At 36.4% G+C, this 65,764-nt stretch overlaps 1 protein-coding gene across 3 annotated transcripts; it reads right to left on the reverse strand.

Moving 5' to 3' along the window:
• Nucleotides 1-13,806: 13,806 nt before the first annotated feature.
• ER-ANT1 (endoplasmic reticulum-adenine nucleotide transporter 1) lies at nucleotides 13,807-52,333 on the reverse strand. 3 transcript variants are annotated; one of them, XM_089997737.1, is made up of 3 exons: nucleotides 51,890-52,333; nucleotides 14,772-15,122; nucleotides 13,807-14,369 (listed from the first exon to the last, which is right to left on the reverse strand). In XM_089997737.1, exons 1-3 carry the CDS (start codon nucleotides 52,148-52,150, stop codon nucleotides 14,076-14,078), a joined length of 906 nt encoding a protein of 301 aa, XP_089853863.1. In that variant the 5' UTR covers nucleotides 52,151-52,333; the 3' UTR covers nucleotides 13,807-14,075. The 3 variants fall into 3 exon arrangements, with proteins under 3 accessions (XP_089853863.1, XP_089853862.1, XP_089853864.1); XM_089997736.1 differs by having other exon boundaries at nucleotides 14,772-15,143; XM_089997738.1 differs by lacking the exon at nucleotides 13,807-14,369 and adding an exon at nucleotides 14,466-14,560 and having other exon boundaries at nucleotides 14,772-15,143.
• Between the last annotated feature and the right edge of the window lie 13,431 nt (nucleotides 52,334-65,764).

The raw sequence follows: 65,764 nt of genomic DNA on the forward strand, positions 1-65,764 counted from the left end.
AAAAGAAAATCTGTACTTTCAAGATCATCATCATTAGTCTTATTATGAACAGATTGACCAATAGACTCATTAAAACTGACATGCATAGATTCTTCAATAGTATTAGTACTCTTATTGAAATATAGCATGCAGTATTAACAGCTTCAGCCCAAAAATATTTAGCAAGATTGTTATGTTGAAGCATAGTTCTGGCAGATTCTTGAGGGATTCTATTCTTTCTTTCTACTACACCATATTGAGGTGCAGCTCTAGGAAAGGCAAAGTTATGTGAAATACCATGCAAGTTACAAAAAAAAAAGGTCATTATCAAATTCTCCTCCATGGTCACTACGAATTTTAACAATTGAAGAGGATTTTTCATATTGTAATTTTTTCATAAAATTTCAATTTCACAAAACGTATTACTTTTGTTTTTCAAAAATATTACCCAAGTGAATCTTGAGTAATCATCAATAATGACAAAAGCATATTTATTATGATTAAGACAAGCATCACAAAAAAAATAGTCTCTTTTAAATGGTATTTTAGGTAACCCACGAACCAAGTTATTTTTAGCCATTTTAGAGATATATTTAAAGTTAACATGACTCATTCTCATATGCCATAAATTTTGAGAGTCATTATTTGCTTATGAGACAATGTTCAATAATATTATTCATATACATTATTTTTCTTTATACCTTTTAAAACAATATTTTCGTTTGTGTCCACTATGAGGCATGCATCATGTTTAAAACATACATTATATCCTATGTCACACATTTGACTGATGCTTAAGAGATTATGTTTTAAACCTTTAACAAGGAGAACGTCTTTGATAAGAGGTTTATCGATATTACCAATATTGTCAGTACCAATTATCAAACCTTTGTTGTTATCTCCAAAGGTGACGGTTCCTCCTTCTTTTTGATGAAGAACAGCAAAAAGATCTGGATGTCCTATCATATGTTTTGAACATCCACTATCTAATATCCATCTGTTCTTCTTTTTCAATCCCTGCAATAGATCAAGTATAAACTCTTTTTGGTACCCGATCGGGTCCCTTTTTGTTAGATTTTGGAACCCATATCCATTTTGATTTGGGTTTATCAATAATCTTAGAGGAGTAAAAGGAATTAAAATTAAGATTATAATACTCCTTTTTAGGTTCAAAAGAACATTTGACAAAAGTGGTCTTTTGATTCATACAAGAAGGTTTGCTGAAATGAGAGTAACCAATATCATTCTTGTAAAAAGAGAATTTTTGAGAGGATAGGAGTTTATCCAAGTTCTCTTTTCCCTTGGTAAATTTGAAAACCGTTTTCATAAGGTTTCCAGTTTTACTTTTTAATTCTGAAATTTCTACTTGAAGATTTTTAGTCATGGAACTAGTAGAAGAGATTTCAGAAGTAAGCATAAAATTTTTCTTTTTCAACTCAGAATTTTCAATACTGAGTTTTTCATTTTTCTGAGAAAGCTCTAAATTTTCAGATTTTAAAACTTTATTTTTTAGACTCATTTTTCTAGATTCTTCAAATAGTTCTTGAAAAGCATCTAGAAGTTCTTCAAAGGAAAAGTTAGAAATTTCACTTACAGAGCTTTCATTTACCATGAAGCACATGTTTGCAGTTTCGGCTTCATCATCACTTGACTCTTCACTGGTGGATGGTTCTGAATCATCCCATTGAGCATGGAGAGTCTTCTTCTTGAAGAACCTTTTCTTTGGTTCCTCGACTTTAGATCTTCTCATTAGTAGAGGACAGTCACGTTTTACGTGACCTGACTTATTGCATTGATAGCACATGGTGTCTTCTTTAGAATCCTGCTTTTCTTTGAGTATTTTGGAAAACCTGTCCTTTCTCATGAAGCGTTGGAAACTTCGGGTAAGAAGAGCAATTTCAGAATCTTTTTCTGAATCATCATCCTCTGAGAGAGTTGGGAAGGCAAGATTTTTCTCTGTAGGTTGTTCTTCTTCCCTTCTTTCCTTCATATGAACTTCATAGGCCATAAGATTGCCTATTAAGTCATCCAGAGTAAGCTTGGAAAGATCTTGGGCTTCTTCTATAGCTGTAGTCTTTTTATCCCAATCAGTTGTGAGAGATCTCAAGATCTTTTTTACTTTATCAGTCTGGGAATGAGTTTCTCCCAGAGATTTAAGATCATTGGTGATATTGGTGAATCTAGTGAACATTTCAGTAATGGTTTCATCTTTGATCATCTTGAAAAGTTCGTATTTTCGAACCAATGATGAGATCTTAGCTTCTTTTACTCTGTTTGTTCCCTCATGAATAACTTCCAGAGAATGCCAAATATCATGAGCAGAATCACAAATGGATATTCTGTTAAATTCATTTTGGTCTATGGCACAATATAGAGCATTCATGGCTTTTGCATTTAAGTTTGCCATTTTTCTTTCTTCATCAGTCCATGAAGAGTAGTCTGATGTAGGAGAAGAATATGGACATTCTACAATTTTCCATACAGCAAAATCTACAGACTTAAGAAATATGGTCATTCTACATTTCCAGTAGCCATAGTTAGTGCCATTAAAAAAAGGAGGGCGAGATGAGCGTTGACCTTCAATATCACGAGCATAAGAAGTTGATGTCATTTTTGTGCCGGAAGACTTGTTATGTCGAAACCAGCAGAACCTGCTCTGATACCAAATGAAATTCCACTAGAGGAGGGGTGAATAGTGAAATACGATGCAGATCGATAAAATAAAATATAAGGCAATAAGGCACAACACAATAAACACAGGATTTATACTGGTTCAGCCGAGTTACTGACCTACATCCAGTCCCCAAGTAAAACACTTGAGCCTTCCACTATAACATCCGAGTCACCGGATAAATAGTACAACACCCTCTTCCTCAGAGGTCTACTTCTCTCAACAGAGAAGGGAAACACCCTCTTCCCAAGAGGTCTACTTCTCTCAACAGAGAAGGGAAACACCCTCTTTCACAGAGGTCTACTTCTCTCAACAGAGAAGGGATACAACAGAGATCAGAAAGTTACAACACTTTCCTATAGAACCTTCAGAATGATATGCAGAGTATGAATGCACGTATGAAGATTCTCAGAATGATCTTTTTCTTTTCTTACACACTCTTGTATTTTTCTGAGAGCTTTTCTTGACTTTTTCTCTTTCTTTTTCTCTTTCTTTTTCTAAGCTCTTTTCTCAGAGTGTCAAGCAGGAATTTTTCTCGTTAAAAGCTTGCTTGTATTTTCGCACTGTTCTGTTTGTATATATAGTCTTTAGAAAACTAGTCGTTGTCTTTTTGAAATGATTGTCCTTTTGGGATATGAGAAGTCAGGTCATTTCAAAAACAACTTAGTGTGAAAAGATAAGTGTACTATATTGCTTTTTCAAAAAGTCTTCTTTCCATACGAAGCATTTTTGGAGTACACTATTCGTTGGTGTATTTAGAATGAGTTATTCTTTGTATTAAGTCTTTTCTCATAATAAATGTTCTGTAGTATTTTTGAACGTTGAAGTGTAGTTTTGTCTTTATTCCAATTAATGATTTGAGGTACATAAGTACTTCTTTACTTTAAATGAGTGTAAGTACAATGAGTGCTTTGAGATATTTATTTGTACATAGTCATGTTAAGTGTTTTCTTTATGTTGTGGTTTTCAAAGTCTTCAGAGAGAATGAGAACTACAAGAAAGTCGACATTCTTTGACAAGGATATTAACAAGGATTTCTTACAGGAGGTATTTAATGCTTGTACAAGGAGAATGATGACTTCAAGTAAGTCGACATTCTATGGTTTTGTAAAAAGGTAACTAGAGTCTTTTCAAAACATATTATATTTATATTTTATGTTTATGAGTAAGTCGACATTCTATGGGTTTGTAAAAAAGTAACTAAAGTCTTTTCAACATATATTATATTTGTATTTAATGTTTATGAGTAAGTCGACATTCTATGGGTTTGTAAAAAAGTAACTAAAGTCTTTTCAACATATATTATATTTGTATTTAATGTTTATGAGTAAGTCGACATTCTATGAGTGTGGGTTTTATTTATAAATAAATAGACATTTCTCAAATGCTTTTGAGGTGGCATTTAATGCTTAAAGAAATAAATGGTTATTTCTTATTTTAATAAAATAATATTTATTTTCTCAAATCGTCAATTCTAAAATGAATGGTTGTGAAGTACACTAAATGCTTGAGTAATACTTATATTACAAATAGTCATTTCTCAAATAAATGCTTGTGTATTATCTTTTCATAATTTGTCTTTTCTTACATAAATGTTTATGTATTATGAACCAAAATTTCTTACGTAAATGTTTGTGTATTATGAACTAATGCATTTTGTCTTTTTTTACATAAATGCTTATGTATTATGAACCAATACATCTTTTCACATTTTGTCTTTTCTTCATAAATGCATGTTAGAAGGTACAATTAATGCTTTTGAAATCATGAGCTATTATATCATGTCAAAATGTCTTTTTCATAAATGCTTGTAAGAAAGTACAATTAATGCTTTTTAAATCATGAGTTATTATATCTTGTCAAAATGTCTTTTTCATAAATGCTTGTAGGAAGTACAATGATTTGTTTTAAAAAGGTGATTTTGAAATGCTACAATATACATAACGTATCCTTTTATGAAAGCTTAACTTTTTGTAAATAAATGGCTTGTATGATTTCAAAGCATATAGTCTAATATGAAATATGCATGCTTCTGAAGGTTCTGTTACATATGACTCTAAAGAAGAAAAAAGTCTTCATCTTGAGGAAGCCGATCTTCTTGGATAATCTTTATGAATGTATGGCCCATCAAGCTTTTTCTTCAAAGTAGTATGATTGCATCAAATAGTTGCACTTGATCAAGTTGTCTTCACTCTTCTTAAGTGAAATAACCTTGCATCAAATACTCGTTAAATACATAGCACATCATATCCAGTCATAATATAACATATTCAGTTTCACATATGAAAGCATATCATATTTATCATATCTCATGAAAGCATATCATGTATTTATCATGTATCATATATATGCATCATGAAAGCATATCATATTTATCATGTATCATCAAAACATAGTTTCTCAACAGCAGCTACAGCACCTTTCCAGAGTAATCAGGGGAACAGACACAGATACATAGTATCTCATAAATAAGGTGTTATTCAGTTCACCCTACAGCTTGTTATTACCACATTGAACCTACTTTGTGGGATCTCCACTCAGATAGGTTGGGTTGCTACTGTAGATGAACTACTGATGGGTTTCAGTCTCATCCCCTCTCTAGATTTCAGGACTAATGACTTATCTAGTCCTTTCGTTAATGGATCAGTTGTGTTCTCTTTGGATCTAATATAGTCCACAGCAACCACTAACTGAGACACCAGTTCCTTTATAGATTTTATTTTGACTTGGATGTGTCTCCTCTGCTTTCGGTTATATTTTGTTCTTTTAATCTTTGCAATTGTGGTCATATTATCACAATGCACAGATATCGCAGGAATTGGTTTGCACATTAAAGGAAGTTCCTCAAGAAGTCCCTTTAACCATTCAGCTTCCAATCCTATTACATCTAAAGCACAGAGTTCAGCCTCAAAAGTAGACCAAGACAAGATGGTCTACTTTACTGATCTCCAGGTGACCGCGCCGCCACCCAAGGTAAATACATACCCTGTCACACCATAACTACCAGAGTTCATGGCTATCCAGCTCGCATCACTATATCCCTTAAAAACTGCAGGGAATCTCTTGTAATGCAAACTCAAGGAAATAGTTCCTTTCAAGTATCTAAGTATCATGTCCAATGCCTTCCAATGAGTGTGATTTGGACAACTTGTGTATCTACTTAATTTTGTCACGGAGAACGAAATATCTGGTCTCGTGCAATTTGCAAGATACATCAAACTTTCAATAATCTGGGAATACCTTAATTGAGACACAGGAACACCAGTCGTATTTTTATAAAGAGAAATAGAAGGGTCATATAGAGTTGCTACAGATCTCCCTTGGTTATAGCCAAATTTCTCAAGTACTTTCTCAACAAAGTGAGATTGAGAAATGACTACTCTCTCAGCTGAACGAGTCAGCTTTAAGTCTAAGATCACATTTGTAACACCCATATCCTTCATATCAAACTTACTACTAAGAAATGACTTTGTCTCATTCACAATTCCCATATTGGAACCAAACAATAGAATATCATCTACATACATGCATAAAATAATACAACCATTTTTTTTAACTTTGCAATAAACACACTTATCAGATTCATTGACAACAAAACCAAATGATAAAATAATATTATCAAACTTCTCATGCCATTGTTTAGGGGCTTATTTTAGTCCATATAATGACTTGACAAGTCTACAAACTTTGTTTTCATTACCAGGAGCCACATAACCCTCAGGTTGATCCATATAGATCTCTTCTTCAAGATTGCCATGCAAGAAAGCGATCTTCATGTCCATTTGATGGACCAAGAGATCATAAATGGAAGCCAGTGCAATAAGCACTGTAATTGTAGTCATCCGGGTAACCAGAGAATAGGTATCAAAATAGTCTATTCCCTCCTTTTGTTTGAACCCCTTGGCAACCAGTCTCGCCTTGTACTTGTCAATGGATCCATCTGGTTTCAACTTCTTCTTAAAGATCCATTTGCACCCAATAGTAGAACTACCACGAGGGAGGTCAACCAATTCCTAAGTGCCATTAGAGACAATGGAGTCCATTTCACTCTTTATGGCTTCTTTTCAATGCCTTACTTCAGGTGAAGCCATCGCATCTCAGAAAGTGGGAGGATCATCCTCGATAAGGTAAGTAATAAAATCACTTCCCAAATCCTTGGTAATCTGTGGTCTCTTGCTCCTTCTAGGTTCAGTCACTTCCTCATACTCAATGAGTCTAGGATGGGAACAAGATGGTTCTACCCCCACATCTGTCACCCTTTTCACATGTTCGAGAATGGAACCAGAAGTTGAAGGTATATCTAAAGAAGGAAGATTCTGAGGTACACCAACTTTCATGGGAAATACATCCTCAAAGAATATAACTTCTCGAAGCTCAACAATAGAGTTTACATCTATGCCAGATATCTCAGACTTAATTACTAAGAACTTGTAGGCATAGTTGTTCTCTATATAACACAAAAAGACAGCATCTACTATTTTAGGACCTAGCTTCTTCCTATTGTGATCTGGGACAAGTACCTTTGCAAGGCACCCCCACACTTAAAGGTATTTCAAGCTAGATTTCTTATTTCTCCAGAGTTCAAAAGGGCTACTATCATTATGCTTCTGAGGAACTCTATTTAGAATTTGGCAAGTTGTATTCAGAGCATCCCCCCACATATAGGTAGGTAATCCAGAACTCACAAGTAAAGTATTTATCATGTCAGTTAGGGTTCTATTCTTCCTTTCTGCAATCCCATTAGATTGAGGAGAATATGGAGCAGTAAACTCATGAACTATGCCAACAGACTTGCAATATTCATCGAGTTTATTAGAGGTATATTATCTCCCTCTGTCAGACCTCAATCTTTTAAGTTTTCTACCAGTTTGTGTTTTTGCTTCATTCTTAAAAATAAGAAACTTATCAAAAGCTTCATCTTCTGATTTTAGCAGATACACAACAGTATTTAGTGCCATCATCTATAAAAGTGATAAAATACTTTTTATGATTTCTGGTTAACACTTCATTAAACTCACAGATATCTGTGTGCACCAGATTCAATATTTCAAGATCTCTAACAATCATATGGAATGGTTTCCTATATTGTTTTGCTTGCACACAAATTTCACATTTTTTAGTTTTATCAATGGAATGCTCAGGAATCATTTTCAAGTTCATCATGCGTTTCACAGAATTAAAATTCACATGACCTAATCTATTATGCCATAAATCAGATGATTTTATGTTATATGCAACATTAGACAATGAATCAAAAGAAACATCATTTTCTAATTTATCACTGCAAACATGTTCAACACGAAGTTTAAACAAACCATCATCTAAATACCCCTTGCCAATAAATGTTCCAGAATGTAAAATAACAACTTTATTACATTTAAAGTTAAATTCATAACCCTCTCTAATAAGACATGAACCACTTAGAATGTTTCTTCTAACTACAGGCACATGGTGCACTCTGTGTAAAGATAGAACTCGTTCTGAAGGAAACTTCAGATCCACTCATCCAATCCCTAACACCTTTGCAGCTGTTGAATTGCCCATAGTCACGGATCTGCCTGCAGCAGCCTGGTATGAGACAAAGACAGACTTATCAGCACAAACATGCACATTATCCCCAGTGTCAACCAACCACTTTGTTGGCTCATAAACGTGATAGATTTGTGGGTTAACAGAGACATACCCAGTACTGGTCCCAACAACCTCAGTCACCATATTGACTTGAGGCGTTACATTTGCGGACCCATGAGCTTTGGCCTTCTTGGAAGGACATTCCTTAGCTCAGTGCCCAACCTGCCCACAGTTCCAATAAGGTTTGTTCTTTGCCTTTTTTTGGATTTTGGCCTTAAGTTTAAACTGGTTTTTCATTGCAGATTTCAGTTTTTGTCCCTTGCCCTTAAAAGATCCGATTATCATGTTCACTTTAGGTTGTTCAGTTGGCATCACGACCTGTTTTTGGCTCCTATGCTCTTCTTCATTGGCGATGGCTACCATAAGATCATCCAGGGAAATCTTCTCTCTACGGTGCTTGAGAGACATACCAAAGTCTACCCAAGACTTAGGAAATTTCTCCACGATGGTCATAACTTGAAACTTCTCAGGAAGTTTCATCTCAGCCCTAGCCAAACTATGGAGCAATAGTAGAAACTTGTGTGCCTGCTCAGTGACCGACTTGACCTCAACCATCTGATATTTCAGGAACTTGGCAACCGAGTATTTTTCAAGACCTTGGTCTTCGGTATTATACTTTTTGTCAAGTTAATCCCATAGGCCCTTAGCAGTGGCAGACGAGGAACAGTACACATCGAATAACGTGTTGGACAGAGCCAACAGTATGCAACCACGGCATATACTGTCCTTTTCTTTCCACTCTACTACCACAGTGACCGCAGTAGGGTCAGGGTCAGTATCAGAAACTGAAGGGCAATCAAGTTCTAGAACAGACAACAGCTCTATCGTAGTGAACCAGATCTTTATGTGTTGCTACCAATGCTTGAAATTCTGATCGGCAAACTTTTCCGGCATACCGAACATGTCCACTTTTGGTACAAATGCAGAACAAGTCGACATGCTTAGAATCTTCTCTAAGACTGTTGGATCGGGTTTCGGATCACACAGTTTCACAATCATCATCATGATATAAATCAGGAAATATAACAGTATAAACATCATGTTCAACAGACGATCGAAACAATAACAGGGAGCAAACATGTCGAGTTCCACCATATACCAAAATCCAGACATATGCAAATGAACAAACATATGCATAGAGCATAATATAAACAACAGAAGCATGTTAATACTGTATAAACGGCTAAGGCGTACGAAAGTACTCCCCTTAGAGAAGATTTGCCCCCACATACAGTGCAAAACAGGGTCCGGCGTCCTTTCCTCAGGATACAATAGCCTCGACGATGAGACCGGTGCACTCCGACGGATCGTCCTTCGAAAACAACCTCCACGAACCGAAGTTGCAGAACACAGGAAAGAGAGAGAGAGCAACAGGGAAATGGAAAACCGCAGAGCTCTTCTTCAGATATCAGTCTATATTGAATCTGTGGTAACCCCAGGCCTAACCATGCTTTTATAACCCACGAACGGTTACAAAGCGTGGAAGGAACCCGTTACAAAATCCAAGGAGACGTGACCCGTTAACGAAAATCAAAGAGTCGAGATCCATTAAAGGAATCCAAAGAGCCATAACGGGCACGGACTACGAGGAGTCGTGACCCGTTATCATTTCTCATAACCCGTTAAATAATCCAAATATCCACAGAAACTTTGGGCAAAAAGTTACTTTGGTCTTGATTGGATATGGCCCTAAAGGGCCAATTACCCGAACCCGAACCCGAACCGGCTCGGCACGGCAGGCGGGCGCGCGCGCGCGTGTGTGTGGTAGTTATCCCAACCTCTTGTTCTCAAGAACAAATGTAAGAGTTTACATGTGGGTTATAAAGCCCACAACAAACTCAAACACAATCAATATGGGACTATTCCACGTCATCAAAACCACTTTTTCCAAAAAGAAGGAAAGCAGCCCACGTTTCATATTTGAATTCTCTCTTCCCTTCCTTCTTACACCTAACAAAAAACACATACCTTACTCTTTGGATTGCGAAAAATATAGAGGGAGGAGGAGATGTTGAAGATGCTCTTCTCTCTCTTCTCTCTCTTTCTAATTTTTCAGCTTGACGTTTTTTAGAGAGGTTTAACCTCTCTTTTTATAATCAGAGAGACTCCCTCGTTAGGGGGTGATGCCCCCATCTAGATGGATATGATTGAGGTTTGGTAGAACTCTACCCTATCGCAACCTCTTATATATATATATAATTTCATTTAACTCATGAATTTAACCTGATTTTAACTTGAATTTTGCTCAAATTTAAAACTTAAAAATGGATAAAATTCACAGGTGTTAAATATCATATATAGATATCTTCAATGGGCCTGAACTAAGTCCAAACCTACATTGACGTCAACCCATATTTATTATTTTCAATAATTTTGATATATTAAATATAATTATTTAATTAAATATTATATTTTTGAACTTGAAAAAATCTTGAAATTTTACAAGATATTACAATAGAAATCTTGTACCTCATTAGGACTATGAAGAATAAAATACCAAACACATGAATAGAGACAGAAACTCTATGAAGAACTTGAAAGAGATTCAAAATCTCCTCTCTAAAGCACGGTTGTTGTTCATGGTCAAGGTACAAACCTTATATCAGACCAAAACACACACACAAAAGGACAAATAGGTATGATCAGCTCCTATGGCTGGTCACCTAAAAAATAACAGAGAAACTTACCTCAGCTTGACTTGTTTTCTTCTCCTCTAAAAACTTGTAGGGGTTCTCCCTTTTTTCTTTCTTTCTGTTCTCTCTTTCCGCTCTTCTCTCTTTCTTCTCTCCCTCTCTCAACATTTTCTCCAAAAACATGAGCGGAGAGAAAGGAGGCTAACCCCTTTATTTATAGAGGGGTTGGGTTTCCTATTGGAACCCAACCACTCCCTTCTAAATTACTCCTCTAGGGATGTCCCACCCTTAGGGATTTCTTTTAATTTCCTACATGTACAAGGTTTCCTATGGAACCTAATTGCTTAACAATTTAATTTACCAAATCAACTAGGTCTCCTATAACCTTTCCTAATTGCATCTCAAACCAATTGCCTAATTGGTTTGGACTCGCTCACCTCAATCCCATGTGGCACCCCACTCCCTTCTAGAGAGATCCCTAGGGCCGCCCATCCCTCTATCTCTAGAAGACTCTACACAAAGGATAGCCATATTCATCGTAATCTTAATTAGTTACATTCTTAATTAGGTTTTTAATTTTCTAAAAAAATAAATCGTTAATTGTAATGGATAATAACATCCTACATGAACTATAGATCCTATCTGAAAGGGTCCATGATCCAACGTGATATACTAATTTATATTATTAAATAAATAAATACTCACAAATTCTTATTAAAATGACCATTAAATTAAATAAATTAATTTGTTCGACTTTCAAAAAATGTGAAGCATTACAAGATAGAGTGATGAAAACATGCTAAATGGCTTTTTTGAGGTTTTTGTATTTTATCTTTAAATTTTGACTATATATATGTGATCTACATGCTGATTTTATAGGTATCAGTTTTTGGAGCATTCAATTCGGATGAGGTTCAAGAAATCGACGGCCCAAAATCTTTCGAAATTTTTGAAGCTCCAAATGTTGTTTTTTCATCGAAAAAGCATTATCAAGGTATTGATTCCTGGTAAATCAACCATTCCAAATACATGAGTCAGAATTTAAAAAAAAAACTGGGAAACTCATTTAGCATCTAGTTAACATGCTTTATTATAATGTATATGCTCATGTTTTTATTTCGGTTGATTAACTTCTGATAAATCAGCCACTTCTTTTTATATAATTGCTTGTGTTACGACATTCTTTCGGATAATCAACCTTGGTTATAAAGTGTGCAGATATATATCTACTGCAAATGGATCCCAAATTTCTGACAGATGCAAATAATGATGCTGAAGATGCAAATGGGTAAAATACGGGTCAGATCATTCCATAACATATACAAATCCAAAATATAGACACTATATCTGAATCCGAGTCCAGATATGAATCATATCTGACAAGGTTGAATTTATATTTAAAATGTAAATAGGGTCGACTCTTAAATATCACTAAGCTGAAGGAACATCATGCATTTGACACCGATAGATGGGTATTCATTTCCACGAGGCCTAAACTGGGTGTGGGCGAGGAGGACCTGGGGTCTTTACACCAATGAGCTCGTGAGCCAGTGAGTGGCTGTCCTCAGTTATACAAAAGAAAAAAGACTAATAACAAGCTCTTTACATGTAAAAATTACTTTAAATATCAGATTTTGATCTGATTCCAAATTAAAATTGACCTGAAATACTATCCGAATTCGATCTAGATGACTCCCAAATCTTACTCTAAGGGGTCTCCATTTGAAAATAATGTGAGATTCGGATTGGATATCTAAGATATCTGATCAGGTTGAAGCTTCCTTAATAACTCCCGGAACTTCATTATTGTGGCTCCGTTCCATGCCTCATTCATAGAAAACCTCAAAGGAGATTATATTTCATCCATATCCCAATTTCATGCAGTTCTCATTCTTTGTTTTGAATGTCGTTCAATCAAAGAAGATGGTATCATTGGCATACGAAATGCCAATTATATGATAGGGGGTCATGAATGACACCAAGCTATAGGGACATCATGAGTTCGAAACCAATGGGTGGGCATTCATTGCTATGAGGAAGAAGTTAGGTGTAGTTTCTGGTGGACAAGAGTACCTTGGGGTTTTTATGCCAATGAGTAAGGTGGTTTTCTCAGTTATTCCCCCATGTTCTTTACATGTAAAAATTGCTTTCATATCAATGACTGGTACTTTAAGGGATCTGAATCTTGAAATAGCATGCCAAATTCAGATTGGTTATCCGACCATGTTCAGTCTATTTGCGCTCCTACTTGTCACCATGGCTGCAAGTGGTTACCATTTGACAAACTTGGGTCAGAAATTATAGGTTCTCATCGATTAGATACTTCTTAAGTTCAACATGATCATACATTTGTAATAGTTAAGATAAATTAGCTTTGTGCGCGCACATCTGGTAGGAGCAACTTGTTTATGTCACCAAGCTGAACGATGTCACAAGTTCAAAACCCGTGAGGGGCACCCCTGCTGCAAGGTCAAAGCTGGATGTACTCCCAATGGACAAGGGCAACCTCAAGGATTTTACCAACCGGAAGCCTGTCAATGTGCGCTGGTGAAGGGGGTTTTTCCATTGGCTTCACTAAAATGATAAACCAGCTTCAATAGGAATACAAGTTTTTCTAGGAAAACTTGAAACATCAGATTTTTTGACCTCCTTCTCAAGAACGGATCAGTTGTCTTGTTCTGGCATATAGTAGCTGCAATAGAAAATTGGCATCTTTAGTCGATGAAATTCGAGATGGGAGTGTGTAGGTTAAGTCAGTCAGTCGGCTCGAGATGAGATTTGTTGTCTTAAGGTGGCCGGTGGTTAGCCACAGATCTGGAAGAATATATTAATCACCTCGAATCGTGAGAAATTATCTAAAAGAAGTTTGCTCAGAGTAATTGGGCACTGTTGTTTTCTGCCACTCGCATCTTCACTTCATTCACAATCAATGATATTTGTACAAAGACAAATATACAATTGTTTGCGGTGGTGCGCCTCGAGCGGAGTTTATTTACATCAGTTATCATGATGCTTATTTTTCTGCCAAATGTACAAAGAGGCAAGCTTCTCTCTAAAATATTTCAAATTTTTACTCTCCTCTTTGTCAAAGAATGAAAAGTAATGCACGGCTTTTCACATCTGCTACCGACCTATAATGGTTGCATTATTCAGGCTTTCAGCTAATGATGAAATCCATAACCATATTTGTTAGAAAAACGATGAAGTTGATCATATCCTGCAAGAACTCCCGCCCCTGCGATCCCAACAAGCATATTGGCAGTTACTCCTTTGAAAAGTGCACCAACGCCCTCCTGACGAACAATCTGTTGGAAGGCATCCACTGTGCCCCTGTACTTGATTGTTTGGCCAGAAGTCAGCATCAATCGCCGGCGAAGAGTATCAAAAGGATATGCACAAACACCAGAAAAGGTGGTAACACTCCATCCAAGCAAAAAACTTGCAAAAAATTTTCCCTGAAAAGAATTAGATGTCAATTTCAGGCCATTGTTTCGCCTTCAGCAGAAGGAACCACAGAACCATTAAAGAAGATAATGGCACATGCATGTATATGCATATGCGAGAATGTGGAGAGTCTTCAATAACAAATATTACGACCCAACAAACATTAGGAAAATTGTACGAACTATTGATTGATGAAAAAATCCTGAAATGAAATTACATCCTTGTCACTGAACATGTAAATAAAACAAATGGTACCCATAAGATACCAGCCATCAGATAAAAAAAGATATCTATCAGAATTCAAAGAGTCACTATTAGCTCTGAACAACTTATCACAAAAAGAAAAAAGGTTATAAAAATCAAAATATAACACGTCTACATAATTCTGAAAAGAAAGGAAAAGAAATTAGTACCTCCAGTGGTCCAACAAGAACAATCGGCTTCATAGTATCATATATTCCAAAGTATAGCCCCCTGTAGAGTGTAATCCCAGTAATTGAAACACTAAAACCTCGATACAGACCCACAATACCATCAGTCAGAAGTGTTTTCCTGTAAACATCAAGTAATCCCATAAACTGGCGGTGATTGTTAGTTTGGTAGTTTTTTGTGTCTGTTGCAAGGCGGGTACGAGCATAGTCCAAATGGTAAAGGAATAAAGAAGTTGTTGCGCCAGCAGCACTACCAGATGCAACATTCCCTGCAAACCACTTCAGATAACCATCTTTCTCCTTTGAGCAACCAAATATGCTTTGAAAGTAACCCTTGAATGCAAAGTTAAATGCCTGTTAACAAATAAACCATACGAGTCCAATTACAAAAATCATGTCAAAGCAACCAAACTATATGTCAGTGAGAAAATGGCTGGAAAATGACATGTAACCACTGAAGAGAATAAACAAACAAACAAACATTAATACATCCACAAGAGTAAAAGCAGTGGCTGAAATTGATGTGTAATCCCATGTAGAAAATTATGATTAAAAAACCATATAGCTGTTGGAGCTGCCCCAACAGTTACAAATGTGACCGTTGGGTGCAGCTCCAACAGTCATATTGAGCTGCACTATTATTTTTTGTGAGTGCATATGCAATATTGTAAAGCCCCTCTTGGGAACTTATGAATTGAAGTTCATTTTGTTTCATGGTGCACTTGTGAGTGTTCTCCTTTGTGCCTTTGTGCACTCTTTGTATTTCTTGTATTGTGGTGTTACACACAATCTCTTTTTGTAGAGATTTTCACATGGTATCAGAGCAAGGTTGTTTGGAGAAAGAAATTGGTGTGATTCTTCTCAATATCAAGTGCCTCGAAAAACGTGCCTTCAACTTTTTGGTGATTGGAGTGGAGGCACTTCTTCATTCAATATTTTAGAAGATTACTACAACAAGAAAGATTTAAAATCTTATTGTGGTACGTATTCTTTTCTTTCTTCTTTCCTCTCTAATGGGTGAGAAAGACTCATTTTTCTCTTGGTTTCAAGCTAAATGGCTCAAATTATTATGTGTAGGCCGGAAATATGGAAGCTCACATCAAAGGGAAAGGGCTTTGGGGTTACATTCAAGGCTCGATTCTGGAACCCGAGCCTAAAATTACTTTGGTTAAAGAAGGGGAAATCAAAATCCTTGAGGGAAATGAAAGAACTAATGCTTTTGAGGAATATAGTAGGAAACATGAGCAATGGGAAATGAAGAATTTCAAGATCTTGTCTTGGATTTTCTCTTTCGTTGAGACAAGGATTAATGCCAACATTATAAAGTTTAAAAAGGCTTCTCAAGCGTGGGAGTATCTTGATAAGATGTATACTTCTAGGGACTTGTCCCATAAGTATTATCTTCAAAAGAGAGCGTTAACTCTTGTTCAAGGTGATATGTCTATAAGAGAGTATTTTGCAGAACTCTCTTCAATTTGGGATGAGCTTGCCATGCTTGAACCCAAGTGGAATGGAGAAGCCATACAGCTTCATTATAAGCAATTAGAAGAAGACCGATTCTTCAATTTTTTGAATGGGCTAAGGCCCGAGTTTGAGCAAATAAGATCTTCTCTCTTATCCTCTTTTACCTCTCCTTATCTTGAAGATGTCTTAACTAAATTAAGTGGAGAGGAAACCCGTATGGGCATTAGCAAGCAAAATCCTAGTGTGCTTGCAATGTCTACAAATCAAGAAGAATGTGATGGTGTTAATGTCGTTTCTAGACCCGGTAACAATTTAAGAACATATAGACCTCCTCATTTTAAGAATCAAAATCAAGGAGGAAGAAGAGATTATAGCAAAATCTCGTGTTACTTTTGCAAAGAACCGGGTCATATCAAACCGGTTTGCCCAAAATGGAAGAAACTTCTAGCAATGGCAACTACATCTCAACCATCCAAAGAGGAATCTTCAAAAGAAGCTCTATCTCTCAATCAAATTGTGGAGGCTCTTCAACCTCTTCTAAAGGGAGTTATTTCCGGTGCCGCCGTATCCACCTCTTCTCCTCCAGGTAAAACTTCTTGGCTCTTAGATTCGGGTTCATCCTTTCATATGACCCCAAACATTTCATCTCCTTCCGAGTATTCTAAAAATGTGTCACCTTCTTTTGTTTCGACCGCGGATGATACTTCTCTAGAAATTAAGAGAATTGAAAATTTTAAAACCCAAAACTTCTTTATTCCAAAAATTAGACTTATACCAAAATTAAATTTAAACTTGCTTTCTGTTTCTCAACTCACGGACCTTGGGTGTAACATTCAATTCTCATCTAATAAATGTTTAATACAGGATCACCGGTCCGAGAGATTGAGTGGGGAAGGCTCTAGGAAAGGAGACTTGTACTATGTGGACTTTCTTCAAATTCCTAAAAACACCTTTTGTAATGTGGCCCAACATAAAGATATAAATGTTTGGCACAAGAGACTTGGTCATCCCAACATTACCAAGTTATCCTATCTACATTTTGTTAAAGATCTTTGTAAAAATACTTTCTCTTGTAATGATTGTATTCTTGGAAAAATGAGAAGTATACCTTTTGAACCAAGAACTATGTTTAGTACTAAACCTTTTGAAATTATTCACTCGGATGTTTGGGGACCGACACCTGTCATATCCAAAGGTGGTTTTGCTTACTATGTGATTTTTGTAGATGATTTCTCACGATATTGTTTGATACATTTTCTCAAACATAAGTATGAAGTTTTTTCATGTTTTAAAACATATCATATGATGATTAAAAATCAATTTAATAGTAATTTAAAGATATTTATGACCGATTCCGGAGGTGAATATCTCTCTAATGAGTTTAAGAAATATCTTGAGGATTGTGGCATTGTCCATCAAAGATCATGTCCTAAGACCCCACAACAAAATGGTTTGGCCAAAAGAAAGCATAGGCATATCATTGAAACCACTAGAACCCTTCTCATTTCCCAAAATATTCCTAAAATTTTTTGGGCCGAAGCGGCTCTTGCTTCCGTCTATCTTATCAACCGACTTCCATCAAAAAATTTAGATAAAATTTCTCCCTTTGAGATTGTATATGAAAAAGAACCTGATTATAATAGGTTGAGAGTTTTTGGTTGTAAGTGCTTTGTTCTTACCGATAAAAATGATAAACTCTCACCAAAAGCCATTCCTTGTGCTTTCCTTGGCTATTCGGAAACTCAAAAAGGATTCGATGTTATGACTCTAAGAATGATAAATTATATGTTTCAAGGAATGTAACTTTTTTGGAAAATGATAGTGGTTTTGAAAAAAATGAATCTCATTTAGAAAATGCCGATTACTCCTTTCTTTTTGACCTTTTATCTAAGGATGATGATATCTCTAGTGATGATGAATCAACATATAATAGTGAAAATGAAATGGTTGTGATCAACAATAACTCTAACCCTTCTACCCCTCAAGAAGAAAATGTATCTAGAGAACCCATCACTTATTCGCATAGAGATAGAAGCACCTTTAGGAGTGCTATTGAACTATATAGTGAACCTAGTGAAACTATTTCCACTCATGATTCTCATCCTAGGAGAACTGAAAGAACTAGAAGGACTCCCTCTAGATTCGTATCTTTTGATTATTTCTCTCCTAAATATCGAGCTTGTTTGCGTGCCATTCACTCTTATTTTGAACCAAAAAATTTTGGAGAAGCCAAACAATGTACTGAATGGAGAGAAGGAGAGAAGCCATGGAGAGTGAACTCAAAGCTCTTAAGAAAGCTAACACTTGGGAATTTCAATCTCTTCCCAATGGCAAGAAAACTATAGGATGTCGATGGGTGTTCAAGGTCAAGACTAAGAGTGATGGTTCTCTTGAAAGGTATAAGGCTCGTCTTATAGCTAAAGGGTACAGTCAAGAATATGGGATTGACTATGAAGAGACATTTGCTCCAGTAGCTCGTATGGTTAATGTCAGATGTCTTATCACCATTGCTTCAATTTGAAAATGGAATATTTACCAAATGGATGTCAAAAATGCCTTTTTAAATGGAGATCTTAATGAAGAAGTTTACATGGATGCTCCACCTGGTATGGAAATCCCTAAAAATAAAGTTTTTCGTCTTCGTAAAGCTCTTTATGGACTGAAACAAGCACCCAAGGTTTGACACGATAGGTTTAACAATGTAAGAAATGGTTTCACTTCATGCTATACTGACACTGCATTGTTTGTTAAGAAATCTGATGCAGGGATTGTTATATTATTGTTATATGTTGATGATATGTTAATAACAGGTGATGATATCAAAGGAATCAAGAGCATTAAATCTATTTTGACTTCAAAATTTGAAATGTCAGACTTAGGAATTCTGACATATTTTTTGGGAATTGAGGTTGCCTATTCTCAGAGAGGCTATTTTTTGTCTCAAACTAAACTTGCTTGTGAGATTCTTGATAGATCAGGAATCACAGATGACAAGGTCTGCGAAACTCCTGAAATAGTAGGTTCGAAGATGAAGATTGATGATGGGATTTTCTTAAAAGATCTCACACCTTACCGGCAACTGGTTGGATCCCTAGCGTATCTCAGCATTACCAAGCCTGATATTTCTCATGCAGTACATGTTGCTAGTCAATTTCAACATGCACCTACTACAGTCCATATGAGCGTCATCCTTCGCATTACATAAAGGGTACAGTAAACAAGGGAATATTTCTATCTTCTATGTCCGAATTAAGTTTAATTGCATATACTGACTCTGATTGGGGAGGTGACACAAATAACCGTCACTCCACCACTGGTTTCTGTATTTTTTTAGGTAAATCATTAATCTCTTGGAGATGCAAGAAGCAGCAAAAAATATCACTTTCATCCACCGAAGTTGAGTATAGAGCCATGGCATCTACTACCATGGAGATTGTTTGGATTCGCAACTTGTTGGAAGATATGAATATTCAAGTTCAAGGGCCCACAAAATTATGTTGTGATAATAAAAGTGCAATCTACATTGTCAAAAATCACACATTTCATGAGATCACGAAGCATATCGAGATGGACTGCCACTATGTTCGTGAAGAATATTTAAGAAAAACCATTGACCTTCCTTATGTTACATCAGAATATCAACTGGCAGACTTCTTCACCAAGGCGTTGTGTTCTCCAAGATTTAACTTCCTTCTTGGCAAACTTTCGGTCGTGACACCCTAAGTTTGAGGGGGAGTGTTAAAATATTATGTCTCTTTTAACTGTAAACTGAAATACCCATCAGGGGTATTTCAGTCCTTTTACTCAATAGGTGTCAGCCACCCTAATGGGCTAACATTTTTACTTTTTTTTTTATTTACTTTTGCTTTTTACACTTTTTTTCTTTTTGACTGTTGTGAAAGGGACAGCTCCATATAGCTGTTGTAGCTGCCCCAACAGTCACAAATGTGACTGTTGGGTGCAGCTCCAACAGTCATATTGAGCTGCACCTGTGGCTTCTTTTTGCATTATAAATAGGCCTTAGTGGCCTTTGTAAACATATTCTTTTTTGTGAGTGCATATGCAATATTGTAAAGCCCCTCTTGGGAACTTATGAATTGAAGTTCATTTTGTTTCATGCTTTTGTGCATGTGTATCCGTGCGTTCGTGCACTTGTGAGTGTTCTCCTTTGTGCCTTTGTGCACTCTTTGTATTTCTTGTATTGTGGTGTTACACACAATCTCTTTTTGTAGAGATTTTCACAGTTGAGGCATAGAATCCTCTTTCTTGGTAGATATACCGAAATTTGCCTCAAATTCCAACAACATGGATTTAAGTTGATCGAAATTACCTCTCGATTCACACCCCATATACATGGCCTTGAACATGTACTCATCCCCTAGACCTCGAAGAGTTTGGCTACATACATCTTCATCTGCCATAGGGCTTTCAATGGTAGCCAATTGGTCAATGACATATTTTACTTTATCTAAAAAATCGACTACACTTCTGTTTCTCCATTTTAAGGACCCAATTTCATTTTTAGATTTCACTTTCTCTTAAGCAAACTTTTGGTCATGGTAAGTTTGAGAGGGAGTGTTAAATTGTATATATATATATATATATAATATATATGTGTGTGTATTTATATTATACATACCAATGTATATATATATGTGTGTGTATTATATATATATACATTCCTATTTATTGTTATAACTATTTTCTTTTAGTTTGGTTCTTTTTGAACTAGTCAACATAAAGCTGACTAGTCAATAGAGTTGTTGGAGTTGGTCCAACAACTCCAGAAGAGCATAAAAATAATAATATTTTATTATAGTGCATATGCAAGAAGCGTTATATATAGAGGGGGTTCACCCCTATTTATATACAACAAGGGAGCTCAATAGAGTTGTCGGAGCCCCTCTCTCTATGTAATGATTCAACTCTATTGAACTCCCCTGTTGTATATAAATAGGGGTGAACCCCCTCTCTATATGTAATGCTTCTTGCATATAAACCACAATAAAATATTATTATTTTTATGCTCTTGTGCACCCTTATATGGGTTTTGTGAATGTGCCCCTTTGTGGAGTTGTGAGTGAACTCAACTCCATAGTGGGTTCCTTTTTTGGTGATTGTCCACATTTGTATCAACTTGGTGGACTTTGTTGGTGATATTTGAAGACTTCTATAACTTAACAATTATGATGTAAAATTCCAGGTTAAATTAGCCATTATATGAAGTCTATTCAAAACAAAACAGAATACATGTAACGACCTCAAACTGACCCCTAAAAATTTTGCATTTTTTTTAAGCGAGTAAATTATTTTAACATTGTGGAAAGGTATCCCAGGGACTCAGTGCACATTACAAATTTAATATATACAACCCAACATACATTTTACACAGAATAAATCAAACCATGAATTTATATTGAATTGAATTTAATAAAATAATCTTCATTTAGGATTCAATAAATCCCTCCAAAACAATAAACTCTCAACTCTGTCAGAATCCGAGCCATCACATCATAACTCTCGCTCCCTCCAGCAAGTTGGTCCCTTCAGTACTGAGCCTCAACACCTGAAAAAGGTTTTTTAAAAATGAGATCATCGGTCTACTCCACCTCAATTCACCATTTCGAACCTTATACAGAAGGTTTCTCCGTACCAGCTTCTTCTACATATACCGCAGTTGAAGCACCTAAAGGAGAATTTGGTTTCTTTCTGGTCGTAAGAACTGAAGTTTTCGTACAAGGCTCACTCGAAGACCAACAATAAGGAAATTAGCATAACTCAAATCAAACATAAGTTTAAGAGAGCTCAACAAACATCACATATTCAGAACAGACAGATTTTAAATATAAGCAGTTTAATTCAAACAACCAAGAATCTCATACTAAATTAATCATTTAGGGATGCATGAATCAATGCAACATGCATGAATGACTTTTTAACTTTAATTATCAGTATTGTTTTTGCATGCATGTTCTTACTTAAATGCAACACATTTAAGTTCTCACTTGTCTAAAACCTACGGATACTCAAAACGGGTCAATTTTCTGATGTACAAGGCATTCTTAATGATATCTTAACACACAATTTGTATTTTATTTATTGGGTCATACACATGTTTTTCGACCAACGTCAAGAATCAACACCATCAATCGGAATATTAGGAATCAACACCATCAATCGGGACGATAAGGAAATCAACATCTATTGACGCCACTTTTTCGGTATAACAATAATTGTAACTAAGTCTAACAACAACACCCCCAGGCAAAGTGATGGGAGTTCCCTACAATCGTGGTTGGGAACACGAACCACTTGTAGAAGTTTAGATGAAATGCGCAGAAACCTAGGTAGAGAGAGAGAGAGGGCTGCAAAATAAGAGAACTCGTTAAAATTGATTAGGGCTAATCTCTATGTTAAATAGAGAGAGGCCAAAGAGAGAAATTACACATAAGTCCCTCATTAAACTAAAATATCAAATAACCTCTTAATCTCAACACTCCCCCTCAAGCTGGAGCATAGATATCAATCATGCTCAGCTTGTCACAACATTTTGAGAAATTTGATCTAGCAAGAGGCTTTGTAAACATATCTGCAACTTGGTCCTCCAACTTTAGATATTTGGTAGTGATATGACCAGCTTGAACCATATCTCTTACATAGTGGTAATCAACCTCAATGTGCTTTGTTCTCTCATGAAAGACAGGATTGTTCGCTATATATGTGGTAGCCTTGTTATCACACATCATGATCATAGGAGAGGAAACCTTCACCTGAAGATCATGAAGAACAGTACGAACCCACATCAATTCAGCAGATGTTTGGGCCATAGCCCTATATTCTGATTCTGCACTCGATCTAGAAACCACATTTTGCTTCTTACTTCTCCATGAAATCAGTTTGTCTCCCAGAAACACACAGAATCCTGTGGTAAATTTTCTATCTACAACAGATCATGCATAGTCAGCATCAGAATAGGCCACTATCTCTAGAGTTCCACCTTTCCTGAACAATAACCCTTTTCCAGGAGAAGATTTTAAATACCTGAGAATCATTATAGCTGCATTCCAATGTATCTCAGTTGGTTTGTCCATAAACTGGCTAACTTTGCTTACTGCTAAAGCAATATCCGACCTTGTCACAGTTACATACAGTAGCTTCTCTACTAGTGAGCGATAGCTTTTACTATCAACCGGTTTTGACCCTTCTTCAAACAACTGAACTTTATGGTCCATGGGAATTGTTGGTTTAGCTCCCAATATTCTTGTTTCCTTTAATAAGTCAAGAACATACTTCCGTTGAGACAAAATCATCCCTTCACGGCTCCTGGCAACTTCTATACCCAGAAAATATCTAAGTGAACCAAGGTCTTTTGTAACAAAGTGTTTTTGAAGATGAGCCTTTGTGGCTTCAATATCTTTCACATCGTCTCATGTAAGAATGATGTCATCCACATATACCACCATAACAACTATGCCTGAGTTAGTTTTCTTGATAAATAGTGTATGATCTGCCGCTGACCTGTTGAAGCTGAAATTCCACTAGAGGGGGGTGAATAGTGAAATATGATTTAGATCGATAAATTAAAAGATAAATGCAATAAGGCACAATACATAAAACACAGGATTTACACTGGTTCGGTCGAGTCACTGACCTACATCCAGTCCCCAAGCAAAACACTTAGCTTATCCACTATAACATCCGAGTTACCGGATAAATAGTACAACACCCTCTTCCTCAGAGGTCTTCTTCTCTCAACAGAGAAGGGGAACACCCTCTTCCACAGAGGTCTTCTTCTCTCAACAGAGAAGGGGAACACCCTCTTCCACAGAAGTCTACTTCTTTCAACAAAGAAGGAATACAGTGAATAACAGAAAGTTACAATACTTTCTATAGAACCTTCAGAATGATATGAATGCACGAATGAAGGATTCTCAGAATGTTCTGTTCTTTTCACTCAGATGATTCTCTTTGTCAAAGAGCTATTCTTGACTTTTTCTCTTTCTTTTCTCTTTCTTTTTCTAGGCTCTCTTTCAAATATCGAATAAGAATTTTTCTCGTTGTAAGCTCACATGTACTTGTCTTAAGAACTATTTTGTTTGTGTTTATATAGCCTTCAAAAAAATAGTCGTTGCCTTTTTGAAATGATAGTCTTTTTGGGATGTGAGATGTCAAGTCATTTCAAAAATCACTTTATGGATATTCGAAAAAGTCTTCTTTCTATAAAAGTAGTATTTTGGGTACACTAGTCGTTGTAGTATTTTAGGTGTAATATATTTTATGTAAAAAGTCTATTTCTCATAATAAATGACTTATAGTACATTGAACGTTGGATTATAAACCATCATGTAGTTTTGTCTTTATTCAAATTAATGATTTGTAGTACTTTAGTATTTTATTTAGAAATCGTCACTTCTTTACTTAAATGGGTGTAAGTACAATAAATGTTTTGAGTCCTTTATTTTGTAAATAGTCATATCAAAAAAGTACTTTATGATGTGCTACTTAATGTCTACAGAGAGAATGAAGACTTTAAGCAAGTCGACATTCTTGAGTGGGGTTAAGATAGTCATTTCTAAAAAAGTTTTTTGAGGTGGTAATTAATGTTTACAGAAAGAATGATTACTTTAAGTAAGTCGACATTCTTGAGTTGTATAAAGTAACTAAAGTCTTTTCTAAACATATTATATTATGAGTTTTCTTTGTTTAGTTCAACTAGCCGATTTTTATGTTTGTCTTTTTTCTTACATACTTGAAATCATTACTTTTTATTTCTTTTCAAGTTGTCTTATATATGATAGAAGGTACAATTAATGCTTTTGAAATTATGAGCTATTATATCTTGTCAAAATATCTTTTCTCATAAAAGTTTGTAAGAAGGTACAATGATTGGTTTTCAAAAAGGTGCTCTTTGAAAATATCGTATACTTTTATGAAACATAGCTTTTGTGAATAAGTGACTTGTATGATAAAGTATGTAATATGCAATATGCATGCTTCTAAAGGTCCTGTTACATATGACTCTAAAGAAGAAAAAAGTCTTCATTTTGAAGTAGCCGATTCCTTTAGATGATCTTTAAGAATGAATGGCCCATCAAGCTTTTTCTTCAAGAAGTATGATTACATCAAGGTTGTACTTGAGCAGGAGGTCTCCATCCTTTTGGGTGAGATATCCTTGCATCAAATACTCGTTAGATACATGACAAAGTATATCCAATCATAATATAACATTTTTCATGAAGACATATTATCATATCATATTAAATCAAATATGACAGTGTATCATATTGTGTGTCATCAAAATATAGTTTCTCAACAGAAGCCAAAGCGTGACATCACTTCAAACAGCTTTTGAAACCATGCACGCGGACTTTGTTTCAAGCCATAAATCGCCTTTCTCAATCTACACACCTTCTGACACTCCCCCTCAACCTCGAATCCTGGAGGTTGTTGCATGTAAATTGTCTCAGATAGATCCCCATATAGAAATGCATTTTTCACATCTAATTGACATAAGCTCCAACCATGATGAACAGCTACTGAGAGAACAAGACGAATGGTGCCCATCCGTGCAACAGGAGAAAAGGTTTCAAAGAAATCAATACCATATGTCTGAGTATATCCTTTTGCTACTAATCTGGCCTTGTACCTTTCAATAGAACCATCCGATTTGTACTTTATTGTATATACCCATTTGGGTCCAACAATGTCAGCATCTACTGGGAAATCAACTAGATCTCATGTATGCTGAGACACTAAAGCATCCATTTCTTCTTGCATAGCCAGCTTCTAGCGGTTATCTAGCTCTGCCTGTTGATAGTTCAGAGGAATCGTTTCAGCAGATAAGGCTGAAATAAAAGTTTTCATCTGATTTCCAATTCTGACATCGGAGACAAAATGAGATATGTGATATAAGGTACATTGTTGTGTCCCCTTGCGTAGAGCGATAGGCCTGTTATCATCATCATGAAGATCACTATTGTCAGTAGTACTTACCTCAGGAGAAGAAGATGATGGAGGCACTGGCGGAGGTGAAGCTCTACGCACATATACCAATGGAGGATCATTAAATCGTAAAGAGGATGAAGTTTGGTTCGGTAACGAGGGGACAGATTTCAAAGGAAAAGGAGGTATAGGTAATGGAAAAGAGTCAGCTGGATCAACCTGCAGCGGGGAACCGGTACTAAAGAAATATAGAGTGGATTCCAAGAAAGATACATCCGCACTGACATACTCTCGGTGAGAAATAGGATCATAACATCGATATCACTTTTGATTTTTGAGATAACCTATAAATATGCATTTTGTAGCTTAAGCAGATAATTTATCACGGTCAGGGCCAAGTTTGTGTACAAAACAAACACATCCAAATATTTTTGGTGAGAAAGAGAGGAGTGGGGCATTAGGTTTTAGGATATATAATGGAATTTGATCGCCCACAGAAGAAGAAGGCATGCGGTTGATCAGATAATAAGCAGTGGTAATCGCATCACCCCAATATAATGCAGGAACATTGGATTGAATCATAATGGTCCGGGCAACATCAAGCAGGTGCCGATGTTTTCGCTCAGCCACCCCCATTTTGTTGAGATGAATAGGCACAGAAAGTTTGGGGTTGAATGCCATGATCTTGGTAAAATTGTAAGAGAACTTTTGATTTAAACTCAAGAGCATTATCAGTGCGAACAATCTTGACAATGGATTCAAACTGAGTTTGTATTTCAAGAATTAAGGATTTGATAATACTTGGAACTTCAGATCGTTCTTTTATTAAAAACACCCATGACAACTTAGAGAAATCATCAACAATAACAAGATAATATCGACACCCCATGTAATGAAATATGCGGAAAAGAAATGTATGTCCTACAATGGACATTCACACATAGAAATCAAAGAACAAGTCCAAAAGAGGACATACACAAAAGCCAATAATGGCTAGAAAGCATAAAATCTTATAAATGCACTAAAGGGCTTGAAGAAGCCACACATTACAAAGGGGGAGACCCCACTTATTTATAGGCAAGAGAGGAGTGAGGGAGAGTTAGAGAAAAGCAAGAGAGAGGGACCATTGGGAGTCCCAACAAGGAGTCGTTGGGCTCCCAACGATCACAATTGTGACCGTTGGGGGCCCAACGACTCTTTGTTGGGCCCCCAATGGCTGTGCATTAAATGCACAAAAAGGAAAATAAAAAAAGACAAAAAGAAATGGAAAAAATAGAAAAAGGTAAAAGGAAAAAAATAGAAAAAGAAAAAAGACTAAAATGCCCCTATTGGGCGAGTTTACAGAACTACCCCTTATCGGGTAGTGAATGACAAATATTTATATATATATATATATATATATAGATATATATATATATATATAAATATATATTACATATATTTTAACACCCTCCCTCAAGCTTTACGGGGATACAACGAAAAGCTTGTTGAGAAGAAACATGAAGCGAGGAGCAGCAAGAGCTTTGGTGAAGAAGTCCGCCAACTGGTACTCGGATGTGACGTAGGGCAATGTAATGGTTCCTTTTAGGTATTCATCTCGAACATAATGGCAATCCATCTCAATATGTTTAGTACGCTCATGGAAGGTGTGGTTGCTTGCAATATAGATAGCACTCTTGTTATCGCAACACATCTTCGAAGGAGTTGAGATGACGATGCCCATATCACAGAGGAGACTCCTAAGCCACACAAGCTCCATGGTTGTAGTGGCCATTGCACGATATTCCGCTTCAGTTGAGGACAATGATACTTTATGCTGCTTCTTGCATCTCCAAGAAATCATAGAGTCACCTAAGAAAACACAAAAACCAGTGGTTGAGACTCTATCATTGGGATTTCCTCCCCAATCAGCATCTGTATAGGCAATTAAATCAAGTGATGATGAAGAGGAAAGAAAAACTCCCTTAGTTATGGTGTTCTTAATATATCTGACAATCCTTAAGACTGCACTCATGTGCACAGTTGTAGGTGCATGTTGAAATTGACTGGCGGAATGAACTGCATGAGCTATGTCCGGCCGAGTGATGGATAAGTATGTCAGAGACCCAATGAGTTGACGGTAGGGAGTAGGATTCTCAAGAAGTGTCCCATCTTCCAGCCTGAGCTTTGCATTGATAACCTCAGGGGTTTTTGTCTTTTTATCATCTGAAATTCCAGACTTTGCACAAATGTCAGAAACAAGTTTCATCTGAGAGAGAATATACCCTCGGGGTGAATATGCAACTTCAATACCTAGAAAATATCTTAAGAAACCAAGGTCAGACATGTCAAAATTTTCTTTTAAAAATTTCTTAATATCATGGATTTCTTGCTCATCACTTCCAGTGATGATCATATCATCAACATATAGTAGTAAAATAACTACAGAGGACCCTGCACTTTTCACAAATAACGCAGTGTCAGTATAACATGAACGAAAATTTAAGCTAGTCATCACATTGCTAAATCTATCATGCCAAGCTTTTGGAGCTTGTTTTAACCCATATAGTGCCTTTTTTAGTTTAAGAACTTTGTTTTCACCAATGGATACTCCTGGTGGAGGATCCATATAGACCTCTTCACTTAGTTCGCCATTAAGAAATGTGTTCTTAACATCCAATTGATAGATAGGCCATTTTTTAATGGATGCAACCGCAATAAGAGTCCTAACACTAGTCATTCTAGCTACGGGAGCAAAGGTTTCCTCATAGTCTATTCCGTACTCTTGAGCATATCCTTTGGCTACCAACCTAGCTTTATAACGTTCTAATGACCCATCACTTTTAGTTCTAATTTTGAAGACCCATCTACATCCAATAGACTTCTTTCCAGTGGGTAATGAAGTTATTTCCCAAGTTTTAGCTTTTTCAAGGGCACTAAATTCGAGTTTCATGGCTTCAACCCATTGAGGAATATTTTTGGCTTCATTATAGTGTGATGGTTCATGATAAGAGTGTAATGCGATTAGACATGCCCTATATTTAGGTGTTAGGGATTCATAAGAAACAAACCTATTAGGAGGGTTGGAGATTCGGCTAGATCTCCTTAAAGAGGTTTCTTCTATGTTGGAATTTTGAGAATATTTTTCTAAGGCACTTATGGGAATTTCTTGACCACGCCTAGCATAGGTTTGAATTGACCTATTTTCAACATCATTACTTTCAATTTCATCATTACTAAGAGGAGTATCCTCTAAATCATTGGGAACATCCTCTAGGTGAGGAGTCACATCTTCTTGAGAGAGAAGATCAAATAAGAAAGCATATTCGCTTTTATCAATATCTTTATTTTTCTCAAAGCCGTTTTCATTTTCCAAAAAGGTAACATCTTTGGATACATATAGTTTGTTGCTTTTGGGATCGAAGCACCTAAAACCTTTTTGATTTTCTCCGTATCCTAAGAATACACATTCGATAGCTTTAGGAGATAACTTATCTCTTTTATGTGTAAGGACAAAACACTTACACCCAAAAATTCTTAACCTATTAAAATCGGGTGTTCTTTCAAAAAGTTTTTCATATGGAGATATATTTTGAAGGGATGAGGATATCATTCTATTTATCAAATAAGTGGAGGTTAAGGCGGCTTTGGCCCAATAGCATTTAGGAATTTCTTTGGAAATGAGAAGAGTCCTAGTGGTTTCCAAAATGTGTCTATGCTTTCTTTCGGCTAGACCGTTTTGTTGGGGAGTCCTAGGACAAGACCTTTGATGACAAATTCCATTGATTTCCAAATATTCTTGAAATTCATTTGATAGATATTCTCCACCGGAATCGGATCGAAGAATGGAGATATTAGTTGAAAATTGATTTTTGACAATCATATGAAATTTTTTAAAAAAGTTAAAAACTTCGGATTTTAAGTTGAGAAAATAGATCCACACATATTGAGTGAAATCATCAATGAAAGTAACATAATATGAGTATCCTCCTTTTGATATGACCGGAGAAGGACCCCAAACATCCGAATGAATTAATTCAAAGGGTCTTTTTGACACAAATGTTCTCTTTGGAAAGGGGGTGGATTTCATTTTTCCAAAAATACAACTCTTGCAAATAAAATGTTTCTCATTACAAAATTTCTTTGCAAAGGGAAAGGAGTACATTTTTTAGAAGCTTGGATGTCCAAGTCTTTGATGCCAAGTTTCTATATTTTTATCTTGGACATGATTACAAAAAGAGTTAGTGGAAAGTTTCAAATTGGTCATGTAGTAGAGATCTCCCCTCCTATGGCCTTGCCCAATCCGCTTCCCGGACTGGAGATCCTGTATAAAGCAATCCTTGGTTGAGAAGAATATTTCACATCCATGATCACATATTTGAGAGACAGATAAAAGATTTAAATTAAGTTGAGGTACTACTCTTACATTTGGCACAAAAAAATCTTTCGAAAAATCTAATGTTTCAAAACTTTTAACTTGTAAAGAGGTACCATCGGCGGTGGAGACAAAAGAGTTTTTGGAGTTGCTAGATACATTGGATAGTCCATTTTCGATAGGGGTCATATGAAAAGATGCTCCAGAATCAAGAATCCAAGAAGGCGTACCTGGAGGAGAAGAAAAGGCAATGGCGGCTCCCGAAGTTGACGGCGATTTGAGTAGAATTTGAAGTGCTTCGGATAGTTGAGCAAGGGAGAAGAACTCTTTCCCTTTCATTGGCTCCTCCTTCTTTTGGGGAACTTCTTCAATAGTAGCAACTTTACCTTTTGGAGGCTCATTTATCTTTGTACAATTAGGTCTTATATGACCCGGTTCTTGACAATGATGGCAAATAGCTTTCCTATAATTGCCATTATAGTTATTTTGCCTCCCAAAGTGTGGAGGCTTATATGCTTTCATATGATTGTCGGGTCTAGACACGGCAAGAACTTCATCTCCTCCTTTAATCATGCCAAGACGTGTTTCTTCTTGGCATATTTCGGCTATGGCATCTTCCAATGGAAGTGGTTTTGATCTATGAAAGAGGGAGGACCTAACTTGCTCATATTCGGGCCTAAGCCCATGTAAAAATTGGAAAAAGTGTTCTTTCTCCATTTGTTCTCTTCTCATTTCAACATCTTCACTTGATAACCATTTGGGTTCAAGAAGGGATAGCTCATCCCATAAAGGTCCAAGAGTGCTATAGTAATCTCTTACACTCATTTCACCTTACTTAATGGTACAAATTTTTTCTTGGATAAAGAATTGACGAGCAAGGTCTTTTTGGGTATACATACCTTTCATAAAGAACCATGCTTCATTTGCTAGGCGGAATTTAGCAATGTTGGCGCAAATCTTTAGCTCCACGTTGTTCATGAACCATGCAAGAATTTTTGCATGCTTACTTTCCCAATCTTCTACCTTGGATTGGTGATCTTCAATAGCCTTCATGCGAGCACTTCCTTCTAGAGCCTTTTCTTGATCACCATCAATTTTCGTAAGTTGAAGTTGAGGTTCCCTAATGGTTCCCATCACATATCCCCAAAGCTTTTTACCTTTGAGGTTGTTTTCCATGGCGGCGGCCCACATCATGTAGTTCGTACCATTAAGCTTGAAGGAGAGATCAATCTTTTGTTCTCCTTCCATTATATAGTCAAGAATGGAGGACAAACAAAGAGAGAGAGAAAGCTAGACAACTAGCTATATGAATCAAGAGCACAACCAAGGCTCTGATACCATGTAATGAAATATGCGGAAAAGAAATGTATGTCCTACAATGGACATTCACACATAGAAATCAAAGAACAAGTCCAAAAGAGGACATACACAAAAGCCAATAATGGCTAGAAAGCATAAAATCTTATAAATGCACTAAAGGGCTTGAAGAAGCCACACATTACAAAGGGGGAGACCCCACTTATTTATAGGCAAGAGAGGAGTGAGGGAGAGTTAGAGAAAAGCAAGAGAGAGGGACCATTGGGAGTCCCAACAAGGAGTCGTTGGGCTCCCAACGGTCACAATTGTGACCGTTGGGGGCCCAACGACTCTTTGTTGGGGCCCCCAATGGCTGTGCATTAAATGCACAAAAAGGAAAATAAAAAAAGACAAAAAGAAATGGAAAAAATAGAAAAAGGTAAAAGGAAAAAAATAGAAAAAGAAAAAAGACTAAAATGCCCCTATTGGGCGAGTTTACAGAACTACCCCTTATCGGGTAGTGAATGACAAATATATTTATATATATATAGATAGATATATATATATATATTACATATATTTTAACACCCCATACATCTGCATGAAGAAGTTCAAAAACTTTATGACTAGACTGACTCTGACTCGAAGGGAACGAACTTCGATGATGCTTGCCCAACTGACATGCTTCACACTGAAATGATGTAGTGGAAGGAATTTGAGGAAAGACAGAACGAAGCTTTGACAATGAAGGATGACCAAGACGACGATGCCACTGAACAGGACTGGATGAGTGTTCCACTGCAGCATAAACATTACCTAGTGGATGATGTAGGTAGTAGACTCCATTTTCTTCATAGCCTCCACCAATCTTCTTTCCCGTCAGCAAATCCTGAAAACGACAACCCATCGGATCAAATATTACTCTACAGTTTTGTTCTTTTGTAAGGCAACTAACAGAGAGTAAACTTTGAGGAAAGTTAGGAGCATGAAGAACATTTTTCAACTGTAAGGAGGAGGATATAGAAATATTTCCCTGACCAACAACCGGTGAGGAACTCCTATTGGCTAATGAGACTCCTCGATGAACAGTAATATCCTTTAGATCTGAAAAAACAAGCGAATTTCCACACAAGTGTCTGGATGCACCAGACTCAATAATCCACTTATTGTCATTCGGATGAAGATGATTCCCTGTTGAGTAGGAAACACCGGCTACAGGAGGGGTGGAACTCAAAGGGCGAAGAGCTATCAGCTCATCATATTCAGCTCGACTAAGGGTGATACTGTCACTTGCAGAGATATTATCATGTACATTTGTTGCCTTTAGTGTAGTAACATTTGCTTTAGGAGCATATGACTTTGATGAAGAAGAGGTTGACCGACCATGCTTATCCCAGCAACGATCTTCTAAATGTTCAGATTTTCCACAGAATGTACATTGAAGCTTTCCTCTGCCTCCCATACCTCGTCCACGACCTCATCCTCTGATATTCTGAATATTTTCACGCCCATAACCAGATGAGACAACTAGAGCAGATGACTGGCTCACAGGCTGAGATTGTAGAAGAGAGATCGCAAGTCTACTCAGACGATTATATGCATCAGCAAGAGTAGGTACATCTGATCTTGCAACAGAGAATTCTGAAGATAGACCTGTAAGAAACCGAGCAACCATAGTCTGTTCTTGATGATCCTTTTGCTTCGAACAACAAAGAGGCCTGAGAGCATTGAGTCTTTCAAACGCAGCTTTGACGGAGGCATAGTACTGGGCCAAGGTCTGATCTCCCTGCTGTAAATTATATATCTCCTGTTCGATTTGCAGGATACGACTCACATTAGTCTCTTGTGAGTACGTATCTCAAAGATTGTCCCACATCTGTTTGGCTGTATTATAGTAAATTAAACCATCTGCAATATGGGGTTCGACATTATTCATGATCCATGACATAACTATGTCATTATCTTCATCCCAAGTAACGTATTTTCCCACCTTTTCATTGGGTTCGTCTTCCAACAAAATATGTTTTCTACGATGTCCAGATACCGACATCATAAAAGTTCTGGACCAACTAGCATAATTAGTTTCATTCAACCTTACAGAAGAGTCGTACGAGAAGGAATTGGCAAAAGCCTTATACTCCCCAATATGTTCAATTTTGGAATCACATTTCGAAGGTTCACCCATACTGAATATTTAATTCTATTTCAGCTGCCAAAAAAAATCAGATTCACTCACTTGAACAACAAGTTTTATAATCACACGTCAGGCAAGTCCACGACTACACAGTTTGTCACACCAGAAATAAAATCTTGACAGGCTTCAAGCGACACAGAAAATAGCATGTGTTACAATCACGCATCAGCCACTACGACGACCAGCAGTTGTACTCAACACAGAATCCCACGACAGTAATTAAAAACTTCCCACAAACAGGATATTTTTCAACACAGCAGGGAATCACGCTTGCTGCTTCCACGACAGAAACACAACTGATACTAACATGCTTCTTTCACAGCACGCATGTTAAAAAAAAAATCACGACACAACAGGGAATCACGACTGCTGATATTCATATTCTGAAATCGAACAACCAAATAAGATCTGAGAAGAACTCGGCACCCAGATTCACGACCAACTATAATATGCAGACGCAGAAAAATAAAAATCACGACAACTGCTGCTCCCAGACATATAAAGCACGACAGCCAAAAAGAGTTTCATTTCTTCAGGGCACAATTAAAAACATTCATATCTCGATCACAAACAACAGCACAGGAAATGAGATTGCCGCTGCTCCCAAACACAAAAATCACGGCAGCTGCTCCCAGACACAGGAATCACGACAGCAAAAAAATTCCACAACTCAAGGGCTCAAGGGTTACGGCTGCCAGACCTGAAGACACGCATCCACCGTGACCCTTAGATCTAATGACAGATCTGGGTCATGACCTTAGTCAGACACCAGATCTGTTATCAGATCTTACGCAAAAAAAAATAATTGCACGCCTTGTTCCAATTTTTTTTTTTCGTTGGTGTAGATCAATCACGATCGATCACGCTCCTGAGATCAATGGCTTTAATACCATGTAGAAGTTTAGATGAGATGCGCAGAAACCTAGGTAGAGAGAGAGAGAGACGGCTGCAAAATAAGAGAACTCGTTAAAATTGATTAGGGCTAATCTCTATGTTAAATAGAGAGAGGCCAAAGAGAGAAACTACACATAAGTCCCTCATTAAACTAAAATATCAAATAACCTCTTAATCTCAACACCACTCATCGGGTTCTTGAGAAAAATAATGCACATGGCGTTTAGTATCTTCATGGTCCCCCATAACCACCATCTAAGGTTCTCACTCTTTTAGAAAGCCACAAAAGAAGAAAAATTATTACACTGTTAGGTCTCTTTTACCATTCTTAATCAATTAAGGGTTTTTTACGCAAGAACAGACATTCAAATCAATATGTATTAACAAATTTGGGTCTCTATCTTGTCAATTTCAACAGTGTAATTAATTCAAATATGATATAAAACAATTTTGCAATGCATTTAAAACTTATTATTTCAAGAGTAACACATGCATTTGGCCTCCAAAAGCACCACTACACAATTTAATAAAATTTAAATGGCATTGCAAATTTCGGTGGATAACAATCACATAGATATTCAAATTTGTGTTACGGTACCACATCAATGCATATTCATAGCACATGAACAATTGCATATTGTAACAAACAATTCAAGTTTATCATATTATCCAAAAATCCAAAATTTTCTAACTGACCAAATTCAGCATATAGAGTTCAGATTTAGCTAAATATTCAAAACATATTAGCATTGAATACTTTTTAAAGAAAATCAGATTTTGGACAGCATAAGAAAATCTCATATTTACAAACTAATTTCCCAAACAGATTTTTAATACATTTAACATATCAGATTTAAACCAAATGGATTTAAAACCTGGTTCCTACCAACCAAAACATGTTCACATATCTGGTTCAGATTTGACATAACAAACTAAAATCAGATTTATTGATTTTAATAGGGTCTAATGCAAAACAGATTTGTTAAGCCCCAAAGCTCAACGCCAATATATATATATATATAACCAAGATCTGATATGCTGACCAGCATGATTCAGCATCAGCCCCCATGCATAGGGCATGACAGGACATGAAACAAAATGGGATTGTACAACCTCAAAGCACAGTACAGTTTGGGAAATGTCCAGTCTTACAAAGATTGGTCTGAATCAAAGTAAAGATGGCAGATTTCAGGAAAAATCAAATCTGAACAGGGTCAACCCATGCATCAACTTATTTCTCAAAACAACACAAGCTAAACTTAATTTCCTGAACACATGATAGGCTGACAATAGAAAAGGTCCAAGACATGTGATAAATCAAGGTACATATATCCATTTAAGCACACGAAAAGCCATATGTTTATGATCAGACCAACATCAAATTGTTTTCTTTATGCAAACTGTCACATGCTGATCAAAACAAAAAACGCAGGTTAAATTTCCGGATTTACACTATGATCCAATCATACTCAATTTGGTGGGTAAAAATGTGACAGCAAAAAACTGTACAGAATTTCTGATTCAACATAAACCAGGCAATAAGTATATTTGTCCTGCTAGAATGTCAGATATAGATATATATACTTTTGGGCCTGACGTCACCCATGAAGAATGCCCATTCAGCCCAAAAATAAACAAGTTACTCAATAGCGGACTAATCAGCACCCTGCATAAATAGAAAAGCATTATCAACATAAAACTTGACAGCATATATACATATGCCGAAAAGATTTATTCTGATCATAGTTATAGGAAACTGCCATGAAACCAAATCCAATATAAGCTTAGGTTTTTTTTTCCAAGCCTACTGAAACCGAAAACCCTTTTGAGATATGTTAGATTTCAGTATAAGCTTTCTTAACCCCATGTGATTTGACCCATGCTAGCCCCTCGCCTATTGGAAAAAAAGAACCCATACCTTTGCTTGCAGATTCGTGAAAAGAGAAAGAAAAGAAGATGTTGAAAAAGGGGTGACAAGCACGCTGCCTGTAGCCTCTCTCTCTCTCTCTCTCTCTCTCTCTCTCTCTCTCTCTCTCTCTCTCTCTCTCTCTCTCTCTCTCACACACACACACACACACACACACACGATTCAACCCTCTCTCTTTTTTTCTCAGTTCAGTGCTCTCTCTCTCTCTCTAAAAAACGATATTCAAAGAGAGAGGCTCATACCCTTTTTATAAAACAAGGATTCCTCCTATAGAGGGGACGTCTCATATAGAAATAGAAAGCCTTTTATTTTCTTATGGAAATAGAAGTCTTTCTAAACTAAAACTCTTATATATATATATATATATAATCTTGTTACTCTTTTTATCACTAATAAAATTTAATTTTTAAAACTTATTTATCCACACTCATATGGATCATGGATCTCGGCAATGGGTCCAAGATCCATATCGGGATCCAATTTAACGTCAGCCACTATATATTACAATATATATATAATATTAAATCCAGATATCAAAAATATAATTATTTAAATAAAATTTATATTTATTAAATTTTAAAAGACTCAAATTTGCGAGATATTACAATACAGTTTGCAAAATATACTCCAAATCAAGCTTCTACTATCCGTTTGACTCAATTCTTGAACTGATGAGCAACTACACACTCTGAAAAATCTTTGTACCAAATTTGAAAGAAGTCCATCAACCATGACTGAAATTTCTAAACTGTGACAGAATTGACAGTCCAAGATCTGATCAACTTTGTAAAACCCTTCTAACTCAAGCTACAGAAGGGATTTTTGCATCATTTCAAATTTGACAGCTATCTACACACTTCAAACAGCTCCAAAACAAATTTGATAGAAATCAGACTTGCTTTACCCTATGAACTTGATTATAGAAGAGACTAAGAATTTCTGAGCAAAGTAGAATGCTTGGTCTAGCCGGAATTCTGCAGACTTGGGTGCAAATAAGATCTCCGCCCACAGAGGACTCTTTGCTTTTATCAGCAACTAGACACTGATCTAACTCCAAATGAAGGTTACCAGATTAGGAAGTGGGAGCGGGAAACAAAACGAGAAGCGGAAGTAAGAAGCGAGGTATTTTAAAATTCATAAGCGAGAAGTGAGGAATCAATTTAAAAATGAAATAGGAATAAAAATAAAGTGACATGAGATCAAACGGGAAGTGAATACTAATCGAACAGGAAGGAATAAAAACTAAAATAAAAATGACTATAAATAGCTATGCAAGATGACCAGAATTTTGAAAACAGAACAGGATTCACATTCTATTGTAATCTGAGCAGTTTCTGAAACCATGCTCCATCTCGGGCTATAGAATGTCTTTTTGCATGATTGTTTTTTCATAGCACTATCTACACAAACAGATCTTCCTTTGGCACAAATTTGTGAACTCAATGGGTTATAGAAAAGCTTTTGAAACTATTTGTGCAAGTTCACCCAAAATTTTGGGCAGAACGCCGGAATCTAGTCACTCGAAAAACTCAAACAGTAGCTTTTTTTTCCTCAAAATTCACGATCATATCATGATTTATGCTGGTCTAGATCTAAATCTGATCCTCAAACTTACAATCAGCAGGAAATTAGAGCCGGTATACCTTGTTTTGGTGTGGAACCCCTTCAAAATCACCCAATCACCAGAAAACTAACCCTTTGTTGATGATCAACCAATAATTCTCCCTTGGATCTTGATCTTGTTTCAATTTGTGTTATTTGGCTCCGATATTGTGTTCTTCACGTGATTTGAAGCTGATTAACTTTAATTTATACTTTAGATCATTGAAAATCTCCTTGAGAGGGCCGCTTTTCTAGACTAATCATGACAGGAATTATGGATCGCTAGCTAAGCCTTTTCCTTTTTTTTTATTTTCTTCGATTTAATTTGCTCAAAATGTGGATCTTGATTCTCTAATACCAAATGATACAATACTGGAATTTTAGGATTTTTTTAGGGAAGTTGCAATGGGAAATAGTGGAGAAACAGTGGAAAATATAGGAAAAGATGGGGAAAATGTACTTAGTTTCAGAAATAGGTGGAAATAAGCAGTCAGCAAGGTAGAAATGGAGTTAGAAAATGGATCTAAGGTGGATGCATGGTGAAGATAAGATTAGGGAATGGAAAAATACTGAGAAAAGCCTACTACTTAGCTAGGATAGATAATAGAGCCAATCCCTTGTACCTAGAGAGATCTAGGTCCTAGAGCCAAATCCTCCTAAGAAGAAGGCCAAAGAATGCAATAGAATCCCAAAGTTGCATTCATGAATGATTCAATTACAAGAGAAACCCCTTATTTTTAGCCTTGAGGAGGCTTTTCACCTAAGCTACCCATGGGCCTTCTGTAAGAAGATGAAGCTGTTAAAATATGTTGATCCTTAAATGTACATATATATATTTATATATATATATATAAAGATACGTATACATATATATATATATGTATACATATCTCTATTTATATATATATAAATATATATATATTTTATCTTCCTAAAATACCCTCAAGGGTATTCTTGTAAATTAGCATTTTACGCATATTCCAATTGGAATATGCATTGTAATTTTTGTTTTATTTTTATTTTTTGTTTTTTATATTTTTGGATTTCGTACCACATTGGGGGCCTCCCAAAAGTGACGTTGGGAGCCCCCAACGGTCACAAATGTGACCGTTGGGGGCTCTCCAACGTCCCCTTTGGGAGCCCCCAAGGTGGTCCCTTTTCATGCTTATAAATAGGGGATTTCTCCTTTGTATTTTGCATTCTTGAGGGAGCTTATGCTCCATTGTAATGGGGTTTTTACCCCTTCTCCATTATTCTTCAATGATATGCAACTTATGACTTTATGTCATATTTTTCCCTTTTTATGGGTTTTATGTGTTAGCACATTATGTGCTTATGTTGTTTCCCTTTAATGGGTTTATTTGCACTCCACGTGCATAAGTATGGGTTCATTATTGAACCCAATGTATTCCAAGTCACTTTCTAACATGGTATCAGAGCGAGGTCACGATGGGGTTGTCCTTTGGTGCAACGGAAAGCGTGTCGCTCAAGAAATGGTGAAGTATTCATTGCTCTTCCTTTTTGCTTTGAAGTTATTCGGTATGTATCCATTTTCTTAAAATATTATGCATTTGAAAATATGTTTCTTGCATATAGTTTGTTCGTTTAATGGTTATGATAGTTGAATTATGTCTTTTCACATTTCGTGTGCTCGTATATTTAAAAATTATCTCCCTCAAATTTGGTGAACTCGTTTGTTGTTCAAATATATAATTTGTGTTTATCGAACTACTCATCGCATATAATAGCAATTTATGTTTTTTTTAAAATTACCTTCAATTATGTGAGATTTATAATTCTTACATAACTATCTCATGATTGACCTATAAGTTAATTTTTAAAATTATATATATGATTTCTTGCTAAAGTAATGATCTTTGCTTAAAATTTCTTAACTCTCATATGAACCCTAATTTGATTTGAGTTCCTCTTTTGATTATGAATTTTAGTGCATTTTTTGAAAAATTTGATATAATCCTTATATGAAAATCTCTCACATCTAAAAAACTTTGTTGAATCCTAAAGTAGTTCTTGTTAATGATAACTTATAAGAACTCCTAAAAGTTTTTCAATGTTTCTTTTTTGAAAAATTGTTTATGATAAACCATTAGGAAAGAATTTTTAAAAGGAATTTCTCACACTACATAGAGTGCATAGTTCATCTTTTGCATCCTTTTGGTATAAATGATTTCATTTTTCATCTTTATAAACTTGATTGGTTTGTATTTTTCATAAGGTTTCGAAACCTCTTAATAATATCTTTTAAAAATGCCTACATTGACCATAATATGGTTTTCTTTGTCCTCAATTGCAATTGTTAAAGCTTGAGAGTCTCAAGCATTTGCTTTTATATATTGAAATACATGCATTATTGCATGTTTATTATTTATACGCTTTTTGCGTATTTTGTTCAAGTGTTGTGAGAGTGCTTTCGTGCACTTCTTTTATAAAGTTTTTATGCTTGTTTATGTATTGTCTCTTCGTAGACATTTTTGCATTATGGAGCCTTTATGCACATTTATTTTTGTGAAAAATATAATGAATTTAGATATTGAGTCCTTTTTAAATCATTGTAAGTGTTTTTAGCACTTTGAATGTTTCCGCATATCTCATCACAATCAAAGGTTTTTTAAAAAATTGTTGTATGGGATTTAATCCCAAATTTATAAATTTTCAAGTGTTTTAAATATTCATTCCTTGAGTATTGTGTTAAAGCCTTCTTTGTGAACCATTACGGTTCTTATGATTTCTTTGATTAAAAGCTTGATTATCTTGATGAATTCTTTATGTTGTTGTGTTTATTGCTTAATAAGTCCTTTTTGGTATAAATGACTTGTTTGAAGATTAAGCATAATTTGTGTTTATGCAAAATTGTTGTTATAAAGCACATTATTGATTATTGGACCTTTTGATTCAATTTTTTAATCGGTCCTCTTTTCTTTGAAAAATGATTCCTTAAGTGTTTATTGCCTTTTTGTGGCATTTATATTTGTCCATCACATGTTATTTAATGCATCTTTTATTTGGCCTTATTATTGTTATATTAGAGATGTTTGTTGAGGTGAGTTATGGGCACCTCGTGTTATATCATTTTAGTTTGTCCACCTTTCATATTATAGATGGTTGTTGAGGTGCGTTATGGGCACCTTGGGACTCTAAAATGATTTGTTGTATGATCTCTAATTATGAGTGTGTCACTCATTTTTTTTCTTGTGGTCATTGATATTATGGATGCTTCTATGTAAATGTGATGGACATATGGTGTTTTAAAACCTTAAATGTTTTAAGGTATATTAAAAATCAAGGGTTTTGGGATTATTGCCCAACCTTTTCTTGTTTATGAATCTTATGAGTGCATTTGCACATTTATGATTTTGTGTTCTTGAGATTTTGCACAAGTATTCTAAGTGCTCTTGGTGTGTGTATGTTCACACATTTGTTCTCAAGAATTTTATTTTATCGATTATAGTATCTTGTTGAAGATATTTTTTACATGCATGTTATTGTTATAAGAATTCATTTTAAAAGGAGTATTGTTTTATTCGAGGTTTATTTTTATTACAAGTTTATTGCCTCAAAAGTCTTTTCCTTTTATGCCCATTATCTAAGTGTCATCATATGTAGACAAGAATTTTATTACACCTTCGTGTGTTTTTAGCCATTTGTTGGCTTTTGCTCTCTTGGTCTAGTAGCTGAGCACACTTGTCTTGAGTGTTTTTATATGTAGACAAGGCACGTTGATTCACACCATGGTGTGTGATTTTGAGCCTATGTTGGCGTTTGTGTCCTTGTTCTAGTCGCTTAAGATGTATGCCCATGGTTGACTTATTTCACTCATTTCAAGTGTTATCATATGTAGACAAGAGATGTATTATGTTTTAGCCCATGGTTGGCTTATTACTCTTGTTCTAGTAGCTGAACATACTTGGTTTTAAGTGTATTTTTTACGTAGACAAGAGATACTTTTTAGTCCATGTTGGCATGTATTCTCTTGTTCTTGTCGTAGATGCACTTATTTCAAGTATTATTATATGTAGACAAGAGGTTCTTTTACACACCTTTGTGTGTGTCTTTGGCCTTTAATGGCTTTATGTTCTTGATCTAGTAGCTTATACACTTGATTTATGGGTTTTTGGAGGACTAATGAGGAAGATGTTTGTAATGGATAAACTATTGTTGAAATTTGCAAAATTTCATTCATGACTTGTGTTTTTCAAGCAAATCATATTTTTGATATGCATATCAAGTTGATTTCTTAGCATTTAATCTATATATTAAGTGCTTATGGTTTTTGCCACCCTTATGTGCAAAATGTGTATTAAGTATGTCTTTCATAAATGATTTTAAAACCTTGTGAACTCTTGGGTTTATTTTGCCTAAAGTATGCTTGGAGACTTTGTTTCTCTTGTTTAGGCACTTCATTACATGTTTGAAGCATGTTTATTAATGAGTTCTTTGAGTATTAACTCATTTCATGATAAGTATATGCATATGCTCTTTATGGCCTTTTTGGGCCCTCATTCAATAATGTTTATGTATATCATGCATCTTCGTAGGCTTATTGTGGTGTCCCTTAGTGGACCATTTTGTTATTCCCCATTATGGGGTTATATTTGTCCAACGTTGGACCTTATGAATGTATTATGCATTCTTGCAATTTATTTCTGCATAATTTGCTTCCGCTCATTTTGTTTTAAACATGCTATATGATTTTGAAACTCTGGTGTCATTTTTGCATAATTTGCATCTCTTCTAACCTGTGCTAGTTAGAAATGTTCCATTTGAATAAAAGTACAAAGATTTGTTTTACTTGTTTCTTTGTTGTTATTTCACAGGATCTTGGAGATAGGACAAAGAGAAGTACCCTGGATAGTTCGGGAAATTTGAAGACAATAGGAGGAAGGCCTTTTCAAGTTCCATTGCATCCTTGCCGGAGCCTCTTGGAGTCTTGCCCTTTGTTCAATCTTTTCGTTTCCCCGCAAAGATTGAGGGGGGGTGTTGATCCTTAAATGTACATATATATATTTATATATATATATATGTATACATATCTCTATTTATATATATATATATATAAATATATATATTTTATCTTCCTAAAATACCCTCAAGGGTATTCTTGTAAATTAGCATTTTACGCATATTCCAATTGGAATATGCATTGTAATTTTTGTTTTATTTTTATTTTTTGTTTTTTATATTTTTGGATTTCGTACCACATTGGGGGCCTCCCAAAAGTGACGTTGGGAGCCCCCAACGGTCACAAATGTGACCGTTGGGGGCTCTCCAACGTCCCCTTTGAGAGCCCCCAAGGTGGTCCCTTTTCATGCTTATAAATAGGGGATTTCCCCTTTGTATTTTGCATTCTTGAGGGAGCTTATGCTCCATTGTAATGGGGTTTTTACCCCTTCTCCATTATTCTTCAATGATATGCAACTTATGACTTTATGTCATATTTTTTCCTTTTTATGGGTTTTATGTGTTAGCACATTATGTGCTTATGTTGTTTCCCTTTAATGGGTTTATTTGCACTCCACGTGCATAAGTATGGGTTCATTATTGAACCCAATGTATTCCAAGTCACTTTCTAACAGAAGCCCACAACTAAAGCTTCAAATGAAGATCACAAAAGATCTCTCTCAATGAACACAATGGTTCATTCAACATACACAATAACCGAAATAAATAAAAAGAGTGTACACAAGAAGAGAGGAAAAATCATATATCATTCAAGTGGGAAAACCCACACTCAAAAGTATATCTTACAAGGGAGAATAGCCCCATATTTATAGAGCATAAAGCATAGAGCTGGAGGGAGTTGTTGGGCTCCCAACAGCTCTAATCAGAGTGGTTGGAAGCCCAACAGCTCTAAAAGTACATGTTGCTTTTTGAGTCTAAAAATGTCCAAACTAAAATCCTAAACCTAATTCTAACTAGTTTCTAACTAAACTAAAAAAGGATAACTAACCTACAAATATATTACATATAATATTATATTTTTTAACACTCCCCCTCAAACTTACGGTTGGATAACCGAAAGTTTGTTCAAGAGAAAGTGAAATCTAGGAGCAGCGAGAGGTTTGGTGAAGAAATCTGCCAATTAATATTCTGATGAAACATATGGTAGATCAATGGTGTCATGTAGGAACTTCTCTCGCACGTAGTGACAATCCATTTCAATATGCTTGGTGCATTCATGGAATGTCCGGTTGCTGGCAATATAAATAGAACTTTTGTTGTCGCAGCATAGTCTTGAAGCTCTTGTACTTTCAACACCCGTGTCATGAAGCAAACGCCTTAGCCAGACTACTTCCATATAGTAGTTGTAGACATTGCCCTGTATTCGGCTTCAGTTGACGAGAGAGAGACTTTTTGTTGCTTCTTACACCTCCACGAAATCAATGATTCACCTAAAAATACACAAAACCCAGTAGTTGAGTGTCAATCATTGGGATCACCTCCCCAATCTGCATCAGTATAAGCAGTCAAATCGAAAGATTAAAGTTTTGATATATCGAATAATGTGTAAAACGGCTCTCATATGAACAGTGGTAGGAGCATGCTGAAATTGACTCGCTGTATGGATGGCATGTGCAATATCGGGTCTGGTAATAGAGAGATAAGACAATGCTCCAACAAGTTGTCTGTACGGTGTTGAATTTTCAAGTAATTCTCCATCATCATCTTCATTTTGATGTTTACAACTTCAGGATTGTCAACCTGCTTTGAATCTGTGATATCAGACCTGTCAACAATTTTCAAGGCAAATTTAGATTGAGTTAGCAAATAGCCTTTGAAAGAATAAGCAACTTCTATACCAAGAAAAAAATTTAGAAAACCCAAATCACTCATTTCGAAATGTGTTTTGAGAAATTTTTTAATGTTATCAACTTCCTGCTTGTCACTTCCAGTGGTGATCATGTCGTCTACATAGAGAAAAAGAATGATAATACCTGCATTAGAATTCTTAACAAACAACGTTGTGTCAGTAAGATAAAATTGAAAACCAAAATCAATCATAACTTGGCTAAATCTATCATACCAAGCTTTTGGGGCTTGCTTAAGCCTATATAAAGCTTTGTTTAATCGAAGAGTCTTTCCTTTAGGAATGTTAATACCAGGTAGTGGTTCCATATATACTTTTTCTACTAGATTTCCATTAAGAAATGCGTTTTTAACATTCATTTGATATATATGACATTTCTTTGAAGATGCTAGATCTATCAAGATCCTAACTGTGGTCATTCTAGCAACCGAAGCAAACATTTCTTCATAGTCTATTTCATATTCTTGGGAATAGCCTTTGGCAACTAAACGAGCCTTAAACCTTTCAAGAGTGTCATCACTCTTGGTTTTCACTTTGAACACCCATCTACATCCGATAGGCCTTTTTCCTGATAGAAGATCCTGGATAGTCCAAGTATTTGCTTTTTCTAAGGCTCTTAATTCTACTGTCATTGCTTCGACCCATTCAAATTGTTCTTTTGTTGTATCATAGTTAGAGGGTTCTACATAGGAGTGTATTAAAGCAATATAGGCTTGATGCTTTGGTGAAAAAGACTTGTATGGCACAATTTTTTAGGGAGCTTTAGAGACTCTCGATGACTTCCTAGTGAATACTTGTTCCTGTTCTTTAGTGTATTTTTCGAGAGCACAAGGTTTCTTTAAATTACCTCGCCTAGAGTACTAAATGCAATCAGAAGGGTCACTAAAAATTTCTGAATTTGTCATATCAAGTGGTTCTTCGAGATTTGTTTCTACAACATCTTCAACAATTTTTGGAACTAGATCTAATAGAAAAGAATATTCATCTATTTCCTTAGAATTTATATTTTCAAAAAAACTTTTTTTCCCAGGAAGGATACATTCCTTGAAACGTATAATTTTCTTGTTTTGAGATCGAAGCATCTATAGCCTTTTTGATGACTTGCATACCCTAAAAAGGTACATGAAATAGCACGAGGAGAGAATTTATCATTTTTGTTTGAAAAAATAAAGCATTTGCACCCAAAAACTCTTAACCTGGAGTAATTACTCTGGGATTTGTTTAAAAAGTTTTTCAATAAGAGATATGTGGTTTAAGGAAGATGATGGCATCCTATTGATAAGATAAATTGTTGTTAATGTGGCTTCGGCCCAAAAAACCTTTGGTACTTGATGTGTAATAAGAAAGGTTCTTGTTGTTTCTATGATGTGCCTATGCTTTCTTTCTGTTAACCCGTTTTGTTGAGGGGTATAAGGGCATGATTTTTTATGTATAATGCCATGCAAGTTTAAGTAACCCTTAAATTCTTTAGATAAAAATTCTCCCTCTGAATCAGTGCGAAAAATTGAAATGTCATTTTTTAATTAATTTTTGACTAACTGATGAAATATTTGAAAGTGTGAAAAGACTTCAGATTTGTGTTTAAGAAATAGATCCAAGTGTGTCTCGTGAAATCATCTACAAAGATTACATAATAAATAAAGTCACCTTCAGAGCTAATAGGTGTGGGGCCCCATACATTTAAGTGTATTAATTCTAGTAGTCGAAAAGAGACAAAAGTTCTTTCTTGAAACGGTAGTCTTTTCATTTTTCCTAGAATACATTTTTCACATTTAAAAGTTTCAAAATTACAAAAAAATTCCATCTTTGGAAATAACTGAAGCTTGGATACACTAGGATGTCCAAGTCTCCTGTGCTATAAGTCTAAGTCAATCTTTTGAACATTACAACACAATGTATTCTTAGGAATATCAAAAAAATCCATGTAGTATAAACCTCCTTCTCTATAGCCTTGCCTAATCAGCTTTCCTAACTAGTGATCCTGCACTCGACATTCACGAGAGGAGAAGGAAACATTACATCCATGGTCAGTTAATTATGAAACAGATACAAGATTTAAATTTAGTTTAAGAATATATCTAACTTGTGGAATACAAAACCTTTTTTAGTTTTCGAAATTCCTAATTCCTTTAATTTCAAGAGATGTCCCATCAGCAGTAAACACATTTAACCCATTTGAGTTATGACATTTAGATAAGATATTAATGTTTGGGGTCATATGAAAAGAAACACAAGAAGCCAAAGAGATTTACCTGGATCTGAGGTGCTAATGGAAGAGACTATGGCTCCAGTCGAGAACGACGTTCCCTTGAGCAGTGGTTGAAGTGCCTCCACTAGTTGTGCTAAAGACATGCTTCCAATGAAAGATTCATTGGATTCTTGCGGAGGTCCGACAGAGGCAACTTTCTTTTCATATGCTTTCTTCAGTTTTGGACAGTAAGTTTTTACATGTCCTGGCTTACGACATTAGTAACAAATCACTTTTCTCTTCTCAAAATCATTTTTGTCATTCGTTCTTCCATAGTTTGGAGGTTTTTAGGTGTGAATATGATTCCCTAATCTAGATACAGCTAGAACCGAGTCATCATCATTTTTGGCAACTCTACTTTTGAGCCAATTTTTCTCCATGCTCAATTCTTCTATAGTATCCTCTATTGAGGGAACCTTTCCCCGATGAAGAAGAATGGATTTAGTAGCTTCAAAATCCGATCTTAGACCATTGACAAATTGAAAGAAGTACTCCGCATTCATTTGATTTTGGTGGAATTCAATGTCCTGTGGGCAATGCTACTTTGGTTCGAGAAGAGCCAACTCTTCCCACAATTCGGACAAACTATTATAGTATTCTCTAATGTTTTTGTCCCCTTGAACCATATTTCGAACTTGATGTTGCAAATTGCACACGTGCAATGTCTTTAAGAATTTTGCAAGACTTGAACATTTTTTGATGTCCACGCTACTTATAAGCCAAGACATAATCTTAGCGTGTCCCATCCTTCATTCTTTCCACTTTTTCTCGTAAGTGGTAATAGATTTAGTTTTTTTTACCTCCGTGAGAGGTATTTCTTTCTCACCTTCGATCCTTGTGAGGATTAGTTTAGGTTCCAAGTCGGTTCCATCTACTAATCCCCACAACCCCTTTCCCCATATTAGGTGCTTCATAATTAAAGCTCATGTGACGTAGTTCGAATCATTAAGCTTGATGGGTTTAATGGTGACGTTATCATTGTCATCCATTTTACAAGGCTTAATAAGGAGAAAAAAGAAGAAAATACCAAGAGTAGAGAAGAGGGACATACTCTACCATGAATTGTAGATACAAGCACACCTCCAAGCTTTGCTTGAACACACTTTTATATATACTTGAGGAAGAACCTCTCTTCTCCAAAAACAAGAGTGATATGCTTCCCAATGCACCAAGATAAATAGCTTGATCACAACCTTGCTCTGATACCATGTAAGAAGATGAAGCCCACAACTAAAGCTTCAAATGAAGATCACAAAAGATCTCTCTCAATGAACACAATGGTTCATTCAACATACACAATAACCGAAATAAATAAAAAGAGTGTACACAAGAAGAGAGGAAAAATTATATATCATTCAAGTGGGAAAACCCACACTCAAGAGTATATCTTACAAGGGAGAATAGCCCCATATTTATAGAGCATAAAGCATAGAGCTGGAGGGAGTTGTTGGGCTCCCAACAGCTCTAATTAGAGCCGTTGGAAGCCCAACAGCTCTAAAAGTACATGTTGCTTTTTGACTATGGTCAAAAAGTAACATGTCCAAAAGTCTAAAAATGTCCAAACTAAAATCCTAAACCTAATTCTAACTAGTTTCTAACTAAACTAAAAAAGGATAACTAACCTACAAATATATTACATATAAATATTATATTTTTTAACACCTTCCTCTATAAGTTTATTACATAGTGGATCCAAACAAATCCAATTCAATTATAAAAATCAGAAATATCCAAACCCATTACAAAGTACCCAAACCCAATACAACTCATATTGTGAATTTGAACCCAAATTAAGTATATCCAACTCAAGCCACCTCCTATGGTGGTCATGTAACAACTAACCCTACACGGTCTGTCTCATTTTCCTTGGAGATACATGAGCTAGAGAAAGCACTAGCAAACAATGATCAGCAAATAGAGTGTCATGAGGAGGACTTCTGAGAATACCTAGCCTTGGAGTTAAAAGGGCTACTGTCAATTTCAGGCATCAGTCAATTGAAACAAATCACTAAAGCCAGCAAATATTAACAGTTGTTGTTGAACTGAACAGACAGAACTGCATTGCATATCCTACTGCTGATCAAGGATCAAACCTAAGACATGCCATTGCTAAAGATATTGACTACGATTGGGGAATATACCCAGAAAATTGCAGTCCAAACAGCATCCTCCAAATCAGTTATTACACAAACAATAGTGTTTGAGCTACGTGATAACTATTTTATTTGCACCAAACTTTTTTCCTCGAATTATTTAGTCTATAGTAATTGAGAACAATATCGCAATCACAACATCCTTGCATGTTCCAAGAACCCATGGTTCATCACCTAGTAAAACTTCAGCAGATAATTCGTAGTCATTCATGTTTATCCCAAGTATCATAGGAACAGCTTGGCATGTTCATGTACCAAAAAAAATTGCTGTTGTCTATGCTAGGATGAACAGGTGCTGCTCCATGCATGACTGTGCTATAAGTTCCATTCAGCAGTCACAAGGTCGCATTTCACACCTGGAGAACAAGGTGTGTTTCAAGGGAGAAGAAATGTTAGAACTCTATCCCTATGACGTGCCAAGATAGGCATATGGTCCATATTGTATTTAGGTATTGATTCTTGGTTTCTTCAAAATTGATGTATCGGGGTAAGGGGACTAAGTAACCCCATGGATTGGGTATTAATTAATAGCATTTGGTCCATCTAGTTGATGGGTTTCTCAATAAATACTCTCTTTTCTAATGAGATGTTTTGTTGAATGTTAATGAAATGTACCCTCTCTCTCTCTCTGTATATATATAGATATATTATATGTATGTATGTATGTATCTTCTTCATCCTCACTTCTCCCACTCTCCACCCCTTGTTATGATTGAGGATTGTAAAATGTCAAAGTTAAAAGAAAGAACAAGAAAAAACTTAAAAAACAGCAAGAAGAATATCATTCATAATATTCCATAACAAAAACTAGCAGCAGTGGTTTATAAGCAAAAATGTAGCAGAAAATTTTATGGATGTAAGCTTATTATATATCTCAACTGTATACAAAAGATTGTCACTATAAATGGGTGTTTCTGTCTGTGTATTTAAAAGATTGGCCTTAGCCAAAGGAGCGTCCACATTTGCAAACACCACCTAAGCAGCGCCTAACCAAGGGGAAATCTCTTGTACGTGCTTCAAGCAAGCCTATCCACGTGGGTGAAGCACCTACATTCTTTGCAATTTGTCTCGCATCATAAGCCATGTAACTAGAAGCAAACCAGGTGAGATGGATAGAGCATGACCCATGTGGTACGCTTTCCATTCTGTATGGTGGTATCTAATGTTTTTTGCAATGCAGGTTTCAGCAGACCTCTAATTTACTAAATCCTAGAAGATTTAGGGATGCCAAAGCTGAACCATGGAGCTCTTTGACGTAAAGGCTCTCATAGGTGCAGGTGGTAGATGTGACTCTACTGACATATTATGTAAAAGATGGTATCCAGTTGAGCCTGAATCATGTATGTCAGTATTCTTTGGAAATACCAGATCAGGATTGCTTTGGTAAACTAAAGGTTTCACTGAAAGCAGAGGGTACAGAAGCGAGCCAAGACCTTTCGCTTTTGCAGTTCTTTGACACCTTTCTTGGCATGGTCTGTCCTATTTTTTCATAGGCTAGCTCATAATTGGCCATTGATGTCAATTTCAAGACAGAGAATGCACGTGATCTAAACTACTGATCATCATCACTTTTTGCTACGTTAAAAGTCATCAGGTTCTCCACTATTGGGTGTGACTAACAACCCATGACCTGGCATTTGGAGCATATTGGAACCCTCTGAAGTTCAAACGATCCCACCTTAGTTCTACGATGTGACTATGGTTACGCAATTTTTTATGGAGATTGATAAACAATATGTTTTCCTCGATGGAAAAACATAATTACCAAACTCTGCCTATAAAAGACCCCTCAATGCATATTGGTATGTTGTATCATCATGAAACAAATCCACTGATCAGCATAAAAGAGGAAGCAGAATCTTGTGTGATACAGAGGTCTGCATTTGCCCAAGCATTGAAGCTGCTTTCTCTTTCTGCCAAAATGGACTCCTAATTGATATTTGATCAACACCAGATACAGCTGCATGTTTTCAATGGAATTAATGCTGAAAGATCATGTCCAAATTGAGAACAGAAGCCCTTCAACATGAGAGAAAGAATGCAAAAAACTACACCTCTTTACTAAATTACATGTATCATATTAACAAAATTAAAAAGCGGACCAGTTATTAAAGATACAACAAAATTAATTGTAACCGTTCAACAAGCTCACTTATTTAATGGGTGCGTAGAGAGAGAGAGATGTGGAGGAGGGAATTACTTGGGTGGGGAAATATCGGAGGACATTAGCCTGGTTACCACGCCAGAGGGAGAGAACGCCCTCTTCCCTGAGCACCCTCCTGAAGCAATCTCTGACCCCACGGTAGGGGATGCAGAGCTGCCCCCTCTTCTGCAGCTCCCCCTGATTCTGAAGCAGCAACTTCACCCTCTCGATGGGTGCCGCTGCGCTCTTCGCAACGGCAGCCGCCACGCCTCCCATCACGAAATCCGCAACCACGCTCTGCGGCGGGCTGCCGCCCATCCTTCCCTCCTCTTTCCTTTCTCTTCCTACGTTCCACTATTTCGTCTCCGGTGATGGATGGGGAGGCATGATAACACAAGGATGCGAAGTTGGCTCCTCCTCTTCATTGTCGTCCAGTGAGACTACGAACGAGTGTACCAAATGAGCCGACCAACGACAAAATCATTCAGAGACAAGAGAGAGAGAGAGGATACGTACCAGCACGGCTCCATCCGTGGTATTTAAAAAAGGAATACGGAAAAGACGTGAAAGTTGCGCCGAGATAACCCTGGTCAATATGAATGAAATATCCTTTCCTTTCAGCTTTTTTTTCATAAAACTTTGTGGAAATGGCCAACTTGCTAAAGTGTCGTGACAAACAGTGTTTTATCGTTGCGAATCGGAAGGCCAACTTGATAAGATGTCGTTACAAACAATGTTGTCAGTATCGTTGCGAATCTGCCTGAACCCCAAATCGGCCGATGCGTTGGGTATCGGCTCAAAATCGATACGAAATAGCACTAATTCAATTTATTTTTCTAAAATGCTTAAAATCATTTAAAATATTTACTAATTTTTTATATTTTACTTTGACGTATCGTTCCTTGATAGAAAACTAGTACATTTAGATGACGAAAGCCAGAATCTCGATCAATTCCCTAAATCGTTTTGAAAATTGATTCATGGTCCATCGCTATAGTAACAACATTGGTTGCAAATTCCTAATAATCATAATACCCTTGAGAATATTGATATTTTTTTACCCAACTACAAAATATTGCAATATTTCTTCTCTGAAAGTTTATTTTTGGATATTTGTAACGATCTCGTAAAATAATTACATTGGTATTTTATAATATGTCCACAAATTATTTTAATAATCCTCGTCCATCCACTCATTTTGTGGGTTTGTGTGGCAATTTTAGCCTTCTATTAGTGACTGCCTTTCAATTGTCACTATAGTATATCTAGTAATACTCCCTGTTGCAAATACATATCTAGTGACTGTTGCTTATACATATCTAGTGACACTTTATTGAAAACAATACTCCATTTTTGAAAGAACACTTCTCTTTCTAGAATGGTTCAAGGTAGAGGAATCTTAGAAAAGACAAGGTTCTAGGAGACAAGGGAAATGTGAGTAAGAGCCTAGGGCGAGAGAAAGACACACCCAAGGAAAGGGAGGGGATTTCTATTTCATTTTCATTTTCATTCTTGATGCCAATAACAAAAGGCTGGCCATATATAGGTTGATCATGCATACATTTTAGGGTTTAATTCATATTAAACTATGCATGATTTCATAAAAAAATGCATTAAAAACCAAAGTTTATTGTTAGTGATGCAGAGCATCCTAAAGATCTGCTCATTGAAGGCAAGTTGAATCCATATCCAACTCATCAGATCCAATCTGGGATGCGATCAGTGGCAGATCCAATCATACAGGACTATCTAGGTCCAATTGGATCTTTGCGTACCTAGATCCACTTTGAATAGCATGTTCCAATTTCTGGGATATTTTGTTTGTTTCTCAGAAATTGTATTTCTAAGTTTGATTCCATTTTGTATGTCCGAAATCATTTAGACTTTTATGTATTTCATTTCTATTATTTTTTTCTTTTTTTTTAGGTGTTAGATTCTATGGATTTGGATAGTTTTAGTACTTTGTAGGATTGTTTTGTGGCACTAGACGGTGTACGGGGTTGTTAGGGTAGTTTTTTTTTCCACGTATTTTTCTTTTTGACAGAATCCACATTATAGCCCGTTTGAATCTTGCCCAAGATCCAAACTATCTGGGACCCAGTTGGCACCACTTCATTTGGACAGCCAAGGACCCCAGTCAAACTTTAAGTTTGACTGGAAAAAGGAGCATGTGGCTGTTGGGAGGCAACAATGACCATTTTCAAAAGGAGCCCATGCATTGGGCAAGTGTGCGGCAACTTAGAGTAGCCCACCCCCCTTTTGTGAGTGATTGGTGCTGAGGGTGGCATCATCATTTCACCCTCTTGAGGGCTTAAGACCCTCATGGTGGTCAACCATGAGGGTTGGTAGTTGTTTTGAGAGAAAAAAAAAAGAAAATCCGAAAATGGAGTGGAGAAAAAAGGTTTGAAGGTTAAAGACAGTCTTGGTATTTTGACTGTATCTCCCTAAATACTGGACTAAATTGCATGATCTTTAGCTTCTTGAAAAGCTAAGATTCTGATCTACAAGTTTGTTTTTTATCACTTGACTTGATTCGGCTCAGTTAAGTAGATAAAGTTCATGACAAGTTGTCTACTGATGGTATTAAGAAAGTTTATGGGTGATGGGTTATGAGTGGTCCTAGTGAGTGTGAGAAGAAAATGAAGAAGGCGAGTGTATGAGTGAGAAGGACATTTGGTGAGTGTGTTTTGGTTAAGAAGAAAGGATATTAAACTGGTGAGGAGGACCATGGTCGCTGCAGCGGGAGGAGTTGGCGCATTCGAATCATCTTACATCATCTCTATTGACATCCACAAGCTTTTTTTGCCTTTTCAAACCCTTGTTCTTATATTTTGAACTTGTTACTTTTGATTCTCTCAACATGCAAGCACTTGACTTATGTTCATGAATGAAAGTTTGAGTTTTAAATTCATATGTTGTCTGAAAGTAGATTCCAACAATCTGCAAAACTCGTGATTGCTTACTCTTCCATTTCCTATCAAAAATTGGATTTTCGGTTCTGGAGTTGTTAGAGACAACTCCAAAGAATCGACTATATCTGCTAAGATACTAGTCTGATTCCAGTGTTCTTTGGCTTCTTGGAAAGCTAAGACACGAACCTACAATATTTTTGTTGAGGTTGTTGCCTGATTCGACCGAGAAGGTCTCAAAAAAACCTTGTCAAGCAGTCCGTCAGACAGAATCTATCAGACCCTGTCTCGTCCAGAACACTGTGAACAATGTTTCGTATTTTGGGGATTTTTCATGATTTCCTCCTTGAAAATATGATCCTTTTAATTTTGTAGAAAGCTAAGACAAGGATCTAAATTTTTTATGTTTTATATTTTAATCGATTCAGCCTGCAAGTAGTTCAAAAAAATCTATTTTTTTGTACTTGTCTTAGGTCTGAATATAATATTCACTGTTATAGCATTATGTGTATGGATTCTTAATTTTTGAAAATCTGAATATGTACGATGTGAAATCAAAATCCAAAAGTTAGTCTGGTTAGCTAACATTCATCCATACAATAATGAAGTTTAAGGTTTCTTTTGAAACCCTCATCTGCATGCCTGAATCTGAGGTGATTCACGTGGTCAACTAGAACCCCTTTTATCAGGTTAGGCTAGTTAACAACTAATTCGTCAGGGATTTTAAAATTTGGTAGAGGTGCGTAGGATTGCTCAAATTTTACGAGTCATAGATTTCTGAAAAGGTCAAGATCTGACCTTCATTTCATCTATTGGGAGTTTTCACAAACTCTATAACCTAAAGAGTCAAAAACCTCTCTGAACATGCTGTCCACCGAACCTAGAGAGCCTGTCACAGATTTGACTATCAGTCCCGATTTTGAGTTTGTGGAGCAGACATTCCTGATCCGAATCCAGTGATTTTGAATTTGTTGGAATGGTGTGTGAGTCATGCACAACTTTCCTTTGGACCACCTCTGTCAAAATAGAGTACACGGGTCCCAAAAACCTTGTTTTCTAGAGTCCTATTGAGACTCATTTTAGTGAAAAAGCTTCCACGCGTATTGAGATCCGTTTGGATCTTGGATTGTGGATTGGTGCATATCGAGTCCACATCATTTTGGTATCAGAGCAAGGTTTGTTGGATTTCTCAATCTGACATGATCCCCATTGTAGTGGGAAGGTCAAATTTATTTTTTAGGATCTATGCGCCATGTTTGGGCGAATCGGATATAGAAGTCGAAGCGAGTATATCTCTGAAAAGGACATTCGAAACCTTAGGGATGGAACTCAAATCTTACAGCATCAAATCGATGATCTTTGTTGTAAAATAGAAGATTTTACCAAGGAGCGGGAGAAGCCATTCGAATAAAGTCAATGTTTTTCTTGAGGAATGCATAGAATACTTCCTTATGACTCAGATGATGAATTTGAGTCAGAACGGGATAAAGAAATGAGGTTTTTACAAAGTCAATTGCTCGCTGAACAAACTCGGATGGCAAGGATAAATTCTAGACTTTGTGAATTGGGGTTAGAGGAAACCTCGTATGTGAGTTGCAAGGATAAACAAAATTTTGTTTCTTATGACTTAAAATCCCCCAAAATCCAAAAGGTCATAGGTGGCAAATTTAAAATTTATTCAGATCATGAAAAAGAGTCCCAGTGTGATGAAATCAATCGCACTCATATCATTTCCCTAAAGGATTTTCCTGAGAAGCCTTTTCGTGAAATTGTAGGTGACCCGATATTCGATGAGGAGAGTGAAGAGGAACCTAACCTCGATATAGCACTTGATGCGTTGTCCGATGAAATTGATGAAATCGAGAAGGAACTCTCACTTGAAATTGAGGATGTTCCTATGCATGGATTTATTATTGAACCAGTGTTAGAAACGATGTATAAAGAGATGCCCCACATCTCAGCATTTTGAGAAATAAAACCTCTAGAAGACCAATCCTATGTCAGTCTTGACGATCCAGTCTATGAAAAATTTTATGAGCCTATAGAAGATACGATTTTGGCTCGAGATGCGTTTGACATGATTATCGACATTGTTCCGACAAGTCTCATTAGTACATCCATTGTCGAGTCAATTGTCAAAATTGAACAGGTGGATTCTATTGATGAAGATCGACAAGTCATATGTGTCAATGAGTGCTTAGATGTTGACACTCCCCTGCGGGGTTGCTCGAGCATTTAGAGTCGCATGTTAGTCTTGACACATTAGGACGAGAATGCTTGAAAGTCCCAAATCTTGTTTGTGCCCATCTAGAATTAGTGGATAATCGTGATTATGCCGCATTGGTCAATTTCAATAATAAGTTCAAATTTTTGCTTCAGTGTGTTGCTTGTGAATTATCATGTAAGCACCCATATTTTTATGTCAATTTTGAAATCTTGAATCGCATGATATATACTCAATTGATATATGCGGTTGATCCACATTTTGTTACTATCTGTCGAGCTTTAATGCTTTTATGCTTTCAGTGCATTTTTCTGAATTTCATTGTGATAAGTATGTTGAATTACATTGCCTAAATTATTATTCACATTCATATATGAAATTACCTTTCTTGCATAATTTAGTTATTATTACTTTGGAAAGTGATTGCATTGATTATATTTTGAACTTGTGCATGGATTATGGCGTAGCGCTCGAGAAGAACCAAGCTTCGAGGATGAAGCCTTTCGACCCAGGGGGAATGATGCAGAGCATCCTAAAGATCTGTGTATTAAAGGCAAGTTGAATCCATATCCAACTCATCAAATCCAATCCGGGATGCGATCCATGGCAGATCCAATCATACAGGACTATTTGGGTCCAATTGGATCTTTGTGTGCCCAGATCTACTTTGAATAGCATGTTCTAATTTCTGAGATATTTTGTTTGTTTCTTAGAAATTGTATTTCTAAGTTTGATTCCATTTTGTATGTCCGGAATCATTTAAACTTTTATGTATTTCATTTCTGCTATTTTTTTTCTTTTTTTTTAGGTGCCAGGTTCTACAGATCCGAATAGTTTAAGTGCCCTATAGGATTGTTTTGTGGCACTAGAGGGTGTATGAGGTTGTTAGGGTAGTTTTCTTTTTTTCCACGTATTTTTCTTTTTGACAGAATCCACATTATAGCCAGTTTGGATCTTGCCCAAGATCCAAAAAATTTGGGACCCAGTTGGCACCACTTCATTTGGACAGCCAAGGACCCCAGTCAAACTCCAAGTTTGACTGGGAAAAAGTGCATGTGGCTATTGGGAGGCAACGATGACCATTTTCAAAAGGAGCACATGCATTGGGCAAGTGGGCGGCAACTTGGAGAAGCCCACCCCCCTTTTGTGAGTGATTGGTGTTGAAGGTGGCATCATCATTTCACCCTCTTGAGGGCTTAAGACCCTCATGGTGGTCAACCATGAGGGCTGGTGGTTGTTTTGAGAAAAAAAATTCAAAAATGGAGTGGAGAAGAAAGGTTTGAAGGTTGGAGATAGACCTGGTATTTTGGTTGTATCTCTATAGATACTAGTCCAAATTGCATGATCGTTAACTTGTTGAAAAGCTAAGATTCTGATCTACAAGTTTGGTTTTTACTACTTGACTTGATTTGGCTTGGTTAAGCAAATAAAGTCCATGACAAATTTCCTACTGACGACATTAAGGAAGTTTATGGGTGATAGGTTGTGAGGGGTCCTAGTGAGTGTTAGAAGAAAATGAAGAAGGTGAGTGTGTGAGTGAAAAGGACCTTTGGTGAGTGTGTTTTGGTTAAGAAGGAAGAAGACTGAACTGGTGAGGAGGACCATGGTTGCTGCAGCGGGAGGAGTTGGCGCATTCGAATCATCCTACATCATCTCTATTGACATCCACAAGCTTTGTTTGCCTTTTCAAACCCTTGTTCTTATATTTTGAACTTGTTACTTTTGATTCTCTCAACATGCAAGCACTTGACTTATGTTCATGAATGAAAGTTTGAGTTTTAAATTCATATGTTGTTTGAAAGTAGATTCCAACAATATGCAAAACTCATGATTGCTTACACTTTCATTTTCTATCAAAAATTGGTTTCCCGGTTCTGGAGTTGTCACAGACAACTCTAAAAAATCAACTATATCTGCTAAGATACGGATCTGATTCCAGTGTTCTTGGGCTTCTTAGAAATCTAAGACACTGACCTACAACATTGTTGTTGAGGTTGCGGCTCGATTGAGCAGGCAAGGTCTCAAAATATCTTTGTCAAGCAGTCGATCGAACAAAATCTGTCAGACCTTGTCCCGTCCAGAACACTATGAACAATGTTCCGTATTTTGGGGATTACTCATGATTCCCTCTATAAAAATTTGATCCATTTGATTTTGTAGAAAGCTAAGACATGGATCTAAATTTTTTATGTTTTACATTTTAATCGATTCAGCCTGCAAGTAGTCCAAAAAAATCTATCTTTCTGTACTTGTCTTAGGTCTGAATATAATATTCACTGTTATAGCATTCTGTGTATGGATTCTTAATTTTTGAATATCTGAATATGTACGATGTGAAATCAAAATCCAAAAGTTAGTCTGGTTAGCTAACATCCATCCATACAATAGTGAAGTTTGGGGTTTCTTTTGAAACCCTCATCTGCATGCCCGAATCCGAGGTGATTCACGTGGTCAACTAGAACCCCCTTTATGAGGTTAGTCTAGTTAACAACTAGTTCATCAGAGATTTTAAAATTCAGTAGAGGTGCGTAGGATTGCTCAAATTTTGTGAGTCATAGCTTTCTGGAAATTTTAGAATCTGACCTTTAGTTTATCTGTTGGGAGTTTTCACAAACTCTATCACCTAAAGAGTCAAAAACCTCTTTGAACAGGCTGTCCACCGAACCTGAAGAGCCTATCATAGATTTGACTATCAGTTCCGATTTTGAGTCCGTGGAGCAGACATTCCTGATCCAAATATAGTGATTTTGGATTCGTTGGAAAGGTGTGCAAGTCACGCACAACTTTGTTTTGGACCATCTCTGTCAAAACATAGTGCACGGGTCCCAAAAACCCTATTTTCTAGAGTCTTATTTGAACTCATTTTAGTGAAAAAGCTTCCACATGTATTAAGATCTATTTGGATCTTGGATTGTGAATCAGTGCATACCGAGTCCACATCAGTTAGTTTTGAGAAAATGTGCAAAAAGAATAAAAATGAGAAAATGCTTGAAAAATTAGTTTATTTTGCAATTTAGTTCAAAGTTTATCAATTGTAAATAATTTAGAAGGTTAAGTTCGAAAAATAATGAAAAAAAATGTGTTTAGAATAGGTTTAGTTTTAGTTTTAATAAAAGATAGTGAAATAGAGGTTTTTAGCAAATAAGTTTTGTTTAGAAGTAAAGTTTTTAAAAATTTCTGGAAATTATTGGAGTTGTGGTAATTTTACCACAATCCATTTTAAAAGCCCACGTAGAAGAGGGAAAGGGTGTCTTCCCCCTTGCAACGCCCCTCTTTCCTTCCCGTTCCTCTCTAACTGGATCTCTCTCTCTCCTTTCTCTTCCTTTCCACTCTTTTCTCTTCCTCTCTTCTTTCCTTTCCCCTTTTCCTTCTTATTTGGAGCATATCAACGGTGGTGCAAACGATGGAGGCCACTCTGTTTTCCCAACCAAGACTATAAGTCCATCATTTTCCCCTTCTTCCTCATCTTCTCCTTCTTCCCTCTTCTCTTCTTTCAGTTCATGCTTTAGGATTAGTTTGATTTGATTAAAAACAAAAAAAAATAGATTAAGCCTCTTCTGCTATAATTAGTTTTAACATTTTTTTTTATTTTCATTTCAGCATTCTAGCATTCAATGATTTCATGTTTTAGCATTTTTGCATTTTTCATTTTTGTTTTTGTTAGCATATGCGTGTTTTGATTATGCTACATTCCATTTCTTTTATTTTGTTTCATTTTTCAGTTCTGTGATTATTGTTTCATTTCCTTTGCATCATTCTATTCTTTGCATCGCACATTGCATCTCATGTTTTCTGCATTGCATTGATCCATCCTCTGCAGAGCGTAGCATCACGACACACAACATCGTCCGATCATCTGTTGCATCTTCAACATCATATCTGATTTAGCATTTTTGCATATGCATTATTTTCACAGCAGATTCTGATCTGCATTCTGTATCCAGCTCTGATTTACAGTCTCATCAATTGCATTCATATGTATGTTTTGATTTCATTGTATGTTGTTGTTTCACCTTCATTCAACATCGTGTTTCCCTCTTTTCCTATTTAACCTGCACAACATCCCTGCATTGGCATCTCTGCATTCATTTATTTTGTATTCAACACATTTTGTGTTTTAAGTCAGCATATCATCTGTTGTAATTTGTTTGATCTACATCGTCATTCCATTAGCAAATCTATCATTAACACACGATCATGAAAAGAGTAGCAGATCTAATCTGCGGTGAATCTATGCATTCGAGTCTGCTGTGAAGCTATCAACAATTCAAATTTGCAGTGATCTTTGCAACTTATGTACACTCTAATCATCTTTTCACAACCGAGCATCAACTGGGCCTGATTCTGTCATCTACACTCATTTGTTTAGATTCAACACCGCATTTGTCCTGTGCATTCATTTCATATGTGTTGTAGCATCACTTCATCATAATCATCCTCTGCACTATTGTTAATTCATTGCATTCCATTAGTAGAATTGAGTTGCAATTGGATCATCTGCATCGGTTCACTAAAGCTTAGGATTTGCATTTCTGCACTTTCGTCACTTTATTCACCATCATGTCTGATTTGCTTTTCAGCACACTGCCGGGATATCTGTATAGTTCATGTCATACATTGTGATGCATCATTTCTGTAATCGCATATGCATTTTTCTCGTATGTTTTGAGTTTCATGTTATTCATCTCATATTCTAGAGTTTGTTGCTTTCACGTTGCTGCATTTTCAATTTTACATTCATCTCATATTCATCTTATGCTTTCAATTTTTTTACTGTTTTTATTTCTTTTATACTCTAGCATTTAGGGTTTAATTTTGCATTCATTCCATTACATTCTCAAGTTTGTATGTGTAGTTAGTACACTTTTCGTTTTAGCATATTTATCATTCATTTATTGCACTTATTTTCTTGCTTACGTAGTCTATTTGCATTTTGTGTAGTGTCCTTTACTTAGTTCTATCATATTCTAGCAGTTAGTTCATTTCTGCATTTACGTTCTTTGTAGCATAGGTGTTAGTTTTCCTTTTATGCTACTTGTGTGTTCGTGTTGTGCAGGAAGGAGTGGAGTAGAAGCAAGCAAGTGATACATTGAGCACACATTTGACACGCGACACAAGGCACGAGTGCATAAGACACTTGTTTTCTTTTAGAATTAGGAATTTAATTCAATTTTTGGGTTTGTAATAAAATCATTTTAAACCCTCTGCCTAAGGTAAACATTTGATGTAATAGCTAAGTAGTTTTATTTTCTTGTACTTTTCCATTTTGGGCAATAAAGCGTAGTTTAGTTGCATGTTTGAATACAAGTACCCCCCGTTCCCTGAGATCGACCAGGACTCCACCACTCGTGCAAGCCGGTTTTATTTTTGGTGTATGGCTTTCACGTTGCTTTCATTTAAAAATATTTTCAAAAATCATCTTACAAAATAAAGACATCAAATTTTGGCACCGTTGTCGAGGAACGGCGAAATACGAGTATTCACTTTATTGCCTATTTGTTCGTTCATATATTTTTAGGATTGTTAGTTTACTTTTCAGTTATTACTTAGGATTGTTAGTTTACATTCCTGCATATTTTTTAGGATTGCTAGTTTATTTTCACATTTAGGTTTTAGAACCACGTGTTTGCACAACGTAGAGAACAATTTACTTTTTCTGCACAACCCACCTATAGGATAGCCTTAGAGGTGACTGCGCACGATTGGTATCGTGCTCTTAGTTTGCTTTTCACAAATTCTCTGCTGAGTGCAAGTGTGTGATGTTTGTTTGCTTCTTGTTTTTAGAATTTGTTTTTGTTTACTCGCTTTGTGGTTTGCGTGGTTTGGCCGCTAGCGTGTTAGTTAGGTAGAAAACTCAAAGTTAGGATGTTTGCTGCATCGGTCTACTTCGAGGTGTATGCAAGGGCAATGCTCGCTTGACCCCAAGCTTGTCGAGCCAATCAAGGACCCCAAGTCTATTATTAGGAGAGCCTAGAGAGTTGCAACCATGGCTGACGATCAACAGATGATTCGTCCTCTTAGGGAGTACTTCATGCCCAACACTTACACTCCTGCATCCTGTATCACGAGACCTGATGTACAAGCGAGTCATTTTGAGATTAAGGTCAGTGTGATCCGGATGCTACCTTCGTTTTATGGCCTTAGCAATGAAGACCCATATCGTCATCTTGATGAATTCTTTGAGATTTGCTCGACAGTGCAAATCAACAACTTTGGAGACGATGCTATGAGGTTGACATTATTTATGTTCTCCCTCAAGGATAAAGCCAAGCAATGGCTAAAGGCTCTCGATACAGTTCAGATTACCACTTGGGAAGGAATGCAACGTGAATTCCTTAAAAAGTACTTCTCAATTGGTAAGACAAATCAGTTTCGTAAAGTCATAATCGATTTTTCTCAGATTGAGGAAGAACAATTTCACAAAACTTAGGAGAGGATGAGAGATCTTCTCTTCAAGTGTCTTCACCACCAGGTGCCCCGTTGGCAACTGATGTAGTACTTTTATGATGGCCTGACCGAGAAGGACAGACAAATGGTTGATTCGTCATGTGGGATCACTTTCATGCTCAAGAGTGAGGATGAAGCTTGGTCTTTATTTGAGACCTTGAGTGAAAACGTGATGCATCATGCCTTGTCTTCACAGCTCGATAAGACCTTATTTGTGTCTAGTGGTCCTAAGAAAATTGGGATTTCCGAAGTAGGGTCCGAGTGTAATTTGCAAACCAAGGTCGACCTGTTGACTAGGAAATTAAATCAATTCCTAGCCAATGCTTCGCGAAGTCTAGTAGGAAGAGTGTGTGAGCTATGTGCTAGCCCTGCACATTGTGTTTTTGAGTGTTCGACAACACCGCTTTATCTTGATTCGTTCAGGAGCAGGTGAATGTTGCCCAAGGTTTCGATAGACCCGTGCATGATCATTTTGCACCCACATATAACCCAGGATGGCGAAACCAACCCATGAGCCCTCTCAGACACAACATAGACATAGTATTTTTTCACAAGGTTACTCGCGTCTAATAGTTCCACAGGTCCACCCCCAGTATAGTCTGCCTTCTCTTTAGGAGCCCACATCATGCATATCATTTCGGAAGAAGATGTTAGAGGTCTTTTCTGACATCAAGGTCACTCTTTGTTCGAACACACAGTCAATAGCCAAGCTAGAGACTCAAATGTGACAGTTGGCTGAGGCCTTCAGCAGGCAAAGCGAGGGGCGCCTATCTAGTTAGTCTGTTGTCATCCCAAAGGGAGAGGATTCCATGTCATTTGACATGCACCCCACATATTCACACCATGAGCAGGTCAAATCTGTTATATCTCTTCAGAGTGAGAAAGCATATCACCCCATTCAGAGATCAACTGATGAGCCCATTATTATACCTACTGACCAGTCGATCTCCTTCATTAGGCCTCAAAAGAAGAGGCAAGACCCACAACTTCCACAATCATCATATATTCACCGAGTCCCAGTCTCCCAGGCATTAGGGCAGCCGATTGCTTTTGGCAAGCAAGAGGTGCATATGCAAAAGATGCTTGACCTAGTCAAGCAGGATCACAACCACTTCTTGTTTGATTACATATATAGATAGTCAATCGGTCCTAAACTCTCCTTTTGAGAGTAGTCTCCCAAAGGAGACTATTCTCCGTCCTTCCTGTAGCGAGAGTCATGATATCACTTTTAGGGGTAGAGTGGGCGGGAACATAGTGCGTAGTGTCATAAATGACACTCTTTTTCTCAGAGAGCCCGATTGAGCTCGACTTCATGTCCATTGATCTCATAGACGATGAAGGGTTTTTCTAGGGATCCGTCTGGCTGGAGACGTCAAACTTAGCGTTTTATGGGAGGCAACCCATATGTTGTATATTATTAGATTTTCTCTTAGCATTTGTAGATTTCCTTAGGTTTTACCTTTTCTGTTTCATTCATGAGTTTTTATGTCATGTCATATGCATATTTTCTTCTGTGTAGTCGTAGAACGTGTATTTATATTTCATGTCAGGTTATTCTACTTTTTTTCCTCATTTATTATGTCTCATGTGCATTCACGTAGTTTTATATAAGCATGGGGGAGTGCCACTGGAACAATGTCATTCAAGCATGGGGAAGGGTGTAGTTTGCACACTCTGATATTTTTTTTGATGTTCTTGCATATTTTTTTACATCTTTCATGAAAAGTAGGTTTTTAAAGAAAGAGTTTTAACTTATATGAATGTTATTTCAAATCTAATATTTTTAGAGGAATTTTAAACCCCACAAAAAATCCTTTCTGACATGGATCTAGAAATTATGGTTGTTTATGTGGATTTTGAAGAAATGACGATAGATGCATGTTAGAGTTTATTTTGAATCACAAATATGAATATGCACAATTTTATTTTTGAAAAACTAAGCAAATAAACAAAAGCGCAAAAAAAAACTCAAAAGTAAAAAGAGCATGCATTAGGTTGTTTAGATAATTTCACAATCCCTAGTAGATGGGACTTAGATGCAAGTTGAAGCGTTTGAGTTTCATTTCAAAAAAAGAGTGGGAATCGTTGTGATCCTTAGTAGCTTAGAACATACACAAGTTGAAGTGTTTGAGTCTCATGTCAAAAAGGTAAATGAAGAAAGTCACTTTTGTGTACTAGTCAATATCCTTGGCATACATTGAAAAAGTATGAAAGATATTGGCATTGCGCAGGGCATAAAAGCAGACCATACGCAAGTCATAAAATATAAATAAGTGCACAAAAAGAAAAAACATAAAAAATTGAAAATCAAGAAAAGAAAAAAGCTTAAAAAGAAAAAGTTCACTGCTTAGA

The sequence above is a fragment of the Nuphar pumila genome, chromosome 2 (genome assembly GCF_984573655.1).
Source record: "Nuphar pumila chromosome 2, dmNupPumi1.hap1.1, whole genome shotgun sequence".
Lineage (NCBI taxonomy): Eukaryota > Viridiplantae > Streptophyta > Magnoliopsida > Nymphaeales > Nymphaeaceae > Nuphar > Nuphar pumila.

Coding starts and splice junctions, on each gene's coding strand:
- ER-ANT1 (XM_089997736.1), bottom strand. CDS start 52,150: ATGGGCGGCAGCCCGCCGCAGAGCGTGGTTGCGGATTTCGTGATGGGA. Junction 15,144..51,889: donor TCCGATATTTCCCCACCCAA/GTAATTCCCTCC, acceptor ATTTGTTAACAG/GCATTTAACTTTGCATTCAA. Junction 14,370..14,771: donor TTCTTGTTGGACCACTGGAG/GTACTAATTTCT, acceptor AATTCTTTTCAG/GGAAAATTTTTTGCAAGTTT.